Source organism: Euprymna scolopes, chromosome 9 (assembly GCF_053919585.1).
Source record: "Euprymna scolopes isolate OS-2025 chromosome 9, ASM5391958v1, whole genome shotgun sequence".
Classification (NCBI taxonomy): Eukaryota; Metazoa; Mollusca; class Cephalopoda; order Sepiida; family Sepiolidae; genus Euprymna; species Euprymna scolopes.
The window spans coordinates 109,776,946-109,849,034 of record NC_136490.1 but is presented as its reverse complement, the minus strand read 5'-3'; positions in this window follow the sequence as shown (position 1 = coordinate 109,849,034).

Below are 72,089 nucleotides of genomic sequence, written 5' to 3'. Positions count from 1 at the left end.
AATATATGAACAGTCATAAAACAGTTCTAAAAAGAATTGAAGTTATTGGAATCAGGAGTATGTCTTAGAAACTGAGAGAACTTACAATAATGAAATCTGGTGTAAATATTCACACCTTCTAGAATATATATGTGCGTTACAAACAATAACAATTCATATAGAAAGTGTTATTCAAGTAAAACAAATAGGATAAAAAATACCACATGAAAACAAAAAAATTAAAAACCACCAATTTCTAAATTAACTACATTTAAAAAAATGTAGCTTCTGCACTGGAGGTTGAAGATGGAAAGTCCATAGAATGAGAGTACATACCAAACCTTTACCGGTTGACTCTGAAAATTCTGGAACAATTGGGAGGTTTATTGTCATCCAAAGTCTTGTGAAGACAGATGGTAATTGAAAGTGAGAAATCACCAGGAAGCAGTTGTTAAGAGGATGCAAACTCGTTTGCAGAGGTTATCGAATTCAATGAAAAGTGCGGAAAATTTATTGTAGCGTACGGAAAACATCCACTGTTGTTGTAAACCAGCAATCTCTTATGGTGTCTTAGGGAGCGAATTATAAAAATTAGTGATTGGGTTAAGTTGTGCTATTTGGATTATTTTAAAAGTTGTTTTGATTTATCTGGCTTTATGCTGATGTGTAAGTTATGAAACTTGAAGCCATCTTCTCTTGATCTCTATATATAAGGATTGACTACGTATCACTCGCCCTTTCCTTTCTATCTGCGTGTGTAAATCTAAAACATGTTACGTGTTATCTGATTGATTTATATTTTTGTCAACACTCGATATGGATTCGAATACGATTTTTTTATGAAAGAAGCAAAGTATGTTTTTATTTAATTCATGATTTCCTAGAAAGTGTTAGTAATTGAATAACAAATTATTGTCAGTGAGTAATGTCTGATGATCGCTTGTGTGTGCACTTCTCGCGAGTATAAATAGTAATAATAATACTAAGAACAAGAACAAGAACAAGAAGAATATGTAAAAGAAGTAGAAGGCAAATACGAAAAACTGTAAATTATGATAGTAAGAAGGGAATAATTGAGAAAAGAATAAGAAAAATTAAAAGAAAAGAATGAAATAACATTACAAGAGGAAGAAGAATTAACAAACAGACGAAAAACGATAAAGGTTAGTTTTATTTGGAATCTAAGAGAGAACTAGCATCAGGCACTGTACACTACTGATTAATATACATTCCAAAACGTTTCCTCACTGTCAGCTTCAAGTTTCAAGATTTGAGACAGTGACGATAAACATCACAAGACCATATTTCCAAAGAAATCAATTAGAAAAAAGGAGTAATGTCTCAGCACAAATTACAATGTTTAATTGATAAGAACACCTTAAATCTGTTGGCATTGGCAGAAAAACATGGAACAATTGACAAAATGCGTATAATAGTTACATGCATTCGTACATATTAGCTGTATTTTATTATATACTAACTATTAGGTTATCAAGAATATTATTATCGCCATATATATTTTAATTGCAGAAATTCCCGTCCAGGCCAATATACAATAGGTTTGCAACCATATAAGCCACAAACATTTATTATGTCTAGAATATTAGTCATTATTTTGTGTAATTTTCGAATGTTATTTTAGACACATTTATTTGTAATAGAAAAATCTTACATTTCGTCCTAGTGCTATCTAGACAGATGTATGAATACATTCTGTAAAATTGTACATGTTTAATTGTTGGGTTTTATATTTTATTTCTATCTTCGTGTACATGTACATGCGTGTATGACTATACGTCGTATCATTTAGTTGACTGTCTAGTGTGTATATTTAAACATTTATGCAACAGTTCTAACAGGAAACGATCGACGTGGACGTATCAGAACAGTTGTAGACAACAATCCCCTTAAATAGATGTAAATGACACAACACATGAAGTATTTATGAATGTTTATTTTCATGATCTGGCCGGCAATTTCAGAGACTACAAGTTCTTTGCATCTTGGTTATCTGAAGTGACGGCGCTTCCCACGTCATCTTGAGTCGACTGTTCTCTCTGATGCCCAGCTAACGGGTACTTAGATCTTTCCAAATCTACATAGATCACGCGCTCCTTTACGTCACATCATTACGTGTCTAAAACTAACCTAATATCCCCAATCTAGTAATTTGTTTATGCAAACCAAAAATAATATTTACATCTGTTTTCTATTTTCACATTCCTTTTGCAATATTATTATATTGTATATGTCAATCATTTTTCTCCATTTAATTGTTAATTTTTCTAATCATAATAATTGATCCAGCGACCAGATCTTGCTCGAATCAATTAATAATAATAATAATAATAATAATAATAATAATAATAATAATAATAATATGTGTTCTCTCTCTCGTTCGCTCGTTTTGTAAATTTATTGCAGTAGTTAATGATATTTTTTCAAACATAGTTACTTTTTATATGAACTTTACTTTAATATGCTTTATCAAAACTGAGCAATCGAGTACGATCGTCGCTGAAGTAAAAATAAATATTTCGGCGATTTCATCTACTGGATTCTCTACATTGTTCACACGTTAACTTTTTATGTGGTTTAAATTTGAATATTAGGTCCAACTCCACAATTTTCTTTATAATGGCGAGGTTTATAGGTGTGAGATTATGCTGATTAAGAGGATCTCACTCAAATTCTTTCAGAGACAAATACTTATAGAGATATACACCTGTATCATGCCCTGTAATTCACTGGCTGTCACGTGTTTAGGCACGCGGGATAAAGAAAATCATCATCTCTCCTACCGACACTGCCACCCCAAATATTTTTAGCTTGTGGAGTGTGAAAATAATCTCCCAAACATGGTTAAATGTATATTTCAGAATGTAAAGATATTTGCGTAGCCATTAAATATCATTAAAAAAATGTGATCATTGTGAATGAAAAATAAATTTTGGAGAGCCACACCAGACTAGCATAAAAATGCACATATATCGTGTTCATAATGATAGTTAGAACGCGTACACATTTTTTTTTAAACAGACAGTATCATCTTGTGTGTATTAGTGTGTCCCAACTATATATCGTGCTGTATTTATAATTGTTTGTACGTTTATACATGCAGATATTAATAAATACAGTTGTGGCATAATGACTTAGCCTTTTTTGAGGGAGGGGGAGGGACTTCTACATTTATAAACTTTTGGGCAACTTTGGCTGTACTTGTGAGGTACAGATATATTAAGCAGGCGTTTGTGATTTTGAAAATGTTCTTCTGTGACCCAAGAATGACAGTTTGTTTATAATATTGAACCAAGACAAAACGATATAAGATCTTATAATTTTAAAGGGCAAACCTTAACGAACTCATGGAAACAAAACCAATGCAATGCTTAAAACCGGATGTATTACTGCCCTTCATTCTCTCTCTCTTTCACTCATTTTCTCTCTCTTTCAAAGTAGAAAAGAAAGAATTAGATATCATTCTATTGTTTTAAACAGTTGACGCTTGCATTCTGGAGTCGGCTATAGCATGCGTCTGCCTTCAAATGGTCTTTATAAAAATATGGTCCTCATTGTTAAATCTTAAATAAATGAATTATATTTTTATAAAAATGCATAATGTATAACTGTTAAATTCCAGCATACCATTAAAGCAGATGATGGAAAGATGCCCCTGATGACGTAATGAAAGCAAGAAGCGACCCATGCCAGCAGGTTACAGTGGAAGACAACGTGCGCCTATAATTGGATATCTTTGGATAGAGAGTTTATTTCCCCGGTTAGCTGTCTGAGATTAAAGGACTTCCTCAACCAAGTAACCCTCTCTGGGGAAACATTAGTATCATACAGTACGCTATATAATCCGTGCACTGGATCGTGTACACATCCAAAACAGTTTAATAATGGTGCAATGCTATAACAGGGTAACCTTCTTTTACTAAGACGAATGATATTTTAACTCCCCATCTCACATCTGACTAGCTCCTCTCGGGGTTGTCAATTAATAATAACCCTTTCTCCATTCTATTTTAAGACGTCAGATTTCTCAGCCAATCATTATTCTGGTAAAATGTATTTTATTATTGTAATTAAAATTCCAACATCTTCTTGTAACTTAAAAACCTATATTTTTGTTTATTTTTCTGAAACTATAATAAAAGAAACTCAAAACTATGGTGAAAGTAGGCAAAGATAGAACGATAAACAATATACGAAATGTAGACGACTCCCAGATGATATTGTGTACCGGAGTATTTTTTATAAATCTTTAAAAATTGCATCTTAAATTTACAGGATGTTTACTGAAGATGGAGTTCTTCAATTGATCATGCGTAGACAAACACTGATCTGCAAGAAAGATAAACAAAACTCACTACGGTTCTGACTTATCGGGCGATCTCTTGTCTTTTACTAATGTAAAAAACTTCTGACTGTTTTTTGGTAGAGGATATTTGCTCGTATTGTAAACAGAAATTGATCTAATTGGAGAAATAAAACGGATGTTGAAAAGGTAGTAGAGAGATCAAATATAAATTGCTTAAAGCGAGGAAAATACACTGAAAATTGTTAGAGAAGATCAACAAGCTAGGTGCATTAGGAATACATTGCTGGAAAACTTATATTATGGTTCGAAATATATGTATTAAAACATTCATGGAAATATTTTGAAAAGTAGCATATGCTTAGAAATATATGAACCAATTAGAATTCTCATTAATTGCAAAGGGGGAAAACTTGAAGTTTATGTAGTAAGACCGTAGTTTCAAAGAAACTATATGTCGCCATTGTTGTTTGTTTTTAGTATGGAAGCCGTATTGTTTACATTAATGAACGTCAGTTTGTGTTATTAATGGGGAAAGAATGAGTACCGGTTAAACTATTTTTTTATGGAAGATTTAAGTCGTATAAAAGCTGAAATGGAGACAATTATAACAAAAGAATGCAGGTAAAGGCTATGGTGTGTGTCTAGGTCAAAACTGAATGAAGAAATAAAATACCCATAGTAAACAAATGAGCACTAGATATATCATAATATGAGATTGAAATTATTCAGTGGAAAGAAAACGAGCCTCAGGATATGGGCGGATTACAATGAAAAACGATAAAATTGATGTCGCTCTTCACCTAATCAGTGGGATCGATAGTTTTTTTGTGAAAAAGAGGGGGCGATGACAAATAGGGGTCAAACCGTGCCTAAAATTGAAAGAGAATAGTCTCAATTGATATCTTCAAACATAACGGATTGCTTACGACGGGTATGTCAGAATTTTTGAAAATGACAGAAAACAAATGATGCAAAGTAATATTTATGTATAAATCCTTTGAATGCAGTGTACAAGATAAAAATGAGATATGCTTTTATTGTGTAAATTTCAGATTTAACAACCAACTACAATATCCGCCTCATAAGATAAATTGCTGAGACTCAATTATTTGAATAATTTCATTAAACATTGGAATGGCCGCTGTGTATGTCATGAAGAGGGAACAGTAAGCTTGTACAACACCTACTCAGTAGTTGTGAATATTCACCTCAAAACGTGTTAAAGGGTCTGCATGATTATATTGCGATAAATGCCCATCGGGATAAAGGCAAAATATAGGGTTGAAATATAATTAAAATATAGTACAGGCATGTCGCATACGGTGTGGTGAACAGTGATATTTTTAAATTGCTGTGGAATAGCACTATCAAATTTGAAAAAAAGTGTTGACACCAGGAAAACTAATTCAGTTTTCTCGGAAAAAAAGAAAAAGCGGCAATCATCACAGATATAGTTGTAGCAGTTGATACGAATGTTACAAAACAAACAAACAAAAGAAATAATGTGGAAGGTGTCAGGACTTTAAACAGGAATAAAACGATTGTCGCAGTTTAAGAAGGTACCTGTTTTGATTGAACACCTGAAAATATTAGACTAGAGTTTGACAATTGGATCGTAACAATTGTGAACTATTACAATGGTTGAGTATTAAAAATAACGGGTAAATCTCTGTAATATTGAGTAAAGAAAATTCGGCTAGACAATGGCCATTTGTTTTGTTCTTCTCTCAGCATATACTCGAATATAAACACAGACATGAAATGTGACAACAGAAAAAATATAACAAAAATAATAATAATAATAATAATAATAATAATAATAATAATAATAATAAAATTAATAATAATAATTCTGATTTCGTTTATCAACATCTCTCTGGAAAGGGACGGGATTCATTTCCAGGGGATTTCCCTTAATCCCTGCTTCAAACAAGGAGCTTAAAAGATCAAGGGTTTTCCTAAGGATGTTCGTGGTACCAATAATTGCAGAGGTCTCAAGGCCGCCTAAAACATCGGGCAGTTGTAGTTTTTCAATTCTCCTTCCAGACGACCTGATATTACTCCTAGCGTACCAACTACGACCGGTATTATTTCTGTTTTAACCCCGTGTATATGTCTTATCTCCAAGGCCAATGGAGCATAAGTGGTCCACTTCTCATTCTTCTTCTCTCACACACTCCTACCACAGGGTACGAAAACGCCTACAATCTGCAAGGTGTTTGAGGCCTTGTCAATAACGACTAAATCCGAATTATTATGCTCCAAATGCTTGGTCGTTATGACACTTTTGTCCGACTATACCTCTACATTGCCATCCTCACTTGTTCTCACTTCATCAGGCAAGTCTTCAAACTATTTTCCAGCACACTTAACCCTATCGTCTTACACACCTCCCAAATATATCCGGAGTCCCATGCGATCGTGTCTTTTGCGGTACTCTCTCTCTCTCTCTATCTTTATCTCTAGGCCAGTCCACTTCACCGTGCTGCAAGGTGCGCAATTGACTCTGAGCTCTTACCACACACCCGGCATTCTGCAGCAACTTCCTTTCCTAGAACAATTTTTGAACAATCGTGTTCTTAATGCCTGCTCTTGTGCTACACAAAGAAAAGCTTCAGCACGGTTAGCCAAATACCCAGCTCTAAGCCAATGGCATGATCTTTTATCAGCCACTTCTGCTATATCCTGGAAAACCCTTCCATTCATTTTCTTCCTAGCCAGTTCATCTGTCATTTCTCTATTCATATGTTTCACATAATCAGCCTTGGTCTCATATACACCCACTTCATTGGCCACAACCTTAAGCATCCACTCCTCACTTCTAACCACATGCTCTTTCAACGACATCTCCTCGGTTCTAACACGGTCTTTTACACTTTTCAATCCTCTGCCACCGTCTTTCCTTTTTAGATACAGACTTGCTACGCTTCTGCTAATGTGAAATATACCAAACATTGCTAAAACTTTTCTTGGTTTGATATCCATAGCATGCAAAACCTTGTCAGACCATTCTAAAATTCCCGCAATGTATCTCAAAACACTGACTGCCCATACATTCACTGCTTTCATTAGGTTTCCTTCATACAGTTTCGACTTAGCAATTAGGTTCACTCTTCTAAGATACCCCTTCCGGACTTTCTCATTCATTTCTCTGTTCCTGATGCCTAAACCCTCCAATACTCCCAAACACTTATATCCTTCATCTTCTATTTCTTTCATGATTTCTCCATTTGGCAGCCCTGTTCCATTCGAATGAAACTTTACTCCTTTATAATCACCAGCACCGCACATTTACCAATCCCAAACTCCATCCCAATATCTTCTGAGTATATCACTACAAGTTCTACCAGTGTCTCCATTTACTTTTTTTATTTATACAGAAAATTATCAAATCATACATAAACAGTAGATGGTTCAGATCCAAAGTTATAAACCAGTTTTACTCTATTTAAGAGGATGTTCATTGGCATAATTATCTTTACAAAAAAAATTTAGCGACAACGAATCTCCTTGAAATATTCGACGTTTAATGCCAACCTGCACCATCTCCTCTCTGTTTGCTGTCAGCACCGGTTTCCCTTGCGCCATTCTTGTCTCCAAAACCCTACCACATTCTCAGCAACCTTCACCATCAATAGTGTTTCAGGAATCCATGAATGAAGAAACCTTGCCATAACACTTTATGTAATTGATCCATGCTACGCTCGGATTCTTCTTCTTCTTCTTCTTCTTCTTCTTCTTTTTCTTATTCCTCGCATCATGCATTAATGCTTTATCAATTAGTAGTTGCTCTTTCGTACCCCTCGATCCTTCCCGGCACCACTTTTTTTCGTCAGGAAAAACACCATCACTCTCATGATGTTCATAAATTTTCTTTTTCGCAAAAATTCTAGTCAACAGCTTTCACATCAATGGCAGGCATGTAATTGGTCTATAATTATGGCCATCTGTGTCTTTTGCAGGACCTCTCCTAATCAGTGTCTTTCTTCCCTTCACAAGCCAATCAGGGACATGCCCCGACTCTACAACCCTTTGCAGGGCAGCAGCTATAGGTGGATAATGAATGAAATCTGTTTAAACTAGAAGCCCACTACTCAATCTAGACCAGGTGCCTTCTAGTTTGTCATCCTTCGTATGCAAGCCTTAACGTCATCGATGATTATCACAATGTTCTTCATTTGTTGCATCACTGATAACCTTTCTCTGACCTCTCCCAATCAGCTAGCCTTATTATATCGCACTTCGACAGACCAAATCCCATTCCAGAACTCCCTTGCATCTTTTGCATGCACTCCACATGTTATTTCCCGCCTGTTTACTACCATTTAATTTTTTATACAGTTTAGACTGATTGTTCCGTAAAAGTTTTTTTTCTGCCGAAACGGAACACTTTTTCCAACAAAGTTCCGAATTTTCATACCACTAGTGTAGACCTTCTCTTTCTACGATTTTAGAACCCTCATGGTTCCCTTTTCAACAATCTATACCTACTTTCAAGCTCTCCTTATCTTTCTAACCCAGCTTAACTCCTTTTCTTATTGCTTCGATTCTACCAATGTCTTTCTGCCACCGTTTGATACTTTCTTCAAGCCGCCTCTGCGAGTGTGGCCGTCTATCCTTGATTACTCTCTTTTTCTTCTGTATTAAGCCAAGACGATTCGCAATAACGTATGCCGCTGCATACATAAACCTGTTAAGTTCCGTAATCTATATCACTCCTTGAACTATTTTTACCTCGCTTTTCACATTCAGTCTATAACTACTCTTAATACTTGCGATCTCTATGATATCGTATCTAAGAAGAACCTCTCTTAACTTCTGAAGTTGTTTCTATAGAAGTCAATGTTCGAACTTCATCAGCACTTCTCCATAAATCTGCACCTGTCACTGATTCCATTGTCTTAGTCAATGATCTCATCAACCTTAGATCCTTCAAACTCCTTCTGATCACTTCCCCTAACTATAGGATTCCATTCCTCCTCAGTCGTCCGCCCCCAATCATCGCTCATATTTCCCTTCTGCACTTCCCCTCTCTCGTGGCTTCTATCAGAACTAGTTTTATCAATTTTACTTTAATTTCATTCCTAACAATCCATCCAATCTCTTGTCTTGCAATCACTGAAAGTAGGTGGTTATTTTTAATTTGTTTTTACTGTGATAGCTAACTCGCAACACCTCGTGCTTCTCCTCTAGATTTCCCTTCTTTCTTAATTTCTCGGATATATCAACCACATTTGGTACTTCCACTTCTTACAAAGCATTCCAATAGTACTCTTCTTTCAATATCTGTCCATGATTTTTTGACATGCCAATATTAATAATAATAATAAGACAATTATAATAATAATTATAATAAAACATTTAAACATACTAAACTAAAAAAAGTCAAATAATAATAATAATAATAATAATAATAATAATAAAATAATAACACCAATAAAAATAAGAAATGGTCATAATAAAAATGATGAAAATAATAGTAATAATAATAATTATAATAATAATAATAATAACAATAAAAATAATAGTTATAATAAAATATAATAATAATGAAATAACAATAAAATAATAATAAAAATCAAAATAATAAAAATTGATGGCAATTATGATAAAAATAAAATAATAACAATATGCATAATATAAATAAGTATAATAATAAAAACAATAATAAATATAAGGTGGAAAATAATGAAACTAACACACATGCAATAACAAGGAGAATAGGATAATACTAAAAATAGAAATAATATAAATATTATATAAAGAATAATAAATAATTATAATGATGACAAAATCAAAGAAATAATAATTACATATATATAATAAAAATACTTATAATAATAATGATAATAAAAATTAATAATGAAATAATAAAATAATAATAAACAATAATAGCACGAATAAAACTACTACTACTACTACTACTACTACTAATAATAATAATAATAATAATAATAATAATAATAATGAGAATAATTACTACCAATGGTGAATTCCATTGAGAAATCAATGACAACGATAAAGCAAAGAGCAATCTGGGAAACGTGTTGTCACACAAATTCCGGTAAAATCAACAGCTTGTTGCGAGTTAGTTATTCATTTCTCCTGGTGGCGTGAGATAATAAAAAATAAATTAAATCAACATAATATTATAATTAAAAAATATATAATCATACTGAAACATAAATTATTACTATCATTAACAAAATAACAATAATAATAGTAATAATAGTAATAATAGTAATAGTAATAATAATAATAACAATAATAATAATAATAATAATAATAATAATAATAATAATCTATACATATAAAAGCGAATATATATGTATATATGTATGTATGTGTTGGTGTTTGTATGTGTGCGAAAAACATTCAACAGATAGAACATAAATTCACAAATTTGGTTCTCTATGAAAGGCCCATTGTTCACCCAACAAATGTTGAAAACTTAACCAAAAACGTTAATTTTTTTTCATCCTGAAATCAGCACTTTTCAATAGGAGGGTCAGCAAAAACCGTCCTCTCATGACGATGTCGCTTCTACGCATGCGATATGCGACGTCTTAACCTGATTTACTTTGAAGATTAAAAAAATGACCTAATTTCGTGTACGTCGTGTTAAGTCAGTTGGTTAGAGCGCTGGCTTATTATCTAAAAGTTTTGGGCTCGAATCGTGGTGTGAGATATCGTGTTTTATCGATTTTTTTTTAAAATTTTAATATTGAAGCAAGTTATTTAAGCCATTTTTCACGTAACGTTCGTTTTTCTATTTTTTTTACTTCGCTTCTTCTTAGGTTTTCATTATCCCCAACCCAACCCGACCGACCACACACACCTAAAAACACGCGGGCAACGTTTTTTAAATGTTAATATTGAAACAGGCTTATTTAAGCCATTTTCACGTGCTTTTTTTTAAGAGTTTTAACGGTCATTTTTCTGTTTTCTTTTTTGCTTTTGTTTTTTCGATTTTTACATTTAACATCACCCGTTTGCCTTATGTTAATTATTTGTGTTTTTTTTTTCAATATTTTAAATTTATAACTTTTTTATGTAATATTAAATTTTTATTTAATATTCAAAAATATTTACATCGTTCGTTTGCCTTACGTTAGGTTTTGTGTGGTTTTTCGATTTTTTTTAAGTTTTAACTTAATATTTAATTTTTATTTAATATTTTAAAATATGTTATTCGCTTATTGTCATGTTTTGATTACCCCACCTCACCGCGCGAGTACCTCCCGCTTTATTTTTCCGAGATTTAAAGAATTTACAGTTCGTTTTTCTGTTTCCTTTTTTACGTTTTTTAGTTTAGTTTTTTTTTTACTTCGCTTATACTTATGTTTTGATTAACACCCTACCACCCCGCCCGTGCACACACACCTCCAAACACTCGGACAACGCCGCCCCTCCCTAGTAAATAATAAATATTTGTTATTTATATGTTTATTTCAATAGTAAACATTAATAAACTACAATCAGATTAACTGAGACTTAAAATGCTAATATCTTTCAAATAATCTGATGTAAATATTGAAATATTTATGTGACACTATTTACTTCTTTATAAAATGTGTGTGTCTATATATATATGTATGTATATATGTGCATATATATATGCATATATATATATATATATATATGCAAATTGCAGTTAGATTTCATAAAAAATATTCTTCCTCGTTAGAAATCTGACGCTTGTCCTTAGTACATACCACAACGCCGATTTATAAATCTATACATAGTTCTTTATAGTATAAGTTCGATAAACATCCATTAGTGTGTTATATGTACGACATTTTGATTGAAGTTACCTTCGATTTTCTAAGAGGAGTGTGCAATATGTAATACCCCTGACCCACTTCCCATAGCAGTAGAGCAACGAAACTTGGCACACTTATTAGTCGTTCTCTACATAGGACCCACCCAGAGTTATGCATTTCTCTCATCGATTAATGCCGCTCTGGACACCGTTTTTGAAGAACACCCTAGGTTGGTCCTCCAACCGAGACGTGACTTCAGTAATCAAGACTGCATCATCTGGGAAACGCTTTCCTTTCAAAAACAACTTCATGGCTGGGAAGAGGTGAAAATCTGGTGACATGCGAGTTGTGGACCAGAACGTTGTCTGCATTGACTGGACTTTGGTCTCTGAATCATAGTGATGGACACAATTTTTATCCTGTATAATCAGTCTTTTGAAAATATTGACTCATCTCTTGGCACATCTCCAAATTCATCCACGACGCATCGACGTGTTCTCGCATCTAAAATGGTGTGCGCAACCTGGGAATCCATCTGGCAGACACTTTATGCATATGCAAATGGTCAAAAATGATAGTTTCCAAAGACCCTGTACTAATCTTGATATCTTGGGCTTTTTAGCGAATAGTAATGTGCCGATATTCCAAGATGGAAGCATCAACTTGACGGGCAGATGTCTTATCAATGGCAGAAATGGGAGCGACCAGGTAGAGCTGTTTCCTGGAATATCCGGCTATGTTTGAATTCACGATGCCAACGTTTTACAAGGTCATATGATGGGGCATTATCACCATCAGTTTTTTTCATTTCATCAAAAGTATCCTGTGGTGTGCGTCCTTTCTTATACAAAAACCGGATCACTGCTCGACATTCAACAGGCTGCATTTCATACCTTACTCAGTTCAAACACCTGTAAAACAGAAACACACACTTAGTTCAGAGCTATAATTTGCTACATACCCTATAGCGATATAAATCATTGCACATGCAAAATTTCAGCTTGATTAGACAACGGGAAGTGGGTCAGAGGCATTACTTATTGCACGCATATCGTATAAGTGTCCGCCTTCGTTGAAATCGAGTTTGCACGAAATTTCAAACAGAATGTTTGTTTGATACATGTATTGCTAGACATCTTAAGAAATTCTCAATTCTTTCTCTGTGTCTCTCGTTCTGATTATAGTACGTTTACTCTCCTGGAATATAATTGTTTCAATTAATTTCAGGAATCACTCTATCTATTGCGCTATATTAGAAAAAGGTTCCCGAATTCGATAAGATAGACGGGCTTAAACATATTGATTAACTCGACCGAAACGTTGAGCAAATAACACTTAACATTAGAGCAATATCCCGATGAATAAGAATAACATGCATAATCAACTTGTACATAAAAAATCAGGCCCTAGAAATAACTAAATTAATGTAAATTAGTAATATGTATTACTGTGCATCATGCCACTCAGATTTCCTCATATGAGTTATGATGAATTGATATAAATGTTGTTTTCTTTTTGTCAAACAGGTGCGTACATGTGCCAAATATTCGATTTCTTAATATGCTCGTTGTTTCATTTATTTTTTGTTTAACTAAATACATGAGTGGAGAGGTGCTTTCTTCTAACTGTTGCTTGCTTATATTCTATCGCGGCCGACCGTACATTCATTCGCTATCTGGACGTATGAATGCGTCACTATGTAAACGTCGTGCTGAAACAGAACCAATTCATGAGGTGGATTGTGTCGGTTGAATTTAATCCTGGCCAGCGAAACAAAGTGACACTTTTACGATCGTAAGCTTTGAGCAGGTGCTTTTCCGATTAGTACGTCTGGCGTTCGAGTTAAGGTGTGACCTCATGGCAGAATGACAAGATATCCGAACGGTCAACGGATCACGGAAAAATGTTGCCAATAGGATTTTTTCTTAGAGTGGGTATGACATTAATAATAACACAAAACCAACAGCCTAAATTATATATATAGGAATAACAAATTTTCAATAGAATTTAGGAAACAAAAACAAAAAGGAAAGGTATTATTTGGACTCATCGGACTAATTTTCTCATTTTGAGTGTGATTTTAACAACGTTTCGGTCGATGTGCCCACCGCCTGTAATGTTGTAACCATTTGGCTGTTATCATAGCGTAATATCAGTGTAAACTCTGGCAAGCAGGGCCAAGGGACAAAATATGATTAATAATAATAATAATAATAATAAGTATTATTATTATTATTATTATTATTATTATTATTATTAGTATTATCATTATTATTATTATTATTTATTCGAGCGACGGTGTGTAGCGGGATCGAATATTATTATTAGAAAAATAAACAATTAGAAAAAGGGATTGACAGCTGAAATAATACTATTGCTACAAAAGGAATGGGAAAATACGAAATAGATGTAAAAATGATTCTGGTTTGCATAAAAAAATAACTAAGGCAAGGTAAATAAAGTTCGATTAATCAGAAAAAAAATCCTGAATATACATTTCAGAAAGGAAACAATAAAAAAATGAAGGAAATATTAAAAGCAAAAACAAATACTCGTCTACATTAAACAACTGTCAAATATTTACCTCATTTTGCAATTCTGCCTCACGCTATTACAAAATTACATGATAATTTTTTTCTAACAAATCATACTGTGGAATCTTATAATGTGGACGAATTCTCAGCAGCCTATAACGTAGTCGTAAACAATGTAAGGAAAATAATTGTTTTTTTTTTATTTAGTCGTCCGCTAAAATTATTAAGCCCTACCTGCGTTGCACCATGATTGTTTATTATTGTGATTTCTCACCATATATCTGACACTTATATACTCTAATATTTTGCCTCTGAATCTTGATGAGTTGGCAACTGCTATATGAATTACGGCTTAAATTTTAATCACCATTTCAAACTTAATCTGGTTTATATTCATACGTTTCATATCACGATTTTTGTTTAATTATGTTCTAGGTATATATTTGATATATAAGTTTAAATTTACTTCATTTATTTGGAAAAATTTATCTGTTCATATATCTCACGCATCATGTCCATAACCAATCATTTTGCTATCTATTAAAGTTTAGTCTACAACCAAAGTCTAATAGCAATGTCACGAATTATTTCTAAAATCTAAAATAAACCTTATCTAAACTTTAGAAAAACGCCATGTTCATCAATGGAATAAAACAAATGTAAAATTTTCTTTTATATTAAAGATATAATCAATGAAACGTACACACCTTTACTATTAGTATCCGAATCATATTTTAATTAATTATGTACTTCAATTAATTAAAAGAACAAATCGCTGTTGTATATAGCTAAATATTACGTCCTAATTGAACAGTATTTGCAATGTTTTCATTGTAATCTTATTTTTCTAAATTCCAAATAAAGATATACACAATTGTAATACGATTCGCTTAATATAATTGCTTGATACTTGCTTCGTTATTGTCAACTACGAGTTTAGCTTAGCATAAAGACATCATTCGATTATCGAATCGAATTAGATTAATTACAATGACTATTTTGCTAGACTACTAAGTAATTAATTATTTTCATGCATGCAAGAATGATAGCTTATTTATATGGGTTTGACATGGGGTGTTATTCTACGGCGTCATAATCTTTTATAATGGTATGCTATACATTGAGAAAATTCTCTTTAGCAATTACTATATTACATGATTTCATAGTGTATAAATGTCATTTTCCATTAGGAATATATATATATATATATATATATATATATATATATATATAATGTTTTTTTTGAAAAATGAAATCTAGCAAGAGTGCTCAATGATAGGGAAAATCTGAAAATAACAGCGTATATATATATATATATATATATATATATATATATATATATATGTATTCATATACAGTTTTTGGATGAGACGAGTAATTTGCACGAATTGTTTCAATCCTGTAATTAGGACCGTTTTACATACCAATATCAAGCAAACTTACTTTATAACCGGATGTGGATATATATATATATATATATATATATATATATATATATATATATATATATATATATATATATATATATATATACATCACGAGTTCCTGCTTTACTATCGTTTTGCGAACCCCCACTTTCTTTCTAGACAATTAATGACCCAGAAATAAGTTGCTTAAAATTGAGGAGTGAATCTTTTTAAAAAGGTTACATAGAAGGAAAGCCCTCCTTATAAACTGGGCTAGCGAAAAAGAAAAAGCCTTAATCTTTATGTACATAAAAAAACATTGAATTAACTTTTAAATTAGAAAATTTAGTTTAGTCTGTAAAATTGGATTTTAATCGTAATTTCAAATTATATTTATTATAGATTTTAAATTATTGTATTATGAAAATTATAAAAAACATGGTTTATAAATGTAATTTAAAATCTAGTTCAATTTTAAAACTATATAGCAGTTTTCTAATGGTGGTCGACCTGTCCAGATCTGGGCGTTTGCCATCTTTATCAAGATGTCCTAGGTACTTGTTTTTGTTTGTAAATTTTCTTTGTAAAAAGAATTCACAATTGTTTTCTTTGATCTTAAATCCATAATTTTGTACTCGACTGAATACTTGTCTGATATGGTTTGCGTGTTGTTCCTTGTTTTGCTCGCTCTAATGATGTCGTCTAGGTATGCGATGCTATTGTCCAGGTCGCCCAGCATGGTATCCATTACTTGCTGCCTTGACTCCGAACGCGATCCCTTTGTGTCTGTATACACCCCTATGAGTATTAATACAGAGGAGGTTAGCGATTTTGTCATTTACAGGAATTTGTATGTAAGCACAGCTCAGGTCGATTTTAGAGAAAAAATTTGCCGCCATTTAATTTCGTGAACACTTCCTCTGGGCCGGGTAATTGACAGTGAAAGTCTTCTAATGACCCGTGGAGTCCAATCGAGGAGTTAGCGCAAACGCCTGTTTCTACGAACTTTTTTTTACGTAGACTGCTGGAGCAGCCCACTCACTATATTCAATTTTACCGATGTTTTCCTGATTTATTTTGTTCAGAGATGCGAACGAGACATTACGGTTTTTTAAACACTGGTTGTGTTGCCAGTTTTAGCTTAAAGTCAGCGGCCATTTTTGTGCATCTTCCAAGACCAAGAGAAAATACATTTTTGAATTTCTTTTTAAACTGGTTAATATTTTTTCAGTTTCAACTGGATGGGTTTCTATTTTTTTGCAACATTTGGATATAAAAAGAGGCCATAAATGAAATTAATCCATGCTATCGGAACCAAACAGGTTCTCACTATTTTTTAAGACATACATTTTTAGTTTTTCCCAGCAAGGTGACGTTTGTGATTAATTCACTCTCAAAATTCATTTTTGTACCAATGATGGCGGTCGCCGTTATGTTGTTTCTTCCCATAGTCGGTTTTCGGGATTTCTTTCATGTTTTGAAATGTATAATTGAAAGATCCGACTCACTGTCTAATTGAAATTTGATATCCTTACCGAGAATGTTGACCGTTACGTATTTGCGTAGGTTTTCATCTACGACATCTTTAATTATTGCTTGACGTACCCGGCTTTTGTTCTGATTTTTCACGAAGTAAGGTATTTATGTCGAATTTTATTACACACCAGGCACCTTTTTGTTACAAATGAGCAATCCTTTACTCAGAGTTTTCCAACACATCTGAAGCAAGGGCTCTGTGTTTTGAGTTTTCGGACTTTGGAGGTAATTCTCTGTGTACCTCTCAACTGTTTTTTCTTCGTTAACTTTTTTTTATATTTGCGATGCCTGTTTCGATATTCCTCGCATCTTATTTAATTATCTCAACTTTTTGACAATCCTCCCTCAAATTTTTCAGTGTTAAGTTCGGTTTGTTTTCTAACTTCGTAAGAACTCTGCACCTGATTTCTGCATCTTTATCCGAGGTGATATCGTCTGCTGTTTATTCAGACAACCGAAAGCCATCTTAATGCTTGTTCACTACTGCTGCGTACGTGGCAATGTCGTCATTATCGTCTTTGACCACTTTAAAATATCTCCATCGCTTATGAAAAAGACATGTTTTGGGGGAGAACAGTTCTATTGACAGATTTACCATCTCATTGAACGATAAATCAGCAGTTTTCCCTGGCAAGGTGTAATCCACGAATTTGTCATGCTCAGCTGTTCAATTTTTCTCAGCAGCAGTCTGATTTTCTTTTGGTCAGACCAGCTACCGCAGTCGATATGGGTAAATTCTTCATATCTCCTGAAATAGGCTTCTAATGATTTTTCATCTTCCTCTTACTTAAAATTATCTATTGCAGACCATATTGTATTTTGAGAAAAAGCTGAATCGCTTTCTGAGTGCGCGCTATTCTTTCTAAATTCTGCAAGTAATTCTTCTGTTCGCAATTGACGTTCTGCAAATAGTTCTTTTGTTCGTAATTGATGTTCAGCCAACTGTTTTTGAGCTTCAGCTGCTTGTTTTTGAAATTCCTTTTGCTGGTCCCCTCTTCATGATTGACGTCGGCTGCTTCAATTTGCAACTTAATCAAATGTGCTAACGCTTATTTAAAATGTCTGGTTAGAAAAACGTTTGTCTGCTTGGACTTAACAACACGTTTGGATTTTTCCTCTCACGACAATAAAACAAAGGAAAAATAATCTAGGGACACATTTAATCGTTCAAACCTCAAAAATATCAAGTGTATATTTCCCATGGAAGAAAAAGATAAAGCAACGATTTACTTTTTAGTAGAGAAAACAGCGACGAACTTTTTTGCAAAGTACCTTTTTAGTAGCGAAGAACTGTTTTTATTTAAAAAGTGAAGATTTGCTTTTTCAGTAGCGACACACTTTTTTTCCTAACTCTTTTTCGTTCTGTAATTGTCTCTTATATCAAGGTCAATTAACAGTTGTTAATCGTATTTTTTTGGTTTGATTTCAGCGAGTCCTTCAGTGGCAAGTTTCATGCTACACTTTCTTAAGCGCGATAAACATTTAAGTTCAACGTCGTTAATGTTTAAAGAACATTATTTTAGACGTGACTATGTTTCTTGAATCCAATGTCGTCAGTTTTATGGAAACGCTGTTTTCACGTGTATATGTTCCTCGAATCCCATGTTCGCCAGTGTTTTTTTGAACACAGTTTAAGACGTGAATATGTATCTCGAATCGAATCGCGCCGGTGTTATGGCTCGCTAGTAGCCACAAAGAAGAACAAAACAACGAAGCACAGTTTGGGCATGTATTACATGAACAACGGAAACTTTACAAAGGAAAGGTTACAAACGAACAGTGTAGGTACATCAGCACGCATGCGAGAGTCGCTCTGGAAGTAAATCCCCGCCTGAGACCGCCATGCGTAAAGTTTATATGGACGAATGAATAGTCCATTCGTAGGTTGGTTCCTTACAACAGTTTGTAAATTTGGATTTTAATCATAAATTGAAATTATATTCATTATAGGTTTATTTATTGTATTATTAAAATTTTAAAACACATACTTTGTACATGTAATTTACAATCTATTTCAATTTAAAAACTATAGGAGAAATACAATAGTATTGAGATTAATATTAGAAAAATCTCGTAGGCTAGATGGGTATCAACCAAACCTTGCAAAAAATGATGTTTTTAACGTATTCTAAACGCATTTCGATATAATTAAATGGGATTTTATGTTTTAATCGACAGTGAAATTAATTTGAAGTTTTAAATTAAGAAAAAAAATATTTAAAAACGATTTTGTAACAATATTTAATTTTTTTTTAAATTTTACATTTAAAATTGTTTTTAATATTAAAGGCACTAAACCTAAAAAAATTGTAATTGAAATTAAATGCTAAATTTAATTTAATGTAATTTTAAACTTAATAAAATTATCACCATCCGATAAAAGGGGGGTCGCAGAAGGAGAGTGAAACGTGAACTCGTGATGTATATATATATATATCCACTTCCGGTTATTAAATAGATGACGAGAGCTTGATATGGGTATCTAAATCGGTCCTAATTATCGGGTTTGAAATTAACAGTACCATAACTTTTCTCACCTAAAACCTTTCTGTAATTATATATATATATATATATATATATATATATATATATATATATATATAAATATATATATATATAAATATATATATATATATAAATATATATATATGCGTGTTTGTATGTGTGGGTGTTGAACGTAGTGCAAGCAGATCTAGTAGACATAAACCTTAGTAGTATTATAAGAAACCGCGCTACATTTGGAAACTATATTTGTACTTTACCAGTTTTCAATTATCCCCAATTATAACAAATTTTATAATTACAGTTATTTTAAGAAATATTGTGGATTTCAATACGATAATCCCCTTTTTATTTTGATATTTTTACATCCTCTTAGAGTTCCAGCAAGTGTTTTTTTGCCGTGTTCATTTTGTGTTTTTCCAAACGTTTACTCCAAGTGACATCTCTAGGAAGGTTTATAAAAAATGGCACTAAAATTAATACGAATACTTAACATAATGTGCGACCTATATGGCGGAGAAAATCATATTGCGGGCAGTCTTCTATTTCTGTACTTTTTTATTACGTAGCTAAGACTCATCACATTTATTGTGATGCTTGGCTAAATCGAGATCAGTTTTGTTGCTACGGATTCTATTATAATTTCTCCCTCTAATTCTTTCATAGCCGTATGATATGATATGCGGTCATAAATATTTAAAACTGGTTATTTTATAAACAATAAATATATATATATATATATATATATATATATATATATATATATATATATATATATACAAAGATATATATATATATAGATAGATAGATAGATAGATAGATAGATGTATACATAGATAGATAGATATATATAGATGTATAGAGAGATAGATAGATGGATCACTATTTTTTTTACAATTTTATAAGTTCTAAAACTCAACGACTATTGATCGGAATTATACAGGTGAAGACTCGTTATAGAAGTAAATGCACCGGGTTATTTAATAGGGCAGGTAACATTTGTCCTTTAAGTTTCACATTTCGAGGGAAAACCATCATCTACAACCTAGTGTAGTTTTGTTCAATCATCTTCATTCTATTCTCTAGTTTTACATATCAATTACAAAATACGTGATAACTTCCCCAAACATCTGACCTTTATAGGCGGCGTGCCTTAAACTTGCTGCAATGATTTGAAATGATTTGAAAGACCAGGAAGGGGAAATTTGAGTGCAAATATTTCGCATATGTTTTATCTCCCCTCTTTGGTTTCAATACATGATATACATTTCTAGATTGTACGGATTATTGGATATTGTAGATATTCATAATCGGATCACCTATTTCAGAAAGAAGTGAGACATAACATATGAGAACTATTTAGAATAAAGTCTCTCTCTTGTTGTCATTTCAGATTTTTTAAACCATAGCACTAAGTTTTCGACTCCCCTCTATCAAGGAGAGACGTCGTTTAGAATATATATATATATATATATATATATATATATATATATATATATATATATATATATATATACATATATATATACATATATATATATTCCACCTGTATACGCCTACATGGATGTATGGGTGTCGATGTGTGTGTGTCTGTATATGTGCACATCCATGCTTACGCACACGTACTCAACTTAATACTTTGGGGTCAATTTGGGTCAACGGGAGCAATGAGGGTGTATATGCATGCATGTATGCATATGCGCGTGTGTTTACATGCCGAGGCTGAGATGCATGTATACATGAGCGCGTTTCTTTAAGTGTATGTGGGTGTATGTGCGCATGTATGTGCTCGCACGTACGGCCCCAGGCTAACCTTCTCAAAGCACTTAACAACAAATAAAAAATGAAATAGATGAACCGAATCATAGCCACCCACCCCCCCAACCTAAGCGAACACCCAACAGGTCGAGACATACTTATCAAGGAAACATCTCACCAACGAGACGCCAACAACCTAAACCTTAGAATTCGACATTTAAAGTAACCCCCTCTCCTACCCGTACATATCTCCCTCCCCCTCCATATATCCTTATGCCTTTAGCCACACAAGAGATGAACTTCTCAGACCCCCACAACCACCTAATGTTCTTGAACTCCAAAACTTAAACACTACCAACATACCAATCACCCCCTCCCACCTTTCCCCATTTCTCTTCTTCTTTTTCCGCTTTCCTCGCACCCCTCCCCTGACATAATTCACACTTTAATTCCGCAATAAATGAACATTTTGTAAAAGTCTGAGGAGGCTACATGACGGCCAAAAAACGATAGAATAATGTAATTAAACAGAAAAATACGGTAATAAATAATAAAATGTATATATATATATATATAAATACATATAGATATATGGACATATATATATATTATATATATATGTATATTATTGTTACATGCATATAGATGTTATACACACATATACATATTTATATATATTTAGTAGAGATGGTAATTAATAAAAAACTAAATAAAGCGCTCAATACTGTTGCAGAGCAAATATGCCTTTTATTTTTTATTACCGTATCTTTCTATTAAGTTACATTATGGTGTCGTGTAGCCGAAACAATAATGTAACTTAACAGAAAGATACGGTGATAAAAAATAAAACGTATATATATATATATATATATATATATATATATATATATATATGTTATATGTATGTGATATGACGAAACCTAGCGGGGATGAAACGCGGAATATTCTGTCTTATATTATTGTTATATATATTTTAAAATTTACTACCTATCTCTGCATACCTATTGAGCACTGTTGAAGAAAATACTTAAAAATTTGCTCATTAACTTATACTTTTGTATATTAATTACTGTGATTAAAGTATTCATATTTATAAATGTAGAAATCTGCCATGTGATGAATCAGTGTCGAAAATAGAATATTGTTGCGATGCGATTACACAGAACATGCGATTTCACTGTTTTCTAATTCCATTTTACGAGTAGATAGTAATAACCCGTAATAAATAATACGCTTGGCGGCTTATCATATTGGCACTTTTTTCATATATTATTTTGTTCCTGTTTCCTTATTTTTTTCTAGCTCTCAAACCATAACTACCGGTTCAGTCTTTAGTTACATATCTATGTATGAATTATTCATGCTATTTTTAAAATGAAATTGTAAATTCTGATACATTTTATATCACACCGTTTACCAATGTACATTTATTTTCATCACGTACTTACAACGTTAAGAACGTATTTTCTCACACACAGCCCGCTTCACAAATTCAAGAAATTTAAATGTAATTTTAACTGAAGCGCATGGAAACCATCAATATTTTAAAGGAAACAGTAATTGAAAACTACCTGAAGTCGACTAATGAAATTTAGTTCAATGTACTTGCCCCAAAAAACAAAAAAAAAAAACCCAGATTGACTAAGAGGACTATACACATTTCTTGCAAAGATTCGACGGAGAAATAAGAACGACAATCCAAAAAACTGAAAAAATTACATAAAAAACAGCTAATTAAGCAATAGTAGTCCGTGGCTTTTAACAATACTTGTCATATATATATATATATATATATATATATATATATATATATATATATATATATATATATATATGTGTGTGTGTGTGTGTGTGTGTGTGCGTGTTTGTGTGTGTGTGGTTGTGTGTGGGGGGGTTATGAGTGTGTTTCTGTGTTTCTGTGTGTTTGTGAGTGGGTGTTATGGATTTTTCCAAAGATTGATTATATTCCTGTGCGTTCCCCAATGCCGTCTGAATTTCTTCACATAGAAGGTTATCTTCAATGGGATGAAAGAAACCAAGTATTTCGATTATACAGAAAAGATCGGAAACAAAAGGGCAGAACTCGGAATTGTATACGGGAAGGAGATAGTATGCCTGGGTCGTTAATAGCAATATATTTCCATGTGCCAAAGACAATGTACAGACAATGAGACATAAAGCATGTTACACCAATTTAAGGCTGAAATGCGTGTCGATCCCTTGTCCGTGTAGTGTCTTAATTATGCAGGAAATGGCCAGAGTGAGATTTACTGCCTTTCTCACTTTGTAAGTCATTTCAGTTTCCTGTTCTGTAGAATCAACTCAATTCCTCTCTGTATTGTTTGGTGCTAATTGTTTGAACGACCAGCATTCAATTTGTGTCTACATACTGATGTGTTTAATGATCCAGCTATTGACTCTATACATATACATTTGATATTCTTTGTTCTACTTATAATCATCTTGCTGATACTATAAGGGCTTGGTTTATAGTAGATATTGATAGCATAAAATCATGTTGCTTTTTTATTAAGAAACTATTTTCTTAAAAACGTCTGCTAGTTTAAGTTATTAGACCGCATTACTGCTTGAAATACTCTCTTCGGATCTTGTCTCATCTATTGATTGATAATGCTAGAAAATGTATAAGCCTGATTTGGGACCTCTAAAAAAATTGAAATCTGTTAGTAATTCATTTCTCAAGATTTTTTGTACTTTTCTTTTTCAATGCTCAATCATAATTGTGCTTTCTATTTTTCAGATTCTGCTCAATAAATTACACTCTACTCACGTCTAATTCCTCCTTAGATGTTTGTTGTAGTTCAAGTTGATCAATAGCATATTTCTTTTTGTACGTGTTTTTGTATGAGAGATATTGCTGTGTGGTTTTAGAATTTTCTTTAGATTTTCCTTATTTATGAACGTTTAAATTAGTCTAATAAACTTTACTATGCAATTTTGCATTGTTTATAGAATTCTTCATTGGTTGAGTTTAATGAATGTTTAAGGATATATAAGGAACCCTATTTTCTTTTATCTTCCACCTCATGTTACCAAAATTAGGTAAGGGCTGATATTAATAGTGTTATAATAATAATGTTAAATAGTAAATATATTTAATGCACATAAAATGTGTAAAATTATTTACAGCGAAGGCGTTTTCTAAGGAACCGACATGTATCATACTTACTTTAATTTTAGAATGTTCCTTTTTTATTAGAAACATTATTTCATGAAATAATCGATTTAAATTACTTACTTGCTTTCTAGTAATTCAAAAGTGCATTCGAGTTGTTTTAATTTAATCATAAACGTGTTTTTCTTAAATTTTTCTCTAAGTATGATTAGATAAAAAGAAGTAAATTATTGGAAAGAACTGAGTAATAACATATAAAAACAATCTATGAAGAAGATCGTATTTATCATGTGTATTGTAAAGGATGCCTGACAGCAGTAGATTTTAAATGAAATATGTACTACTACTACTACTACTACTACTACTACTACTACTACTACTACTACTATTACTACTACTAATAATAATAATAACAATAACAACAATAACAACAACAATAATAATAATAATATTAATAATAATAATAATAATAATAATAATAATAATAATAATAATAATAATAATAATAATAAAATGATATATGAAATGAAATTACAAATTTTGAAGCAACCCAACGTAGGAAGAGTCCTTGTAATTAATCAAGTGTAAGCGCAAAGCTTCCCTCTGATATTAGCATCTTTTTTAGAAATAACACTAAGAATTAATACATTAATGTATTGTATCATGTTAGAAGTTAAAAAGGTCAGTCAAAACAAAGTATAGTAGGCGAAATATGCATTTGTAAGTATATAATTATATGCACATTTTATCTGGAAAATAATAATTAGTGTCAATAATTCACATATTATCTACAGGAACTTAAAGAAATAATAAAATAAAAAAAAAACACCAATATCGATTAAGCAGAACATTTTATATACTAAATCAAACCCGCCAGTTGTTTGTTCCTGAAGCAAATTTTAGAAAACGCTAAAATGAATGTCATGATTAACTTAGATTTTTTAACCTACGTTTTAAACAGTTTCAAAGAACCTACAATGTGTTTTGTCAGAAGATATTTTTCTTGATTCGAATCCATTTTAGTACCCTTTTTAAGTTTTATGCAATTTTCTTATTTTTAAATATGTTATCTTTATTCTGGGAGAAAAGTTCAGATTTAACAATTTTGTCTGTCATGACCAATAGCAGAACACATTCTCTGCATTGCTTGGTAGATATACACATGTTACTATAAAATTACATCATATCCGTTACTCTCATTTATGTTACTTATTATTATTATTATTATTATTATTATTATTATTATTATTATTATTATTATTATTATTATTATGCTCGTAAATTTTTATACCGTGTTTCAGTTATGAGCTCGCCTTTGCAACAAAGCTCGTGAGCGTAGACAAAGTGTAAATTAGATGGAAATTATCTGGCATACGTTATTTGCTCTGCCAAGCAGACCTTATTTCTCTATTACGGTTATAATTTACTTGATTCCCAAGGAGTTCAACTATTTCTCCAACTAATCTAGAACTGAGCCAAGCGCACCTATAATGATTGGTACGAGGGACTTTTGCTTATTTCACAACTTAACAATCTCCACACTCATTTTCTGAAAGTTCTGTAGTTTCTCATTCCTTTTGCCTGTTAAGTTAATGTAATTTGGGCAAACCATATCAATAACTTAGCATCAATTCAACATTAATATACAGTTTCCTGTGAGTAAACTTTCAGTAACACTGAACCATGAAATCCCAGAGAATCTTAATGTGCCAAAACTTTTGAATGATGTTGTAACCACTAGTCCTTTACCTGGAATCCCAAAGTTTAGCCTAACCCTCATGCAGATTTGGGCATACCTAGTAATGGCGAATTTGTAGTCTTTCTGTGCAAGTGTAGACCACGCACTAACAATGTATGACACTGCTTAAGCAAGAAAACTACACATCATGCACTATCTAAACAGTCCTTCCGAAATATGTTTCTATTGGTTATATGGGTATTCACTGTCTGAAAATATAAGGTGTTCTATCTTTTTTCAGTCACATTTAAGATAGAAAGTGATGCGGGTCCTGACAAAAAAGTGCCTAATTTTTCACAGAATTTGACCAGGAAGTTTAATTCTGAACTACTTGGAAAAATTTTAGCTTCGATTCTCCCCTATGATCATTATCTATATATTAATACGATAGCGTGTGTGTTCTTTTGTGGGCCACGCTTAATCCGGGATGTTTAATTGTTATAAAATTCAATTTCTTATATTTATATTAATATCGCAATCCGATTCGGTTGTTATCATGCTGTGCATCCCTAAAAATAGAGAAGTGGAATATGCTAAATAAACCTTGAAACCTCTTAACAATAAAACAAAAAAAATGCTGTTAAGGCAAAGCAATTAAAAATTGGACATGATCAAAGTGTAGTATATGTTCTTCAGCTGCTACATTTCAATTTCTTCTCTCTGATTGGAGGAGAAATCTTTTAGGACTAGGCTGATTTTTGTTCTTTGTGGGAAAAGTAATTAATGATTTAATTACAAAATGTCTGGGAAATGTCTCTTCTGATTAATTATAAAATACACAGGAAAATTTCCCTTCTGATTATTTTTGTTTGTTTTGTTAACTTGTCTCTCGACAAGGGCAGATTTGGACATGATATCGGTTAACAATTTTAGGGGTATACCAGCTCCCAAAAATGGGCACTCTGGTCAGTAACAAAAAAAATGGTATCAGTAATGAAGGATTTCTTAATTAACCAAGACCAAAAAAGGGCTGATTTAAGTCACTGGAATGCTGAGACAGATACTACACTGAAAAATACATGTTGAAGCAATGGGTGCCTAATCTCTAACCGTGTTAATGTTTTTATATATTTATTTCGAAAAGCTGCTGAACCAGTTTATGATTTAATCATTACTTTATTTCAAGTATATTTTAAACAGTGAAGTGGGGGATAATACGACAGTCCCGAAAATGACTTAAACTGTTTACAATTTAAACATTACTTTATCCCATGTATATGATAACAGTGCTGTGGGGGATATTAAATCAGTCCCGGAAATGGCTGAAACCGTCTATGCATGAAACATTACTTTATTAAATGTATATTTTAAACAGTGAAGTGGGGGATATGAAGTCGGGCCACGATATGGCTGCAAACATTTACGTTTTAGACATTACTTAATTTAATGTATATTTTTAACAGTAGGATAGGGAGATATGAAGTCAGTCCCGGAAATTACTGAACCCATTTAGGTTTTAGAAATTACTTTCTTTAATGTTTATTTTTAACAGTGGGTGGGGGATATTAAGTCAGTCCTGGAAAGGGCTGAAACAGTTTACTATTTAGACATTACATAAGGTCGTGTATATTTTAGCAGTGGGTTGGCGATATAAAGTTAGTCCCGGAAATGCCTTAAAAAGTTTACGATTTAAACATTACTTCATTTCATGTATATTTTTAACAGTGCGATGGAGGACATTAAGTCAATCCCGGATTGACTGAGATAAATGAAAATATATACTAACAGAATACGTCGCCCAGTATTGAATGAGATAGGTGGAAAACATATAGTAGCAGATAACCCAACCTCGTATGGGAACGAATGAGATAGGTGAATGTATATACTAGCAGAATATGGGGCATCACCCGGGATCAGATAAGTTAGGTGGAACCTATATACTATGAGAATACCTGGAATTGATTGGTGTGTTTTTAATGAAGTAATCAACCCAGGCAATATATCAACGGTATTATTTAACTAAGGAAGAGCGACATAGCGGGTTAAAGTTATGCAAATTATTGTTAGAATTAGTAACATATTCAAGAATTATGAAAATTGATGAAATGTGAGTTACTTGATTGATGTGTTTGTAACGAAATTATAAGCCCAGACAATACATCAAAGTTCTTATAGTAGTAGGAGGTGGCAGAATGTTGGTTGTTAATTATAAAAAAATGATTGTCAAAATTAGTAACATATTCAGGAATTATGAAAAATGATGAAATGTGAGTTTATTGATTGATGTGTTTTTAATGAAATAAGCAGTCTAGCAAATATATCAACGTTACCATTTTACTAAGGAGGAGGCTATAAGATGTGTTAAACTTATGGAAAATATTGTCAAAATTAGTATAATATCCAAGAATTATTAAAATGATAATATGTGATTTAATGAATTCGTGTCTTTGCAATGAAATAATCAGACACGAAAACATATGGAAGTTATTATTTTAGTAAGTGGGCAATGATGTGGGTTAATTGATGAAAAGTGATTGTCGCCATTAGTAACATATCCGAGAATTATGAAAACAGAACGAAATGTGAGTTAATTGATTGGTGTGTTTGAAATTAAATAGCAGCCCATAAAATATATCAAAATTATTATTTTAGTAGTGGAGGGGTAACAATGTGGGTTAAAAATATAAATAGTGATTGCCGAAATAAGTAACATATCCGAGAATTACGAAAAATGAAGAAATGTAAATTAATTGATAGTTTTGCTTTTATGAAATAATTAGCCCACACAATATATCAAAACTAGTTTTTAGTAAGCGAGGTCGATGAGGGTGGTCTAAATTATTAAAAAAATGTTGTCGAAATTAGTAAGATATCCAAGAATAACGAAAAATGATGAACTGTGAGTTAACTGGTTTGTGTGTTTATAATACAATAATCAGCTTAGACAATACATCAATGTCAGTATGTAAGCAAGGGGGGCGGTAAGGAGGGCTAAACTTATGAAAAATTATTGTCAAAAAAGTAATATATATATGAATTACGAAAATCATGAAATGTTAGTTAATTGATTGGTGTGTTTGTAATGAAATAATAAGCCGATACAATATATACACGGTATTATTTTAGTAAGAGAGGAATATAGGGGTGTTTTAATTACAAACAATTATCGTTGAAATTAGTTGCATATTCAAGAATTATGAAAATGGTTAAAAGCGAGTTTATTGATTGGTGGGTTTATAATAAAATACTCAGTCCTGACAATATATCAAAGTTATTATGTCAGTAAGATAGGGCAATAAGGATGATTTTAATTATGAAAAATGATTGTCGAAATTAGTAACATATCGAAGAATTATGAAATATGGTAATATGTGAGTTAATGCATTAGTGGGCTTGCAATGAAATAATCAGCCCAGACAATATATCAAAGTTATTATTTTAGTAAGGGGCGATGACGTCGGTTTAAATGATAAAAAATGATTGTCGAAATTAGTAACGTATCCAAGAATTATGAAAAATGATGAAATGTTAGTTAATTGATTGGTGTGTTTTAATGAAAAAATCAGCCCAGACAATATATCAAGTTAATATTTTAGTAAGGGGAGAAGCTTTAAAATGTGTTAAACTTATGAAAAATGACCGTCGGAATTAATAATATATCCAATAATTATAAAAAAATGAGGAAATGTGAGTTAATTGCTTGGTGTGTTTGTAATGAAATAATCAGCCTAGACAATAAAACAAAGTTATTATTTAATAAAGGGAAAGGTGCGAAAATGTGGGTTAAAATTATGAAAAAAAATAAATAACATATCCTACAATTATGAAAATGATTAAATGCTATTTCATGCGTTAGTGTGTTTGTAATTAAAAAATAATCACAGAAAATATATATCAATGGGGTTATTTTATTAAGAAGTGGGCGAAAATGTGGGTACAAATTGTGAAAAATGATTGTAGAAATTATTAACACACCCAAGAATTATGAAAATTGATGAAATGGAAGTTAATTGATTGCTGTGTTTGTAATGAAATAAGCAGCCCAGCAAATATATTAAAGTTATTACTTTAGTAAGATTGGCCGATAATGTTGCTTAAAATATAAAAAAAAAGTATATATTGTCGAAATTGGTAACATATTCCAGAATAATGTAAAATTATGAAATGTAAGTTAATTTATGTGTGTTTTTTGTAATGAAATAATCAGCCTAGACAATATATTAACGTTATTATTTTAGGAAGGGGTCTATACGGTTTAAAAAAGGGCTAGAATAATATGAATGTGCCTTCATTCATGCTGAACAGCCCGCCCACAGAATGCCCAGCAGTAATATGTTACATATGAAAAATGCCGCTAGTTATTATTATTATTATTATTATTATTATTATTATTATTATTATTATTATTATTATTATTATTATTATTATTATTATTATTATTATTATTAAGTAACGAGGAGTAGTACAGATCTAATCATCAAATATTTGTCTTTGCTAAATACTTGTGGTGTTCTCTGGTGGCTGAGTGAATCTTCTCAGACATCCATCTGATTCTAATGTCTCTCATCCTTTTTACATAGTTTTTCGGTATTATTTCTAGCGCTCCTTCTATTACTGGTGATACATTGATTTTCTTTCTCTTCCAGGGTCCTTTGAACCAATCTAGCCCACTCTCTGGGTTTGCTCCGCTTCTCCGTTTCATAATCTTCACTTTGTGAATGCCATGCTCAAGTGTTTTCTTTAGTCTCATCATGCGTAATCCATACAAATCATCCGAGTAGTTACTTCTCTTCAAATGTTTCTTTCCTTCTCTTATATCTTATATCTTCTTTTTCTTTCTTGTTTGTTTCGTCAGTGTCTCTTGCCATGGTAATTATTCTTTCGGTTTTCTGAATTATGTAATTTTCTAATTATTGTGTCCCTGTTATTTACATAGTTTTCTCAACAAATCATCCTTCTTCCCCCGATTTTCCTTTTCATAGAGAGTCAGTCAGTATCATGCTTTCGGTGTAGTACATTGTGCATTATTTTGAGTTTCCTGGTCTTTTATTCGAGATTCCTCAATTGATTTTTGGTCCAGCCTATAAACTCTCCAGAGTATTTTACTCATGACACTTCGTATTGGTTTTATATCTTTTATTGGATTTATACTATATAGTTTAGTTTCGAGGATTTTCTTACTCTTCTGATGCATACCTTCTCAATTTTCTCTTCATTTCTATTATTTTGATGGTGCTTGCTTAGAGAACGTCAACGTATCGGTAGCTTAAATTTTCACATAGTGCTATCATCTAAATGTTGTTGGGTAGTAGTATGTCTTCCGTAGTTTCCAGTTTTCCCTTTATCATGATTAGCAGTTAGCATTTTTCTATACTGAATTCTAATCAAATATTCTGTCTGATGATACTGGTTGTGCTTGTTATCGGCTCTTGTTCTGTATTTTTTTCTTGCAAAGAGTTTCAGGTCATCCATGTACATTAGGTTTGTCATACCTTAATCTGTATTATTATTATTATTATTATTATTATTATTATTATTATTATTATTATTATTATTATTATTTGACGCACTAAATGCTATCACACATATATAATCAGAAGAGAGTGCTCTCTGACAACAATCGGTAGTGTTTCCTGGTGTCTCAATAAGAGGTCTGCAAAATGAATTTCCGTTATCGCAACAGTCGTTTGATTTCTCGCTAGCAAAGAACCTATTCAATGCAAATCTGCTGAGTGCGTTCCATACCCGTTTTTCCATCCTGCTTAACACTTATAACACCATTTATTGTGACAGCACCCAATGCTGGCATTATAATTTTAAATGGGCTCAGTATATCTACAATTTTACAATGTATTATTATTATTATTATTATTATTATTATTATTATTATTATTATTATTATTATTATTATTATTAAAATAGTACTTATTCATTCATTGAGTATTCTCTAAACTTCGGTAAAATGTACTCAGCACCATTCGTGCTTCAGAGAAAACTGTTTTAATTATTTTAATTAATTAATTAATCAGTTGAAATAATAATAATAATAATATCAATTATTATTATTATTATTATTATTATTATTATTATTATTATTATTAATGTTATTCTTATTATCTAAGGGGTACCTTGTCATATACATAACACAACTAACGCTGAAGGCAATTGTTATTTTTTCTGTTCATATTCTAGGAACATGTTATTATTATTATTATTATTATTATTATTATTATTATTATCATTTTTATTATTATTATTATTTTATTATTATTATTATCATTTTTATTATTATTATTATTATTTTTATCATTATTATTATTTTTATTATTATTATTATTATCATTATTATTATTATTATTATTTTATTATTATTATTATTTTTATTATTATTATGTTATTATTATTATTATTTTTATTATTATTATCTATTTATTATTTGATCATGGACATAACACAAGTAACATTGAAGCTAATTATTATAATTATTGTTATTATTAATATAGGTACATACTATTATTAGTAGTTGTAATGATACTAGTAGTAGAAGAAGTAGTATTTAAAACAGTTGCAGATTTAGGTGTTTGGTATTAGTGATATATACATAAAATAGTGGTTTTAAGAGGAGTGATAATTAGTGTTCGTTCATCGTAGATTTTACAAGAATCTTGAAAAAAAAATGTCTCCGCCTTTGCGTATTCTTCCTAACCATCTTTTCTTCTCCTCTCGTTTTTGCAACTAAGTTTGCATTTTCACACGACTTATTACAGTAAATGTTTAATCCTTACATTTCGATTTTAAAACAAACAATTAAGTTCGGTGCTATTTATTCAACATTTACAATATTTATCCCTCTTTCCACTTCTACTTCTTTTTTTTTTTGTGTGTTCTTGTTGTTATATTATTATTATTATTATTATTATTATTATTATTATTATTATTATTATTATTATTATTATCATTATTATTATCATTATTATTATTATTATTATTATTATTATTTCACTGGTTTGCTTTTACAGATTTTTACATTACATAGCAAGTCAAAATTCCATTATGTTATCGATTTTTCCTTGAAAAAAGCTAAAAATGTAGATAGATTTTTTTGAATAAAAAAAGTGCCCAAGGTCTACAAGTGAGTTCAGAGAGGCAGCCTCCCGTGTCAATAAGGCAAACAGGCAAGAGGCTTTTCAAAGAGAAAATGTCAAGTGTTTGAATTAAGAGATTTGAAATACGGGAGTCCGAATCGCCATTGGCCAATTATCACCTCGCCTACTCATATTCGGCGAATTCCCGGTCCTCTCGTTCCTGAAACGCGATAAGTCAGCATTTAAAAGTAATTGCTGAAAAGAAATATGACGAACGAGAATGCGTCTCGAGGGAGACAGGCAGCTATCAAAATGGATACCTGCCACGGAATGAAAATATTCACCACCTTCTCAAACCCGAACTATTCCACTACGGGTACTGAAGGAAGAAGAATGGCCAGCAACTTCTCAAGTTTGTTTTTCTTCCACCCACCTTTCGACATTTGGGAAGTTTGGAGATGAGATATTGTCAAGTACAAAGTTTCAAATGTTTGAAAAATAAGCGTAATCAATATCGTCAGTGTTAGTCTCGGCATATGATCAGCGCAACGCAATTAAACGAATACGGTCGAATATCAATTTAAAGCTGAGGTCATAGTATTTTGGAGAGTTTAATTATGTACATTATTATTCGAACCCATATTAATTGATATATTATTATTATTATTATTATTATTATTATTATTATTATTATTATTATTATTATTATTATTAACGGGAGCTGTTGAAATTCCTCAGTTTACATGTAATGTATTGATGTTCGCATTTTTATGGATGCTCAGCGTAAATGGAGATCCCCTGATATTATTGTAGTTTTTTGTTAAAACTGCAAAAGTATATATCTAAGCTAGAAGGGCGCCCGGCATAGCCTTGTCGTAAAATATGCTTAAATGATATTTTTATTTATAAAGATTTCGTATATATTACTATTAAAATCAATTTTTTTATTCATTCTTATATATTATAAACTTGTGATTTCAAAAATAAAAATATCCCCATATTGATTGTGTTCATCAGCATTTAATCGAAATCGAAAGCAAAATTTATGAAGAAAAAAATGTGTGCATATATAACTTCAGCTATAATCGAAACCGAAACCAAAACTTATGAAGAATTCTTGGTGAAATTACTTATTACAAGACATGGAAAGGCATAACAATTAAATGACAGACACTCGGAAGAAAAAATGTGACACAGAAAATAACACACACGCTATCGTATTAATATATAGATTAAAATAGTTTATGTATCAAATCAGTTTTTCATGAAACTGTTTTAGTTAAGACAAGGGTGTAATAAAAATAATGTATTTAGAAAAAGGTACTGTTTATATATATATATATATATATATATATATATATATATATATATATATTAGATTTAATGCTTTTATAAAAAATATTTTATGTATAAAACCAGTTTTGTTTCGCTAATAACATGTCACTTTTCATGAAGTTGAGGTTTGATAACAGGGTAAATATAAATAATTACTGCACCCTTTACAATTTCTTTAAAATTACGGGGTCGCTGAAATGAAAATAAAGTTTAAAATTACGGCAAACGAGTAGTTTCCAAGATATAAAGAAATGTTAGTTTTAAAAAGTGGGGATAATTTTTCTATATTAATTTAACGTAAAATGAGCACGTATAAGAGTGGTAATTTTAAAGGAATTTTAAAGGGTGGAGTAATTCTTCATATTTACCGATAACAGATATGCATCTTGGCTTGTTTTACATGTAAATGTAGTAGTAGCAATAATATCATCAATGTCTCCCTCTCTCTCTCCCTTTCTCTCTCTCTCTCTATTTCTTAATGAACAAATATTTAAAAAATACACAATGAAAAAAAAAAAAAAATAACTGCTAAATATTTGTCTCCACCGGCCAGAGACTTTTTATCGCTATTTTTTTTTTTACTACGGAATAACTTAAAATCATTTATTTCTTAATAACTTTTGAAAGATACAACCCTAACCTTTCTAGAATTTTTAAAAAATGTATAGCGGTGAGAACACGCTATTCAGATGCAACCTCGAGCGTTCGTAAATTTGTATTCCGAAATTTAGTGTGTATTCCAGAGTTAAATCTCAACCAATTTAATTTGCCGGAAAGCGTAACACACAAAGGAACACACACGCTATCGTATTAATATATAGATTATTAATCTTATTGGCTCACAAGGAGCTTTCACACAGATCATCAGAGATGTCTCCTTGACAATGACAAGTTGTGCTTTCTGGGATTTAAGTGACAATAAGCCCCCCACGTTCCCAGTACTGCACCTCTTTAGATAAAATTTACAATTGAGTTTGCGTTATCGCAATAGCCGATTACTATTAATTTATTGCTGGCAGCGTCTCTTGCTCTCCTCTGTAATTTGAGTGGCATTAAGCCTCCTGAAGGTCACAGTTCTCTTCTCGCTTGTCAATCGGAGGTCTGGTAAGTGCTCTCTCCTCGATCTTCCAATCTTCCTTGACCCTTTTCGGCTATTTGGTAGCATTCTTTTGGAGAAGGCGGTGATAGGTTAATTGGAGGGGATTGGAGAGGGGATAAAGAACTAAGAGATATGCAGTTTTACTGTGATTGGTTCAATGTAACGCTCCTTCATGTTTTGTGTCTGGCACGCTCATTTGGCTCATTCTCTGACTAGACGTTCTTATATTTACCTCAGCATGTGTCTTTGTTAGATTTTACGTTTATACTTTTTATTTTCTATTGTATGTAATCCTATTATTATTATTATTATTATTATTATTATTATTATTATTATTATTATTATTATTAAGGAGCATCTTGTTAGAAGTGTGGAGCGGATGCTTAAGGTTGTGGCCAATGAAGTGAAGGTATGTGAGACCAAGGCTGGTGATGTGAAACGTATGGATAGAGAAAGGGCAGAGGAACTGGCTAGGAAGAAAATGCATGGAAGGTTCTTCCAGGATAAAGCAGAAGTGGTCGATGAAAGATCATGGCAATGGCTTAGAGCTGGGTATCTGGCTAAGAGTACTGAAACTTTTGTTTGTGCAGCACAAGAGCAGGCATTAGGAACACGATAATTCAAAAAAGTGGTTCTAGGAGAGGAAATTACTGCAGAATGCTGGATTTGTGGTAAGACTTCAGAGTCAATTGCGCACATTGTAGCAGGGTTTAGTGGACTGCGCCAGAGAGAGTACAACAAAAGACACGATCGCATGGGACTCCAGATATATTGGGAGTTGTGTAAGAGGGTTGGGGTGAAGTGTGCTGGAAAATGGTTTAAGAAGGTGCCTTATGAAGTGAGAACAAGTGAGGATGGCAAGGTAGAGGTATAGTTGGACAAAAGTGTCATAACGACCAAGAAATTGGAATATAATTGTCCGGATTTGGTCGTCATTGGCAAGATTAAAAAAAAACTGGCAAATTGTAGACTTCTCAGTATCCTGGGACAGGAATGTGAGAGAGAATGAGAATGAGAAATGGAGCAATTATTCTCCCTTGGCCTTGGAGATAAGGCGCATACACGGGGTTAAAACACAAATAATACCGGTCGTAGTTGGTACACTAGGAGTAGTATCAAGTCTTGTGGAAGGACTATTGAAAAAACTACAAATCCCATATGTTTTAGGTGGCCTTCAAACGTCTGCAATTATAGGTACCACAAACATCCTTAGGAAAACCCTTGATCTTTGAAGCTCCTGGTTTGAAGCCGGGATTAAGGGAAATCCTCTGCAAATGAATCTCATCCCTTTTCAGAGTGACGTTCATAAACGAAATCAGAATTACTATTATTATTATTATTAGAGCCGGGACAGATTATGTTAAACGTATTGATAGAGAAAATGCAGGTGAAATGTCTAGAAAGAAAATGCATGGAAAGTTATTCAAGGATATAGCAGAAGTGGCTGATGATATGAAATGGCAATGCCCTAGAGCTGGGTACCAGGCATTAGGAACACGATTGTTCAAAAAAAGTGGTTATAAGAGAGGAAGTCGCTGCAGAATGCCGGATTTGTGGTAAGACCTCAGAGTCAATTGCGCACCTTGCAGCAGGGTGAAGAGAGAGTACCGCAACAGACACGATCTCATGAGACTCCGGATAATGTTGGGAGGTTTGAAAGAACGTTGCGGTGAAGTGTGCTTGAAAGTGTTGAGGAGGTGCCAGAGGAAGTGAGAACAAATGACGATGGCAATGTAGAGGTATGGTTGGACAAAAGTGTCATAACAATCAAGCATTTGGAATATAATCATCCGGTTTGATCCGCATTAACAAAGTCTCAACACACTAGCAGATTGTAGTAGGCTTCTTGGTAACCTGGGATAAGAATGTGAGAGAGAAAAGAACGATAAATGGAGCAAATATGCTCCATGGGTCTTGGAGATAATGCATATACACGGGAGTTAAACCAAAATAATCCCGGTCGTAGTTGGTACGCTAGGAGTTGTATCACGTTGTGTGGAAGGACAAATGAAAAGACTACGAATCCTCAATGTTTTAGGCGGCCTTCCGACCACTACTACTGTAGAAACCACCAAGATCCTTGATCTCTTAACGTCTGGAGGTTAATTTCATTTCTTTTCAGGGATATGTTGATAAACGAAATCAGAATTATATTAATTGTAGAGGCGATTTGAAGAAGTGTATAAACGGTAGGGGAAAGACATTCGTAGAATCGAAGCAAAGAGAAAATAAGTTAAACCGAGACAGAAAGTTAAAGACGAGCGTGAAAGAGGCATATATTGTTCGAAAAGGGGACGATGACCGTTCTAACAATGTTGAAAGAGAAGTCCAAACATGTGGTATGAAAATAAGAAACTTTGTTAGAATAAGTGTTGCGTTTCGGCAGAACCACCTTTTCCGGAACAATCAGTCTCATTTGTATACAGAATTAAACCATAGTAAACAGACGGGAAATAACAACAATCAAAATGCAGATGATACCAGGAAATTCTGGACTGGGGTTTGGTGGGTCGAACGGTTACCTAATGAGAAGGCTAGCTTGTTGATAGAGGTCAGAGCAAGGTTATCAGAAATGCAGCATATAGTGAACGTTGAGATAACCATTGATGGAGCGAAGGCTGGAATACGAAGAATGACAAACTGGAAGGCACCTGGTCCAGATAGAGTGATGTGCTTGTGGTTCAAACAGTCTCAATACCTTTATACACCTATAGTGGCTGCCCTGCACAGGCTCACAGAGTCGAGCGATGTCCCTGATCGGCTTGTTAAGGGAAGGACGACACTGTTTTCGAAGGATCCTGCAAAAGGAACGGCTGTCAGCAAATACAGATCAATTACACGTTTATCATTAATGTCGAAGCTGTTTACCGGAATATTTGCAAGAAAAATGTCATGGAAATCTTTTGAGTAATGGTGTTTCCCCTGATAAACAGAAAGGGTGTAAGAAAGGATCGAGTGGTACCAAGGAGAAACTAATGATTGATAAGGCAGTAATGCAGGACGCAAAGGGGAAAGAGAGAGATTTTAGTGCAGCATGGATCGATTACATAAAGGCGTACGACATGGTTCCTCATTCATAGATCCGTATAACACTATAAATAATTAAAATCGCCGAAAATGTGATAAGGCTATTGGGGGCAAGTATGGCTCAATGAAAAACAGATATATTGGGAGGTATGTAAGAAGGTTGCGGTGAAGTGTACTGGAAAGTGGTTCAAGGAGGTGCCTGGTAATGTGAGAACAAACAAGGATGGCGATAAATGGATATAGTGGGACAACAGTGTTAACAACTAAACAATGGGAATATAATCGTCCGGATTTGGTCGTCATTGACAAAGTCTAAAAAAGTTGCAGATTGTAGTGGATTGATCAGTACCCTGGGACAGGAATATGAGAGAGATAGAGAACTGGAGCGATTATGCTGCATTGGCCTTGGAGATGAGGCATATACATTTGCTTAAAACTCAAATAATTCTGGTAGCTAGGAGTAGTATCAAGTTGTCTGGAAGGAAAAGTAAAAAAAACTACGAATCCCCGATGTTTAAGACAGCCTGAAGTCTGAATGACAACAAATCTGTCCAGATTTCTAGAAGTCTACCTATATTTTTTGCGAATAAATTTGCGGTATCGCATTATTCGTTTACCAATGACTGAACACTTGCAGCGAGTATTCGTCTTCACTGAAATGTAAGTAATAATGAAACATTTTAAGGTCGCAGTCTTGTTCACACTCATCAAGCGGAGTGTTGTTTAGTGTTCTGCTACTATTATCTTTCCGTTCTCCTCGACCATTAATAACTACGTGGTGTCAGTTTAACCCGTCACTATTTTCTATTTTGCAGTGAAACTTGAAATTTTACCATTTTAGTGGCTTGATTCTGTGAAGTTATTCTTTTCTGTTTTTTACTTCTGTTTCAGTTTTTTCTATATGCGGTTAGAGTGTCTGTATTTTAGTTCTTGAATTCAAAGATGTTCTATTATTATAATCCGTTGTATCTTGTAACCATTCCTCTGGTTTCATTCTTCCTCATTCATTTTCCAAAGTTATTATCGGTTGTCCCTAGTGTTTCTATTATTATCTTTATTATTTCTTCTGCCTTCATCTCTCTGCTACAAAAATCCATAAGAACAATAAATGCAGCCGCTGTTGACAGGGGGACGAAACTAATAACCCATAAATAATTCAAGGCTGCAGAGTAGACCCAAAAAAATACAAGACTGGACACGATTTAGCGAGGAAGGCAGTTGCAGATAAGAGCAACTTTAACACGGTTACACATACTAAAAGCACAAACCGGCAGCAGAACTTTACAATCTTGTAAGTATGAGCGTAAAACAAGATAAACCTTATTAAGCAAGATAACTGAATGCCATGATAGTAACCAAGAACAAAAAATCCGGCATATTGAAGATACCGTCTGATATTGTCTTGTTGCTGTACCACTTCTGGGGCATGCGCATATAATTTAATATCACACACACACACACACACACACACACACACACACACGAGCGCCCAGATGTTGGTGTAATGCGTAGGTTTTGCAACTTTGTCCTGTCTCTATTTTTATATTGATTTTAAGCCAGCATAAGGCATTCCGATAGAATATGCGCTAATGTTTCTTACCTTTCACTATTTCAGGACATCGATAATTCTGCAATTTTGTTAATGTAATGTGTAATGGGCCTAGTTCGAGTAGTATAATTCTGGGCTTCAATTAAAGTGCTCTCGAGTAACTGCCATTATCTCTAAATTTAATATGTTTAATGAGTGCACTTTTGTAAAAGAATTGCTAATCGGATCAAGATGATGACAACAAACAAAGAGGAAAGACTATTGACATAGAAATACTCTCCTTATTTTTACTTAATTCACCATATTCTAAAGTTCAATTGGTTTCCCGATTTTTCATGGTGTACTGCATAGATTTTCATTGTGTTGGTATTCCGAAACGTTACAGTAACCATGGATGGAGCCTTATGACGAATATCTTCTTGACAAGATTAGTACTTGTATAGGATAATTTACTCCATCAAAAATGATATCTGGCGCCTTGTGGTCTTTTTCTGTGGTCCTTTTGTTTCTTTCGGGCAATGGGCTAGTGAAAATTTGGCATATAACTTAGAGGTAATCTGGTCCACTTTTTCCTTAATGACCAAAACTTTATCGCCTTTGGTCAGCCAATCATGGAGGCTTTCTGCCACCAAGTGTTCGTTTAGAATTGTTGTAATAGTAGGTCCAACCTAAAATGTTTTTAACCAGTATCACTGAACTCCATCATGCCATTTTTTTCCAATGTTAAAGCTTTTAACTTTCACCCCTAGCATTACAACAATGACTTACATTTAAAAGGGTACCTATGTTTGGATGCTCGTATAGTTATTATTAATAATTTAGTTTCAAACTGTTCGCATTGCGGATTTTATACTAATACGCAACTCATAACAAATGAATATCATAACAAATGACTATCATAACAAATGACTATCATAACAAATGAATATCATAACAAATGAATATCATTACAAATGACTATCATAACAAATGACTTTCTCGGTCCTCCAGTACTTTCCGAAAGATTTCGGCGATTCCCAACAAGTAAGTCTTTTAAATAATCCTACATAGCAATAGATCACATTTCTCTTAATGCACTGGCAATATTATTTTGCCATATTTCCCTAGGCTTTCATCACACTAGGTACGACTTCTGAGTTTACCAACTTCCACAATCTGCTTATATCAATTTTCAAGTATTGAGACTTTTCGGTCTTCTTTTTGCTCCCCATTCACGATAACTGGCAATTTTCATAGCCCTGTATTGCTTTCTTCTAACAAGACTCAAACAGGTGTTGTTGCTTCAATAACATTACCACTGTGGATATTCATACCCCACAATAATTTCACATTATCACTCTCAGCAACCCTATCTGGAAGATGTTCATTTCATTATGCACTACATTCTAACCCTCTTTTCTTTAATATATTTCAGTGGATTTTTCTAGAAATACTGTATTTATCTTGTATTCGTATTGAGCTAAATTCACACAACTACTGACATGGTGCTGTACATTCTAACTTTTCTCTCAACCCATTCATCATAGGCGACTCTCAGCCGTTTTATCAATAAGATACTTTACATAATTTGTCCTATGAATAGGCTCATGCGCGACACATATTTATATTTTGTTGCAATTTTCCAGTTACATTTTGATCACTACTAAATTAGTCATGATTTTTTTCCAAATCCATTTTTGTTTTTTCATCGTTTTTTGGGAATCTATTCCCTTAACTTCTTTGATTTTTACTAGTTCGCGCTCGGGCAATATTTCAATTTTGATACAACCTTAGAGTTGTAGATGTATACTTTCGGACTATTTTCGTTTTCTTTTCACAGATGGATCTACACTTAGCATCATTTTCTTTGGTTTTTCACATAGAAGATATCGACATCACGCTTCGTGTGAAAACCCTCATATCTTGGCATCTGTTTTTTTGTCATTCTGCCCATATCTTTTAGCTGATAAATACTCATTGAATTTTACCTGCTCTATAGCACAATGTAACTATTGCCAATGTGATAAATGCGAATACTGTGTTTCCCCCATCCATTATTGGCCTAAGCACTTACCGTAGCCTTCTCTTGTATTTTTTTTTATTTTTTATTATTTCATGTTCTTCTGATTTATTGAATCCCACAATTCTCAAGTAAGTGTATCTTCTCCCTGTAATCATTTACCTATTCAAAAGTTTATCTTATGTACTTTCAACAGTTTTTTTTTTATATTTCAACTCACCATCTTATTTCATGCCATGGGCCATATCATTATTCCATATTTAAACAGTCATATTTAGCTTGCCCTCCTTCTGTGCATACACCTTCAATCATCCACAAATAATAAATGATTTACTCAGTTTTCCTTCAAACCTTACTCGTAACACGAATTATCTTATCGTAATATGGACGAAAAGGGTACCATCCATTAAACAAACAAAAATGGTGACAAGTTCTCCCTCTAAAAAAAACCTTCCCGTCATATGAAATTACTCAAGATATTCTTATTTGATGTTAATGAAATTTTCCATTTTTCATGCTTTTGTTAAAGAAATCTCGTACATTGGTCTTATTAGAATATTTCAGAACCTTCTATACACCAGATATTTTGAACCATTCATATATTTGCGATACGATATTTATTGTATACGTAGATTTCTGGATGTTTTCAATTAATCCTGAAGTATTGTCATATCAATTAGCAACTGCTATTTAATCCATCTACTACTGCATCTACATCTCTCTTGTTGCTCCAGTAAGATCTTTTGCTGTTCCACATATTTTTTAAATCCCATCTACCAAAATACCTAACAGCAAATTACACATCTGTAGGAGGCAGGTATGACAGATAACTATCAACCGGTCTGCCTTTTCATGTATCTTTCTGATTGATACTTCTCTCTCCACGCATGCCCCACGCAGGGATTACGTCTGTGAATATTACATCAATTTAAGATGCAATCCTCTCAAGCAAGGCGGTAATTCTTCTTCGTCTTCTTCTTCTTATTTTATTATTATTATTATTATTATTATTAGAAGTAGTAGTAATAGTAGTAGTATTCACAAGGGGTTTTCGCACAAGTGCTTATCGAAGAGCTCTCTAGTGCTCCCTAAAGGGTTAGTGGCATCAAGTCTCCCCGGATTCCAGTACGCTCTAGCTCTTTATATACACTTTTAAAAATTAATGTGCATTATCGCAACAGACGGCTACCATACATTTTTTGTTGACAGCGACCAGTGCTTTTCACTTGGAAATGGGTGGTATTAAGCCTCCTCCTCTTTCTTTCCATCTTCCCGAACTATTTCCTGAACTAATTGTGGTGCGAGTTAATGCCGACACTGTTTTTTTGGAGAAAGGACTAACTTTGAATTGTGCAGTTTCAGTGCATTTTATTTCATGTGGATTTGGCTTTTATCTCTGTAGCAGTTTATTTATGTCAGGTTAGCGCCTATATTTTATGTCTCTGCATTCAAGGGTTTACCTTAATACTGAATTTCTTTCCTTATAATTATCAATTTCTCTGTCAAGGTGTTATTTTTCGGGCATTTATATGTGTTTCTGTCAGTCTCATTTTTCTTATTCTCATGAATCGATGGTATAGCTGTTTCTCTTACCATTTTTACTTTTCTCGTTTTTACCCTGCCCCTCTTCTTGTCTGAGCGTTTATTGTTTCAGCGTATGTTAACGGTAATTATGATTACAGTATTCTAATTTATGTATTTTTCTAATTCCCTTTTGTTTGCATCACACAGACTTGTATACAAAACTCTGCTGTTCCCCCGGTTTGTTACAAAGATTCGATCAGTTTAATAAATTGTGTGTTATGCAGTTGGGATGCCCATAATTTTTCTTGTCTTTTAATCAGGATTCCTTAGTTCGTCTTTAATACTACCCATAACCGTTACAGATTATCTGTTTAGTCTTACTACCCATGTGTTAACTTTTAATATTTCTATAGATTTATTTCTAGGAGTTTTCATCATATTATAATTCGTATTCTTATTCTCACCTTATTTTTATTATTATTTATGATTTGGGTTTTAAGTAAATGCGTGCAAACGTCAATAATTTCGAACACAAAGGCAGCACACAAGACCAGAACGTCACTCCTCTTAAAAATATCTGTACATCACTGCGACATTACACGGGACGATATATTCGCATGATAATGCAATGCAACTAGAGTCATTATCTCTTTAAGAATGTATCTTTACTGTTATGCTTGCTCGAGCATAAAAAAACGTTCTCGTATACGTTTTATGCAGAATTGTCAGCATTTATTAGTATTTTCTTACTATTATACTAAAGATTATTTCGCCAAGTTTCTTATACGCCTTTTTATTACTACACATTTTTTCACACACGTTATATTATAATATCTTTTCCAGATAATACAACAGTAGTGTTTTCAAATACTTATGTATAATTATATATTATATTTAATTGGAATTCATTATTTATATCAATTTATTTATTGTAGACTATTATTCTCTTCTTTATTGGTTGTTGTTGATAGAGACGCTGAATCTCTACATTTCCAGATGGTCATTGTCTGAAGATAGCGGTTTCAATCCTACCCAAAGGCGACCAGAGGCTTACTTGGCCAAAACATGGTCGGATGACAACAACCCCGGATTGCAGTGATAGCTGAGAATGCAGTTAGCACATTCGAAGTTCCTATCCGTCGCGGTTACCACCTGACGAAGGCCAGAGGAATAGTTTTCCAAAACGTCGTGAAACAACAACCAATAAAAATGAGAATAAAAGTTCACAATGAATCAATTATGTACAATTGTTCTGAATCTCACATTTCATCTAACCAAGTGTCTCATCTTACGCTAACTTTATATCTGTCACTTTTACACTCTTAATATACAATTTTTACTTGAATTCACTGTTTTTTTTATATATATCACTCAAATCTTTATCACATCTACATATACACCAGCTCACTTTCTTCCATTCGCTCACAGGTTATTAATAACGTGCGGTACAATAGAAAAGAAAAATCTGAAATTAGTAACAGTACATTACAAATGCAATAAATAATCACATGAGGAAATGTAAACCGGTTGGGATTGAATATTTTGGGGGAAGTTTATCTTCGATTGATATCACATTCTTTTATAGTAAATAGATAAACGCCTTTCCTTTACAGCATTAAATATATTAATAACAATATTGAATAAGTCGAAAAGTAATGCCTCAAATTAATATTTTTCGTACTTTATGTCGGCCTCGTCTGAGGGATTACGCAAACATCTAGTGATTCCGAAGCTAAGACTCAATGTTATACTATGTATTCAACCAGTCTTTACATGTGAAAAGTAGGGATGTCACGCTGACATAGAATGTTGAAAATCACCTTCGTGTGATTTTTTTTCTGAATTTAAAACATCCCCGTGTTGACTATAAGTTTTCGTTTTCTAACTGATAATTTGCTAAATGTTTCGCCATCTTCTGTTTTCTTATATTAATTAAAGTAGGATGTCAAAGAAACATTGTCTTCAGATTTGTCCTAAAGTGGGCATTTTTTCCATAAGATATGAATAAGGTGTCCTTATGGTAAACCAAATAGAAGCCGTAAGTTGCGTTAAAGAATACTACTCTACCGTTTTCATCCTTTCCATCGACTGTAACTTTGAGCCATTTTGGAAATAATTATACGCCTTACATCATTAACATTTATTGCACAGGTTTTTTTAATCGAATTTCTCTCTCGTCTCTCCCAACTCTCTTTCTCTCTCTTTACACCCCCCATATATATATATATATATATATATATATATATATATATTATTTTTTGTGGAAATTAAACCTAGCGTCTAAAGAGCAAAGTTTATTTTAATGTAGTTATACTTTTCAAAAATAAAGGTCATAGTAATGTAAATATATAATAAGCTCAATAGATATATTTATTCTAGATCTATATGGATACTGAGTATAAAGATTGATAATAATTCAAAAGGTTCAAAAGTGGGAAAAAACAAAATCAAATACAGTGTAGGATCGTTTCGGAAAAGATATTAATTCATTCAAATAAAGAATAATATTGACAACGATTGACAAATACTTTTTTTTTCCGATATGATCTCCTCATCAGCACAAAAAGAGAAGGGGCAGTACTTTAATCATCAAAAAGTTCATTTTATTGTTAAAAAACTAACAGTTATCTCCCTTGGATTTTAAATTTGCATCAAGTAATCAGATAGTTTAACATTTCAATAATCCAGCGTTTTAAATTCAATCCAAACTCTAAATAATTATTTCAACTGTTCTTCGCCCAAATTCAACATGTTCACATATGCATTGACGTCTTTAAAAACAAAATTTTAGTGAAAATCAATAAAGTGTTAAATGAATTGTTTTGTTTTCTAATCTTTTTTTTTCTCCTAATTTTCTATTTTTATTATCAACATTAAATTTACAACTTCTTTCTCATGTGTTAAATATTTTTAAGATCATGCGCCTTACTAACTACAAAAAGGCTAGTTTATTTTGGTATCTTAAACTTCTTCCCCTTTCTTTTTGTGCTGATGAGAAAGTCATATGCTATAACAAAAGTGTTTGTTAATTATTGACAATGCTTCTTCTAAATTTGAATAAAATGGATATCCTTTCGGAAAATATCTTACACTCGATTTGATTGTGTTTGTTTTTCCTGTTGGAACTGATTCAGACTTTACACTTATCAATCATTCTACTCAATATATATATATATATATATATATATATATATATATATATATATATATATATATACATATATCATAAATTCCACAGCCAAACATCGTCGCAGCCCACAAAACCCATGACAGTAAATTAACCGGACGCCCAAGACTCGAGGTTCGCACTCACTTGGGCTCATCATTTAGACCCATCCTAACTCATGATTCGAAACCCGAGCCTCTTACATTCGAGGCAAGTATTCTACCAACTGAGAAAACGCCGTCACAAAGCGTATATATATATATATATATATATATATATATATATATATATATATATATATATATATATTTATATATATGGGGGGTGACAGCCCCTTTAAGAAATTTATTTCTTATTGTTGAGCACTTTCAATTGAATTAAAATCGGTCAATTTAGCTCTTAGTCATACATCATCGTATAACGATTACATCACTGTCTGACTGACGTAAAGAACATTTAAAATTAAAATGTTTAAATTTAACGTTATTTAACGCGGTGAAGGGTAGCCGAATGGGTACGGTTTTGCTAATCGAGCCAGAGATGTCTCGTGTTGCCGAGTTCGACTCGTTCGACTGGTGCCAATCGTGACACCCTGCACTGAAGATTCCCGAAAGGATTAAACACTGGTGGCTCTGGGTATTTAATTATTATATATATATATATATATATATATATATATATATATATATATATATATATATATATATATATATATATAAACTAAAGCTGGCCTGCTGTGACACTATGTATACAAATGGAACTAAGTGTTGCCATGTTTCATCTGTTTGAAAAAATGTGTTATTTTTTTTGTTACGACTCTTCATAAAGTTTTAACCATACAATAATATAATATTCCAAAAGCCTGCAAATTTTCATATAGTTTCGTTCCATAGAACGAAAGATGTGAACATTTTAATATTGAATTTAGCTACGAGAATACACACACACACACACACACACACACACACACACACATATATATATATATATATATATATATATTTATATATATAAAATAAAAATTACAATTAAATTCACCAAAATGCTGCAAGATGGTAAAACTAAATATATTAAAAATATTAAAGAATTAATAATAATAATAATAATAATAATAATAATAATAATAATAATTATAATAAATTAATCTTAACCAGATGTAAAGTATCGATAAAAATGTTTATTTTCTTCTTATTAAATGGTTGATTTTCAGATTTAATATGTGTTTAACTCTTTTTCCAAGTGTTTTAACATGTTTTATTAACTATTAGCTTATATATATATATATATATATATATATATATATATATATATATATATAAGTCCTCGCTCGAAAGAGCAGGACACAAAATGTTTTAAATAATAATAATAATAATAATAATAATAATAATTATAATAATATAAATAGCAGGATTAATAATAATAATAATATTAATAATAATAATATTAATAATAATAATAATAATAATAATAATAATAATAACAATAATAATAATAATAATAATAATAGAATAACAATAACAAAGACTTTCGCTGGCGCGTTTTATATTTTCATCTGCATTTTTCTCATTATGTACTGAATATTTGTTAATGAAACCTATATGAAATATGTTGCTTTTAAAAAATTTCTATTCTGAAAGAAGTTAAAAAACATTTAATCGAAAAACTTATTTTAAAGTTATTTGTTAAAAAAAAACAGATTTTCTCATTATTCAGACCGGTATTACAAAGAGGAGCTTGCAAAAAACGAGTTGTGGTGTGAGGAGCAATGCAAACTGAAACAGAGATAATATCCAGACCCGTAATAATAGCAAGAGGAGGTTGCAAAAGTGAGTTGTGGAGTGAGAAGTAATACAAACTGAAATAGAGCGAAAGAGAGTTTTTAAATACAATCTTAAAAGGATAAGATAAAAGTTAGAAAAGAATTTAATCCAAAGCATGAAAATTGTAAAATAAAATGATTTTACTATAGGCTTTAAAAATAAAAGTACAAGATTAAATTAGAAATTTATTAATCTTCAAAGTGCACTTTTAAAAATTTTACAATGTAAAGTATAAAAATTTAATTTTAATGGAATAAAACAATTACCTTGGATTTATTTTATATAATTTACATTCTGTTGAAAATTAAAAACAATATCTTTCATCTAGCTATTTATGATATAGATATTTTATTTAAATGATTATTTTTAAAAGTGCAACAGAATGTACATTACATACAATAAATACAAGGTAATCTTTTTTATTAAATTTAGATTAAATATTTATACCGTACTTTGTAAAATTTATGAAAGTACACTGTGAAGATGAATGAGTTCGAAATTGAATCTTGTACCTTAATTTTTAAAGCCTATGATAAAACATTTTGTTTAACAATTTTCATGCCTTGGATGAGATAATTTCCTAACTTGTATATATATATATATATATATATATATATATATATATATATATATATATATATATATATATATATATATATGTATAATTTATGTATAGGTGTCCGTAAATTTACTATACAGTTTTACAAGTTACTATGCTTATATATATATATATATATATATATATATATATATATATATATATATATACGGAAATAGATACATAGATAGATAGATAGACCACTCTTTCTGAAATATTGTAAGTTCTATGTTTCCGACCAAGACTATTGATCTGAATTCTTCAAGTAGGCGTTCGTTGGAAAGATGATGACCTTTAGTGTATAATGGGTTATGGGAAATTTTCCCTTAAAGTCGCACATTAAGTAAATCTTCATTCATCCAAATCCGAGTTTTGGCAGTTTTTACACTAAAACAATGCTTAGGTAAAGGCACAGTATTTTTCCAACGTCAAATGAGTATCTAAAATTATCACTATTATAAGTTGACGAGTGTTCTGAAAACGAAAATAACATTTAAAATTCCAGGGAACAATTAATTTCTAAAATATGTCAAATTATATTTTCATAAAGTGGGGGATCGATTTTCATTATTTATTAGCGTAAAAACATTCGATTCCTGGCCGGCTTTTTTCTGCGGGGGCTATTATTATCTTAAATAACAGCAATGGGGGCTTATTCCACATATGTCTCATATGTTTTGTCTCCACTCTTTGGTCCTCATATTTAAAGTAAATTTCACAGTATATAAGGCTTATATGATGTTGGAGATATTCATGATTGTATCGTATTTGTAAAAGAAGGGGAGATATTGCATAAGATATTATTATTGCAGAATTGACACTTTCGAGAATTTTAAAGAGAATTTTAGTGACGTGAGTGATGAACGGAAGGAAGGATTCCATCATGATATTTTAGTGATAGAAAACGTTTTAAAAAAGAATTGGAATCTATAATGTTGCCAGACTTTAATATGAAGTGTAATAAGGGCACTCAACACAAAGTGTTAATACTTTTTAAACTGGCAATTCTGTGGTTTTCATTCGTAACCAATAATAAGAAAATATGATATGTTACACAGGAAGCCATGTATATACTAGAGAAATAAAAGTCAGGCAAACAATGGAGTTTGTGCACAATGTTATTGCATATTTATCTGTCAAGTAGATATCTATGGAATCGAAATACCTTTGTACAGTTGTCATGGTGTTTGGTAATAAGAAAACGAAACAGTTTTAAATGACGCAAACGAAAAAAAAAAACTAAACGCGAAATGTTTTTACATACCTAAACGATCGACCTTCAGCAGAAGGAATGTAGCGAAGAACGCAAGAAAAATAATATGCAAGAAAACAAAAACATTTTACAAAAAGAAAATGTAAAAATTGAAACACATATCGCGTGAAAACAAAAAAAATCGAGAGATATAAAATCAATTAAAGAAGAACAGATTATCTAATTGCTATTTCAGTCCCTTAAAATGTCAGAAAATAGAAAGCGATTGACTTCACTTACAGTCAAATAGGCTTAAGCAGGATTGGTTTTACAATCCATGCGGATGAATCGTTATCCCCTGAGAAGCTCATAACAAAGATAAAAAAAACAGTTTTCCGGCAGGCATTTTGTCGGTCTACTGGTTTTATCGATTCTATTATTCGTTTTTCTTTCGTACAAGACGAGCAAGATATGCCCAGGAAATCATCGGTTTCATAGTATCCTCCTCTACCTCCTCACTGGGAGATAGGTTTATTTGTATTTCGTCTCATGTTAATGCTTGCTATCATAATAGAAATATTAAAAAATAATTGTTATGTTAGATATATAACAGTCGATTTGGATATAATACCTAAAAGAAAACCAAGCAAATATGGAATAACTAAAGATCATTTTGTTTTTCAACTTATTAACATTAGAGCGCATGAAAATGTCTCGTTATGAAATGAACAAAGTAGGAGTAATGGCTGATTTTGTATTCTGCCAGCAAGCAGACCGCATTTGTCCGGTCGTAACATACACTTAAAATATACTTCATGCAGACTTTGGATTTATTATTATAAAGCCAATTCTCTATTGATTGTTTTATTGTACAGAATGTGGTATAGTGGCCAGATCACTTTCTCGTGTGTGTCGCGCTTGCTCATGTGGCAGCGTTTCGCATCCCGAGGTCGGATATGTCTAAATGATGAACCCAAATAAGTGCGAAACTCGAAACTTGGACGTCCGATTTGGTAGCAACAATGGATCCTGTGAGACGCGACGTGGTTTGGCTATGGAAATAATTATATTTTTTCACATTTCTGAAAATTATGTATGTATATATATATATATATATATATATATATATATATATATATATATATATATATATTTCAAAAAGCTGTACTACAGGCGAAGCGAACGTCTCTCTATTCTTTGTTCTGTGTATTTGGAATTGTTTTACTCTTTCATTCATGTTGAATTCGCATATTCGTAACAACCATTATCGTCGTCGTCATGCACGTTGAGGAGGTGTGCCGTTATGAACGCGTTTTCATTTAAAAAGCTGTACTACAGTCGAAGCGAACGTCTCTCTATTCTATGTTCTGTATATTTGGAATTGTTTTACTCTTTTATTCGTTGAATTCACTTATTTGTAACAACCATCATCATTGTCGTCATGAACGTTGAGGTTTTGTGTCGTTATGAACCCGTTTTCATTTTAAAAGATGTACTACCGGAGAAGCGAACGTCTCCATATTCTATGCTCTGTGTATTTGGGATTGTTTTACTCTTTTATTCATGTTTAATTCACCTATTCGTAGCAACCATCATCATCGTCATCATAAATGCTCCTTCATATATATTCTACATGTACGTGTACGTGTACGTACATGTGCATATGTATGTACATGCGTGTATGTATGAATGTATGTGTGTATGTGCATGTTGCGTAGGTATGTTTGCGTGCATCTGTTTGTATACATGCTTTTATGTGTACGTGTATATATTTATTTCGATATGTTGTGGGGGAGAGTACTCCACAAAACCCTGTTAAGGAAACCCCTCTGGGTGAAGCAAATCTCTGATTAAAAAAAGCATTAAACGGGAGACCAGTACCCGCATTAAGCTAGTCTGCAGTTTTATTTGTTGCTGGCTATCTTGCTCATGCTTGTTGCTGGATCTCAACATTTTTATCCGAGAGAGAGACTTAGCTGTCGTACAAAGCTAAAACTCTGTAACATCATCTTTGTATATATACTTCCCCAGCCATTTGTCTACAAAAATTGTCCGCGGCGATGGAAAAAGTGTCACGTGTGTAGCCCTGAAATGCTGGAAGTATGTAATAATTGATATTCCATCATTTTATATATGCATATGTGTGTGTATTTATGTATGTATACATGTTATATATGTACTAGTGTATGTATGTGTATGTATACCTATTTTTATATGCATGTATATATGTATGTGTGTATATATTTTTATTTATTTATTTATTTTTTGTGTATATATGTTTATGGGTGTCTGTATGTATATACGTATATATATTTGTGTGTATGTATATGTATATGTATATATGCATATATATGTATGCGTATAAGCGCATATATATGTATGTGTAGGTATATGTAGGTAACTTCATGTGTATGTATGTATATGTGCATACATGTGTAGGCATATGTGTGTGAATATATATGTATATGTGTGTATGTATTTCTATATGATAGTATATATGTGCATGCATATATATGTATATGTGGGTGCATGTGTGTATGTATATGTTTGTATGTATGTGTTATATGTATTGTGTATGTATGTATGGATGTATGGATATGTGCATGTGTTTATGTTTATGGGTACGTATGCGTATGTATGTGTATATTAATATATATATATATATGTATGTGTGTATGTATGTATGTATGTATGCCAACGACCGTCTCCAATGGCATGCCTGCTTGAGCGTGTGAATTCGCTGGTAAGACTAATAAAAAAATGGTGTATTTTCGGGCGCATGAACCTTCAGTGACTGAGGGAGTGGCACTCACCTGACAAGACGTTGCGATCATATATATATATATATATATATATATATATATATATATATATATATATATACAAGAAAACATTATGAAATACAATGGAGATGCTTCGCTTTATGATTCTATTTGTTTTTTTTTCGATGTCCTGTATAATATTTCTTGGTATTAAAGTTGAAAATATGTATAAAATTTTCATAAATACTACAAGCGTAATCAATTCAACCGCGAATCATCTTTAGCTGGAATTCCTGGCGTTGATGATGTGAAGGTGACTAGGAGTAAAAATGTAATGTACAAAAGTAAAACACTCAATAAATTTTGTCGAGCGATATATATATATATATATATATATATATATATATATATATATATATATATGGGGGGTTGGTGGGTATATATATATATATATATATATATATATATATATATATAGCGAGAAAGATAGAGATAAAGAGATAATTACGATATATTAGAAATATATGTTAAGAGACTATTACTTAGTTTTTTTGAATGAAACGCGTAGTATTTTAGCCCTATTTAATCATAATTATAATAATAACAATGCTTATCTGATCAGGTTGAAAAATGATAAGAAAACACCTGTGTTTCTTATTTTACAAAATGGTTAACTTCATAGAGACAAAAGTACTAATATCTAAATATCTAAACACAAAGAAACATTTCCCAAGGATCATTTACTATCATCGTGATTGTGGTTTTATTTTAGTTTTAATTCTACACACATTCATAATCAATTGGCGCAATGGCGTTTACAACTTTAATGATACAAAAGAAAAATAGACTAGTTCATGTATATGGATATTTTTTCAAACATAATTAATAATAATGCGATTCTAGAGATATATTCAAATTTTCTCAAATAAGTATACGGAGAGCATTCTTCCAATAAGACTATTATAAAAACTTATGTTTATTATAGTCACGTGCTACTTAACAACAACATCATACTATTAAGGTGGCGGTAAAATAGCATACACTGTCGGAAATTTTTAGACGACTATGATACATACGCTGAACTCAAATAATGATATGTACCGGTTCTAGTTAAAAAAAAAACAGCAAAAACTGATGATAACTATTAAAGGCAGTGTTAATGATACAGCATATTTAGATAAATTTTCAGGAAGGAGGAGACCGTCAAAATGACAAATACAGTAACCAGATAAACAAGAGTTTTACAAGAAAATAAACATAAAATATCATATAGCGGAAAAACGGTTTATATAATGACAATTACATAAACAAGAATACAACCAAATATGGCTACAAAAACGGGCATTAAAACAGAGACCGCGATCACTAAAAAAGCCGAACAAAACAATGAGTTTATAACTATATTAAAGCGGATATACACAGAACCAAGAAAACAGTAGATGTTGCCTCTCAAAACGATTATATTAAAACTATTTAACATAAGTATATTCAGTTACTTTGCCCCCCCAAATATATAAGAACCAATACTTATGTATCGAGAAGGGAATTATACTGGAAACTACGCGGTTACATTTGTATACACAATTATTCAAAAGCAAACCGGAAGAACAATAGGTAAATAATTCTCATATGGAACACAGATAAAACTTTTAAACTAAAATTGTTTATTTTGCCGTCCTAGAGCGCTCAAGTTAAAAATAGTGGAGATATGAGAATATGAGGAACTACACTAATGTATATTGAGTATCGAGTTCTTTACTGCATGTAGAAAGTCAATACAATACCAATAACCATGGAAATCTTTGCAACAATTCCAAAAACAACCGGAAGAAAAATGTGAGAAATGTACATCATAATGAAGACTAAAACTATTAAAATATAGTAATAACTAATGTTGTTTATGTTTTAAATGAGAACGTCTTTGCTCGGAACAAAACCTAATTAACTGCGAAAGATAGTCAGTAATGCGTAGCATGCAATGAAGATATAACTAATAAAATGATAGATATATTATGCTCACGCGTACTCATGAAAGATTGCAAGACTCGGTTGATGCGATAAATTGTAGTGAAGTATCAATAAGGATAGAAAGATCTACCATCTAAGCCACTAAACAAATACCCATTCGAAATGGGCCGATAGTAGTGGCACCTATATGAAACTTCTGGTCTTTCTAATCTTAGAAAAGACTGCCGAGACTTGCAAGCTAGAAATCGATGGTACGCGACTGTTTAGATAAAGCAAAGACAAATGCAAATTTTAAGAAAAACAGATGGATATTACTAAAACTTTCAGGGCAAACTAGATAATACCATCAGTGTTAATCACTGAAGATGACGCTTGTCAAAACTCCTACTGAGTTTACAATAAGTATATTTTACGTGGGTGACCAAGAATCATAATCCACGAGGATAAGGGAAACATTTATACAAAAAATAAGATAGTTTGCGAGCTTATACAGATCCAGTTTTCAATGGAAAGAAGAACACATCTAAAATCAGAAGTAGAGAAGAGAATGCAAATGAAGGCATAAAATATCGTATCAAGAGATGATAAAAACAAGTGGTCAATATAACATTAGTAACTGCCTAAGAAGTTTACCCAATTCAATAAATATACGGAGATAAGATACTCTTTATTGAATGTTTAACATTTATAATATAAAATGTTATATGTTGAAGCTTAATTATATATTTTATTAAATTTAATAGAATATATAGAATCTGAATGATTAATAAAGGTACTTAATTAAAGTCAGTTTTGTTGGCAAGTCCAACTTTATCGACTAATTAGTTACTGTTCTAACATTTGCATTCGAGAAGCGAGTGCAATGACAGTGCATTCGTCAGCTAGCAGCATTATCTAATTTCGTGCAGAGAACTTGCTTGGCACAATCGCTTACCAAGTAAGAATCCCAAAGAAAAATCTTAAATCAGAAACCCTATCCAACGAATGATTAACATCCTGCCTCATCTTGTCTTGTGTTTCCCGGTTACTGATGATTCTTTATCTCACATCGCTCTTCCAGGATAATTCTCTTCTCGTATCTGTTTACACGTTCCCTCTTTTGATGTATCTTCGCCCGAAAACAACCCATCCAATACTTGCCTTTCATAGTAGCTCCTAATCGCCGAGAAACCGACAAGACGAAAGTACAAAACGCCATTAGAAATCAACCCAGTGACCTTAGCGTCTGGGATGTTAAAGAGCTTCCTAAGATCTAAGCTCGGATAGATTTCATTTATTGGTATCGTTAACGCATCTTATTGGTTGAGTTATTCGTGTTTGCATTTCAGTTCGTTTGACTTCGGTTTGGATGCAGTAAAAAGTTTTTTGGAGTTTCAGCGTTTGATTGCTTTCGACTACATGTCACGCTTCCTTATTCTACGTTCTAATCTGAAGGAAAAAAAAAACACGTTTTTCCTTCTGTTGCGTGTGTAATTACTTTTAACCAGTAAATGCCAACAACGCATTTGGATATATGGTTTTCCAAACGGCCGTTAACATATAACAATCGATTCTATTTCTTGGTCTTATTTCACTTTATCTTTCTCTCTATCTCTTTGCATCGGTTTCTCCGCATCTCTATTTCTATCTTTACTTCCGTGTTTGTATCTCCCTCTTTATCTCCAAATATATTGTGCAATTACCGTATAACCAACTGTGGGGCGAATTTAGCATGAAGACTAATGTTTCTCATAAGATGTATGATTTTAGTCTACATTGTGTCGGTGTGTGTTCCTTATATATATAAAATTCTGGGATCCACACTAAGTAAATCGACAAAGAAACGATACTATCGTAACTTCTCAAGCAATATCCGAAATATATTTATTTAAAAATAGCATGGGCGCCCGGCGTTGTCCGGGTGTTCAGCGGTGTGTGTTGAGCACAAAAAAGTTGTAGTAGGCATACATGCTCGAAGCTTTATTGCGACGGAGTAAAAGAATGTGAAAGATGGCAAATTACTTTCACCCGGTTGAAGGGTAGTGTCACAAATACAAGATAAAAACGATAGATAGGGATAGTACTCAAATAAATAGGGCGATTACGCCCCGTCGCTAACGTTTAGGGTAAGTCAGACAGTTAATTAAATAAGTTGGAAATTAAGTTAATAAGCATAGGATTCGCCACGCACGCGCAGAAATGAACCTTGTATTTAAACCTGGCCGGAGGCCAGTTAAGCTTCCTGCGTTCTGTCGTTTTATTTATTTGTTTACCCACGAAAACAAAATAGACGCAATAATGTTGGAGAAATCCAGCTTCCCCCCAAAAAGGGGGCACTTTCGCATTATCCAAATAAACAGGAATTCTCCTCTGTATGAAGGGCCTCCTCTCCACAAACGAAGGACAAATCACAGAACAGTTACGCCAGAATGCAGGCGCCAGGCGTTATAGTTTCGATTTATTATACGAAAAATACAACAAACAACCGACAGTACGGGACGTGGGAATTTTTAAAAACTCTATCAAAATAAATTACAGAAACCTTGTCACGTTTCGAATCTGAGATATTATAATCTAGGAAGCATGCGAGCACTTCCCCGGAATCATACCCACGCAAGATCCCTGATGCAAAAAGCCTTTCGTGGACATACACAAACGCGCGCGCACATTTTGCGTTTTATACTTATAGAGGATAATAACTGGCTACCCGGCGTAACCGAGACGTAAAATATGAGTTTATATGATATTTTAATTTATGCAGATAATGTATATATTATGGTAGTCATTTTTATGTGGGTCATTATAGTGTACCTAACATAACGTCGTGTTGTGGAAAGCAAATACAAATTCTCCAGCTATACTCCTTAGCCTCAGAATCACGTCTATACACACCTAATTTAAAAAATATTCACGCTGCTGAACATATAAATATACGTCAGATCATGCAATCATTTTAGTTTACTACTATTGCTAATATCAACTGTTTTGGTTTCAGTTCTGACCTCTTAGCTGTAGGGTTTGTAGACTAAAAACTAGACTAGAAATGTGATACAGGTACACACATAGTATATATAAAATTCATACCCTGCAGCTCCAATATTCCAAGAGGCGTATGGAGAGTCTTTTCGGACACATACACTGACAGGACTACTCGTATATATATATATATATATATATATATATATATATATATATATATATATATATATATATGTGTGTGTGTGTGTGTGTGTGTGTTTATATATATATATATATATATGTTGATAACGTTTAGAAATCTGAGTGACATTACGGGCGTCAAGATTTCACATATGGACAAGTTTGTTGATGGCTGAAGAGAAATCTTCTTGTCGTTAAGCATGCTAAGAGTTCTAAGAAACGGGATTTCAAAGGTATAATAATAATCAAGCAACATACAATTCAATGCACATTTATCAATGTCTAGCATTCAGTTAACACTAATTGACGTTACTATTATGTATTCAATATATGTTGTAGGCAAACCAGTTTAATCTTAAAAACATATTTAAAAAATGCAACAAAAATATAATCGACTTTGCCCAAAAGTTCTGTCTCCTTTTTCTTTCTCAAGGTTGTAAAAAAAATCACGTTATGGCGAATAATAGTAGTCGTTTCCTTAGTCAGAGTGCAAAAAATACAATTAAATCATTAGTAAAAATCTGTAGAGCATTTAAACTTTAAGAATTCTTGCCCAGATAGTAATGTAACCTTAAGTAAATACAAAATATACATACAATTAGGGATATGAATAAAAATATAAATATAAAAAGCTACACCGATTAATATAATATATATGATATTGATGCGTGGTCTGTAAATGAACTAAAATATATATTACATAGAATTCTTTGATAATTTATCCATGCCTATTTTGACAAAAAACTCAGGAATCTGTTTTTGATATAATATTGAAGCACTATATTACATTTAAATGACTATATCTAAAGCTAAAATTAGAAGTGGTATTTGATTTCGAAATTGTAGCAAATATTAATATTTGCAAGGCATTGTACCTATTTACAATGCCTCCCCACAGGACAGAGTTAGACACCAGGGTCGTTTTTTAATGTGGAGAAAAGAAACAAAAATAAAAATTGTCTCAGTCGTGAAGAATTTCTCCTCCACTGACAGAGAACAAGAAATGGAAGTGCAGCATCTGAAGAACAGATACTACACTTTGATCTTGTCCCGAAGGCATTGTAATCAAAGTAACAATCTCGTAGGCCGTTACACTTAATTAAGGAAGATACCTTTACACAATTAAATAGTTATTGTATTAAAAAAAAACATATATGGAAATTTTAAAAGCAAAAACCAATGCGGAAAGGACCGGGATCACAAGAGTAAAGAAAAGAAAAACAAACAAACGAATAGATGTGTATGTTCAAGTAGAGAAATGGCTAACTGCTTATTCATCTATAATTCCTAACCTCGTTATATACTTAATTTGAAAAAAAAAAATGTTGGTATGTCTGGATGTGCGTATTTATTTGTAAAAATCTTAATCTGTGTAATTCGGAGATGAGAATCCGTTTATTATCAATGCACTTAATGTAACACTATAACTTACAGTAAATAGATGGAAATGTAAACTTCGAGCATATTCCAAATCACATACAGCGAACAAGATAAAAGCTTTTCATTCTAAGAAATTAATTTTATAATCTATTTTCATGTAGCTTGCATGCGTTTAGTGTTTCTTATAATTACGTTATAGAAGTTGTAGCATACACGAAGAGAGCGTCAAATTTAAATTACTATCTGCAAACGAGTATTTAACTTACAATAATCATATTTACATTTAAATTATGAGAATAATTATAAGAGTAACATAACCAAAAACACGATGGTCAAATAAACAAAGGACATATATTTAAGTATACCTTAATTGTGTAATTGCATGTACTATAAGTCGTTTCTTGCTCTATTTCTATAATATTTCCTCCACAATTCTTGCGCGGCGAATTCGTCTGTTGCGTGTATATCGTATTACGTATCTCTCTTTTTCAGTATCTATGCATGTCATTCTGATACATCTAGTGTATGCATATATACGCGAATAATTCACCATACTTATTTTTCTGTTATCTTGATTTTCAAGGATCGATAATTCCCGTCATTGGTCGATGAGGTGTAAAGAGTATCTACGACAAAAACACGACGCCGATATACTGGCAAGGTGACCCCTGGCATTGTTGACTCAAGACATTTACGCTTCTTTTTCCGGCGCATATTTATGCCAATCTTTATACGTCAGTTCCGTCAAAAATCGGAACCCAGACTGACTTGCATGGGAGAGAAAATATATTTTCCTCTAATTCTTATGTTCTCTCTCTTTTTTTTACTTCTCACGTTCTCTTTCATGGGAACCCAATTACTCGATATCAGGTGCTATCATCGACACAAGCTACAAAGTTATACCCCCATTAGCATCTTAACCATTGAATTCTTTTTGCCTTAACCAACTTGCAAAGTAAAATAACAATTTTAAACCCTGTGGTTTAACCATCTGGTTTAACCCGGGATGAATTAGACATAAAATGGAACTTATTCTATAATTGGTAAACTAATCAGATGAACATAAGACTTGTATTATTTATGTGTTTCGGAGACATTTTTTTAATTAAATGCTTGTAATCTATCTGACAATATTAAACATGAATATAAAACTCAGAAAACCAGAAAATCTTTATATAAACCTATTGGAATCAAACCAAGCATTTATTTTTTAAAAAAATAACACAATAAGCACATTATCTCAACCGTTAACTTCATTTAAAAAGTTGTATGTAATAATTACTTAAATTACCAATGTGTTATTAAAATGGAACAATAAAGCAAACTGAATAAAGGCGTATTTACAATGAAATCTACATCGTTACTACCAATTACCAAATAGAAAACCAAAATGTTAAACACTAATATTAATATCTATTTAACAGGTTTATATTATAACCAATACGACGCGATATATTCTCATTCCATTAATGATAGAAAAATTAACTTACGTAAATACATTAAAAAAGTGTAGAATATATATTTATATATATATATATATATACACATTTATATATATATATATATATATATATATATATATATATATATATATACATTGTTTGATTTTTATTATATTTGACTCTTTGTGTGTACTAAGCCGTTCTGCTTATATGGTGAATGTTTGATAAATACAACACCAAACTTTTTATAAAAGAATAACACTATCGCTCATTCTAATATCAAAATACGTATTTTTCTTACAAACAGCTCTTGCACCATATTAAAATTTCGGGACACTTTTTTGCGGGTATGATAATTTATGTCGAAACAATAGGTAATTTATAATTTTAATATCTAATATTTTCGTTCAGTTAGTTTCAGAAAATGGAATTTTATTATTAGAAACATAAATACACGGCAAAAATCATGCAATTTAAGAAAATGAAATCATCAGGGAAGATTTAGCATTACACGATAAAAATTTTTTATCTATATACCCAAAAGTTGAATGAAAAAATCTGTTTCATAAAAAGGAACACAACAAACCCAATAATTTTGTACGGTCGTTTCGGAACCGATGTTTTATTGCGATAGACATTAAGTCATTGACAATAATTTTGACATAAAGTTTTATTTTTAAAACAAAGTCTCCTCATCAGCAAACATATTGGGTGTGATTTTTTTTATATATAGGATATTTGCCTATCGGGTTAATTATATATCTGCATTACAACAAGTACTGTTCTTTTCTTGTATTTCAATTAAATTAGTAATTTTACTATCACATCAAAATACTCTCTGCTTTTTAGACTATGGTTGTAACCCCCTTTAAATTATATATATATATATATATATATATATATATATATATATATAAATCTACAACTGAACAAATCCTTTTTTTTTTCAAATGTAAATCTACTATCCTCCTATGATTTTTCTCTCTATTGATATTCATATTATAACCCCATTTTTCTATGTTCTTTAAAAGCAAAATAATTTTGTTTTTATATGGGTCGTGGAATTCCATTCATTTGCACAAAATCTGACGTATTTGCATAATCTTTTATGCATTATTTTTTATTAATTTTCTATTAGACTTTTTGGTTTCCTTACCAGATGAACATCTTTAGTTTCTATTACGTGTCATTATATTTATGCAGATATTGTACATGATATATATTTACGTAATATTTGTGTAAAAAGTTTATAGTAAACGCAGATATCTTTCTGTATATATTTACGTATGCATATATATGTTTGTATGAAACAATGGCTTTCGAAACTACTCTGTAAGTTTATTATCTCCAGACATGCAACTTAATGGTATTCGAACTCATGCAAAACTTTTTAGTTGTATTGTAGCCGGGGAAAATCGGAGCAAATTGTGAACAAATGTAAAGTTACAAATAGCGGCATTATGAACATGCATGCGTTATAGATTATGTTTAAATTTTTTACCTTGTGGCAAACATATTTTCATAGCTCAGTCATTACAGTTTAAGGCAAATGTAAACCGTAAGATAAACGTTTTGGTTTCGATTCTATGTGGTGGCTCACGAGACATTTCTTACATTTAATCCTTAGTATATACTTGGTCGAATAAATGATAATAATAATAATAATAAGCAATACAAGCTTTATTAATAACAATATTTTTGTAAGCGTATATTTGTATATATTTTGCCCCCAAACAATACAAGCTAGCTAGCATAATATACAACACCTCATTATATGATCTTACAGTACATTTGAAATCTATAGGTACGAGAAAAATAGCCGTACACATACATAATGTTTACTGATAGTTCTAGATCTAGTAGCTTTTACGTCGCATACAGTCATAGGTTATTGACAAATCATCCAAATTCTGAATTAATCAGATTATGTTTGAGTAAAACTCATCCGTACTTCGATATAACATCAGTGACGTGTCTGTATATTATCAACGCTAATGAATACCATACTGATATAATATTTATAAAGAAAACATACATACAGAGAACTAAATATAACGTTTTAAATTAAGTGTATATGTATTTGACTTTCTCTCTCTCACACATTATATATATATATATATATATATATATATATATATATATATATATATATATATATATATATATACATATATATAAACACACACATGTATCCACACACAGGCACACACACACACAGACACACACACACACATATATATATATATATATATATTAATACGATAGACTGTGTTATTTTCTGTATCACGCTTAAACACAGGCCGTTTAATTGTTATATGCTTTCATTGTTTGTAATAAATAATTTCACTGAGAATTCTTCATAAGTGTCGGTTTCGATTAAAGCTGATGGCACTAAAGTCATCTAATTTTTTATAAACAATTTTACTAAGACTTCCTCATATGTTTTGGTTTTGGTTTCGATTATAGCTTTTAGCACACCCATAATCTATTCTGTTAAAGAGAATTTATCAAGAAGTCTTCATAAGTCTTGGTTTCTGTTTCGATTTTAGCTGATGGCACCTTAGTAATATACCTGATTTTATAAAAAAAATTTCAAGTTTTCTTCACAAGCTTTGATTACGGTTTCGATTATAGCTAAATGCACTGAATTTATATGTATTTATATATGTATATATATATATATATCTATTCATTTAAATTTTAAAATATTTAAAACTAGATAAACGATGAACAATATAAAAATATATAGGAAATCTGCAAAAATACAAATATCATATTAAAGCGTATAATATATAATTGATAGAAAATTAGATCTATAATAATATATTTGAAATTTGCAAGAAATAAAATATCATATTTAAGCGTATTTTACGACCTGGCTACGCCGTGCGTCTCACATAGTTTGGATAAATCGTCTTGTAGTGTTATCAAAATAGTTACAATAATATAAGAGTGTCACCATTTACGCTAACTATCCACAGAAGGGCAACTTCAATATATTAAATATGAATCCGTCCGCTGTGGAATTTTCGCAGGTCTCGCTAGTATAATATAATATAATATACTATATAGATGAAAAAATCTATATAGAATACACACACCCACACCCACACATACATACATACATACATATATACACACACACACATATATATATATATATATATATATATATTTATATACATATATATAAATAAGATGGGGCATGTGTAACTAAATATATCATTTATTCATGATTATATGCATAAGTTATGGACGGAAATATTTATTCAACTTGAGTAGTATCCTCTCGTCGCATAGCACATAACGGGCCAAAACATTTACTATGTTCTATTATGTTGTAGTATTGCTTGCGCTTAAGATTGTCTCAGTGAACTTTGGAAAATATTATGCAAAACTGAGCTTTACCTTGTATTTTTTATTGTTTGTTGATCCCAATAAGAAAGTAGTACTAATCAATTCTTTTTTCAATCTAAATAACTTCAATTATCAATTATTGTCTATAAAATTCAGAAATGAAATTGCTCCTTGTGTATAATAATATTTACAATATAAATTTACATCGTTGAATTAAATAATTTAAAGCTTGGAAATTTGAATCATACTAGACTCAAGCAATGTTTTGTATTAACCAATAATAATAATAATAATAATAATAATAATAATAATAATAATAATAATAATAATAAGCTTTATTTGTTTTAAATTAAAACAATCCCTCATGTCTAATCTAGCATTACCGGGTAAGAAGGAAGTAAATGGATTCAAAGCGAAATTTGTATAAAGAGCAATATTAGGGAATTTAAGGGAGAGAATATATCAAGCCATACAACCACATTAAATGTTGCGTGGTATAAAATCGTAGTGGTTTGTTAAAAGTGTCACAGAAAGATGGATGATTATATATATATGATTCTTTTCAAGATGAAAGGGTTTTAATATATAGGATGCTGTATATATCTAGATACAAAACTAGACCTTAAAAATAAAAGATTGCATGAATTTAAAATGCGAATCAAATATGTGAAAAGTTATATTCATGGAAAAAGTAGACGATAATGTAGGGGGGGCAGCGAATGATTCTGCAGTTTTCAATAATAAGAAAAAGGTGGGAAAGAGCGACGATGCTATAGATAGACGACTGGGAGGGGTCCACGCGGCGAATGAGTTGTTTATGGCGTCCAAGGTATAAAGCGACTAAGAAAGAAAGGTATGAAGAGCGGGAAGGAGGGAGAGAACAGGAACGGGACGTTGAGAGACAGATGGGAAAACAGAGGGAGCCCTCTTCGTGATAAACCCCATTCTGTCCTGAAAGGATCTTCCGAAGAAATCTTCGCTCCCAAATGACATTTGGTGGACGCGCGCATGGAGGCCCCGCCACGGAGGAAGTTTGTTCTATTAGCGGTTTCGAGAGGAATTCTGTCACAGCCTTTGGTTTATGACTATTGCAGCTGGAAATGTCGAGGTCGGGGAATGCCAACCAACCTTTGCCAGTTGTCACGGCACAAAAAGAGACTCAAACTTCTTTCCTTTGTTTACCCTTCTTCCGATCCTTTCTCGTCTTTTTAATTTTATGTTTTTTCCTTTTTTTTTTTTTGGTTCTCCCTTAATTTCAGCGATTCTTTTTCTTTTGTTTGTTCTTGAGCACGTTTCAATAGCCCACCCTCCCATATCATCTACTAACTTCATTATCTTTTTTCTTCAAATTGACATGTATTTTTTTCTTGCTTCTTTGTTCCAAATATTCCTCCAAAGTTCTCTGCCTGCATGTTTTTTAATCATGATTCGTTTTCATTTTTACTTGCTTGCATTGCTTCTTGATGTTTTCGCACTATTATTATTGTTATTATTATTATTATTATTATTAGTAGTAGTAGTAGTAGTAGTAGTAGTAGTCATGTTAGTATAGCAATTAAGCGTACAGCATTACTATCTCTTTCGTTTTATATTTCGTCGAATTCACGTTTCCCTGTGATGGTTTCCCTCCTTTATTATTATTATTATTATTATTAGTAGTAGTAGTAGTAGTAGTAGTAGTAATAGTAGTAGTAGTAGTAGTAGTAGTAGTAGTAGTAGTAGTTGTCGTAGGAATAGTATTAGTAGTAAAAAAATTCTACTTTTTCTTCTTATGCTTCTTCTTCTTATTAATAATAATATTTAAATTGGTATATTTGCTTATATCTCAAATTGTTCTTTGTCTCCTTTTATTATTATTATTATTATTATTATTATTATTATTATTATTGTCGTTGTTGTTATTATCATTTTCATTATATAATAATGATAAATCGTTGAATAATTACTGTTATTACAAATATTGATATTATCATATCTAATAAGAAGAAATACCATGATAACAGCACTAGTAACATTGATAGTACTTATTTCACGACTTATAATTATTATATCCGTTTCTTCTCTGATGGTTCTTGCACTTCTGTTAGTTCTTACTATGTAAATGATGGTGCTCTCTGAATAACAATTAATACTCTTAAGTATTTGTTTTTTACTATTTTACTAAGATTTCCACGATGATTTTAGAACATTCACTTTAATTTACGTTTGCTTAACTACCGTTTCTCATTGAGATTTTTTAATCATAGCTGTAGATGTCATTGTTAACTTGAGTGTCAATAAGACTTTTCTGTATAAAAGTACTGCTAGCCTCTGTCTAGAAGTTGTCTGAATAATGTACTACATTTTGATACTTATCGTTCTTTCCGGAACACGGCATAATCATTTTCTCTTGCATCGTTGCTGGTTGGAATGTGCTTTCTGTGACAGCAATTGTAACGTCCAATCGTAGGATTTGTATCTCGGATCTAAATTTCTTACTCATGTTCCGTACTTTATATATTTGTTATTTTATGATGTGTTATTCAATCTTTACAGAATTTATGTTTGTCAGTGTCCGCGAGGAATATATATATATATATATATATATATATATATATATATATATATATATATATATATATATATATACTTTTTAATTAATATCTTGATGGAGTTCTTGCTTTGATGATGATCTTATCCATTTTTATCTTTATATTTTACGGAGGAATTTGAGTATTTAAATTTCATGTAATGACCCAGTTTATTGATCCTGTAAATTAACCCTTGTCTGTTCGTCCGTTCGTCTGTCCTCATTTTTCTCAATAATTCCACCTTCGAATTGTTTTGAAATTTTGCAAAAACATTACACATGATATGAGTAAAATTTTCCGGGAAAACTGCGGTTGCCCCCCTCCAACGAGTGCCTTTCAGGTTAAATGACTAAAATTGATACTTTTATGATTATTAAACAATTGACTCCTTGGATTTTTATAAAACTTTCTGAAATGTTGTAAGTACCTGATTTCTATATAATTTTATTTTCTATACTTCGCGAAAAATCGTGGGTGTTCCCCAAGGGCTCTTTTATTGCGAATAAAGACATCCTATTTTTGGGACTATTTTACCATATCTGCCAAAAATTTTCTGTTTATGTCTATTTAGCAGTTCTGCATAGTGCTGAACGCAAATTAAAAATGTGTTAAGGCGTTAGGGACTTTTTGGCCATATGGGGGTGCCAATGATGGACTTAGTCATTTGTTTTTTGCATGGTGTAGAACTCACATTTACATATTTTAATGCCTTAAACTGCACCACTTGTTCATTTTCCCCAGGAGTTGACGTCCCCTGTAAACTTTGGAGACAAAATGAGGGGTGGGGAATGCTGAATTTACATTTTGTATGCCTCGTTTACTGTGAACTCACAGGGTACCATGCATGCTTCACTTGTTTTCATAATATATATTTTTTTTTGTCATCAAAATTTAAATATTTACATACTTCTCAGTGGGTAAGTTACAGATAAAATTCTGACACGTTGCGCTTGTTTGCCTTATCTAATTCGCATACGATCAATTCCTGGGACATTAGGTTCTGAATGGCATACCAATTCCATTGTAAAATTTCAGTTCATTTTAAATGTTACTTTTATATAAAGAAACTGAAATGCATGTAATTTGTAGTCAAATAACTGTCGTATTCTTAGTTCCTACTAGCTGACCGGGTTGATATTGATTTACTGGTCAAGATTTTAAAATTAATTCATTATTTCTTTTATAGTTAGTTCCTTATTTATCTAAACATATTCAGTGGTCTCTTGTTTATATTCAAAGTTCGGTTGTTGTTGTTGTAGTATCTGTTGTTTTTGTAGTGCTTGTTTTCTCTCTTTAGGTATCTGTAGTTTATGTCGTTATGGAGTAACATCCGTACGATAAGGTTTTGGGGTCGTCTCTCTGGCAGCCTTTTATTTACAATTGTGAAATTTACTTACCCGAGAAAAAAACGATGAACCATAAAAATTATTGTTAAAATTTTTACCTGAAACAGTTTACTTTATTTCCGAAAAGGTGGGAAAACTTGTCTTAGAGAAAATTCTGCTTATCGTTTTATTCTCCACATTTTTAAAGGGGCATAATTTTCAAGTACAGATTTTGTGAACATTTTCCAGTGTCTAAAAAGACGGTTATATAAGTATTAATTAAAGAATCTTGAGGGGATCCCAGATGATAACTAGATTGTCATTTGAGACTGTTACTTTGTTATTTGGAGGATCCCTTTTTAGTTCGGAACGGTTTGCTTTTTTCTTACATTCCAATTATTAATGTGTACTATTTTGAATATTCAACTAAGATATCCTCACAACTTTTACATGAAATCGACCGAATCTTTCCCGTGTATCCTTTCAGATTCGGAGGGGTTTTTTTTGTTGAATTAGATAAAAAAAATGTTCCGATTGTGTGCGGCAGACATATATTTGAGTACCTCTGTAAAAACGTCGGTGGTTACATCGGTCGAAATATTAAGAGATTAATTCTAAAAATAAAAACAGTAGTATTAATAATTCGATAATATGTAACATTTCTTACTTTTCTATGTTGTATTATTCAATATATTACATAAGGGTTTGCTCGATACATCCCGACGTTCGGGAGCTTTTTTTTTCATTTTCTAATCGCAGAGATATGATGAAGCTCTTCATCAGTAAGCTTACTATAATCTATTCAACATATTTTCCGTTATTACAATAATCGTCTAAGAAATACGAAACTATGTATTTTAATGCAAATAAAAGCAGAATATTTTTCAGTCATTCTCATATAATAGATAACTGCTAGTACTTTACTTGTGTTCAATAATTTTTTTAACGTATAGTCTTCTCATCTAACTGATTCTATCAGACAAGGCGGTATGATGATAATTGCTTCATTATAGCAAGTGCTGCAACATAGATGTTTTTTTAAGTTTTTATATTTGCAAAACTCAATAATATTATGCACTGCAAAAAATATTCCACAAAACGATTCAATCGAAACCATGAATATATATATATATATATATATATATATATATATATATATATATATATACATATACATATATATACATATATATATATATATATATATATATATATATATATATATATATATATATATATTTTACGTGATCGGTATTTAATGTCTCGAAATACTTTATTCTCCGTAAAACGAAATATTCTGAATAAATAATTGAAGAAATAGTATTTAAGCACACTATTTTAATAAACACTAGACTCGTCATTAAATAAACGGAAAATATTGAGATGCCGTGAAAAATCATTTCCCTCTGATAGGTTCATAAGAGTAAGGGTTGTGGGGCAGGAATCAGAAGTTCTCAGAATTAATGATGGTATCCCTCAGGGATCCTGCCTTGGCCAAACTCTCTTCCTGATCTTCATTAATGATCTTCAAAATCATATCCTTACATCATTCGTAGACATTTATGCTGACGGCACTACAATCTATGGTAGCATATCGAAGACCGTAAACGACTAAGTTCTCTCTGATTCTCTATCCTCTGATCTTAAGCAAGTGATACACTGAGAAAAAAGAGCGGCTGGTTACTTTTAATGCATCTAAAACCAATCTTCTCTCTCTACACCATCTACGCTCTGATCGCATGAAATTAATACCTCTCGTCTTGGGGAGGCTTCCTGTTTTGACTTGTTTCGAGGATTGACCTTTACTCCTGACCTGAAATGGAACACCGATATAAAGCCCATTTCCAAGGTCGCTGGAATAAGGGTGGAATCCTTCTACCACTCCAGTAGATATGTCACTCATGATGCAATTATTTACCTGTATAAAAGCCAGGTACGGGCAACAATGGAGTACTGTTACCAGCTTTTAGTAGGAACTGCTAGAAGCAGCTTCAGCTGCCTTGACAGAGTTCAAAATAAAATTTGTAGCTTAGTGGGGAATGCCTTTTTCTCTTCCCTGCAGTCTTTTACCCACAGAAGAGGCATTACGAGCCTGCCTCTGCATTATCGTTATTTTCGTGGCAAATACTCAGCTGAGCATAAATCTATGGTCCCCTCGCAAAACTTTCACAAAAACCCACGTCTTGCTAAAGCCACAATCAATAATTTCCCACACTCTTTATCTGCGCCTAAGCCTAAATGCAAATTCCATGAACAAAGCGTCTTTCTTAGAACTGCATGCCTGTGGAACACTCTTCGGATTGCCTGCTTTCCTGATGAATACACTCTGATTGTCTTCAAGTCTAACGTAAACAAATGTTTGATGTATCGCCCCCCTAATAATCAAATTTTAAAAATTCCGACTACTTATGTTGACTACGCTATAACCAATTTGACTAATGTATACCTATTGACACTTATACTCGAGTGGGCTGAGAGCCTTGATAAGTGGCGATGCCTGTGTAAAAAAATATTGACACAAATAAAATGAACAAAATATGACCATACACCATATAATCATGTTGTTTATCTAGATATTACGCAAAAGAAATAAAAGTAAGAAGAAAGATCAATCTTTGCGTTAGGGTACTAATTTACGTATCGGTCATGAATAAGTAATTCATTAATTCTTAGCAGCATCTTCCTTGTTTAATTTTTTGCTCACTCTCTTTTATAGTCTAACATGTATCTATTATTCGTGGTGTTTAATGGAATGTTAATACCTATATTTTTTGTTCAATCGTATTCTTAGAGCTACATGATTAATCTGTTAATCGAATCACTAACCTATTGCAGATGTGGAGGGCATCGAGGATTACGCGTCAGAAGCAAAGATACGTAATTTAATTGCGAGTAAAATTGTATTGAGAATTGGTGAATATGTAGAAAATAAATTTTCGAAAAACGAGAAGCCGCTTCTTTTAATAGTATCGCCCTTGTATTCGTAGCTCTTCAACTTTTTAGGTAAAGAAAATATAAAGGTTTACATTCGGAACGACTCCTTTTTGAGAAAGCATGCTCCGGATACCTACACAGAATCATTATTCATTACTAGTAAATACGCAATTAAAACGGTTCTGACTATTTTAAACTAGAAA